The 72,089-nt window shown below is 44.4% G+C and overlaps 3 protein-coding genes and 1 non-coding gene across 4 annotated transcripts; all 4 read left to right on the top strand.

Annotated features, from left to right (window-relative positions):
- The first annotated feature begins 38,909 nt into the window (after positions 1-38,909).
- Positions 38,910-39,507, top strand: LOC127345498 (uncharacterized). The gene has a single exon (XM_051371978.1). It carries the CDS (start codon positions 38,944-38,946, stop codon positions 39,265-39,267), a length of 324 nt encoding a protein of 107 aa, XP_051227938.1. The 5' UTR covers positions 38,910-38,943; the 3' UTR covers positions 39,268-39,507.
- Positions 39,508-39,745: 238 nt separating this feature from the next.
- On the top strand, positions 39,746-41,533 carry LOC127345497 (uncharacterized). The gene is made up of 3 exons (XM_051371977.2): positions 39,746-40,167; positions 40,667-40,861; positions 40,966-41,533. Exons 1-3 carry the CDS (start codon positions 39,778-39,780, stop codon positions 41,362-41,364), a joined length of 984 nt encoding a protein of 327 aa, XP_051227937.1. The 5' UTR covers positions 39,746-39,777; the 3' UTR covers positions 41,365-41,533.
- Positions 41,534-43,521: 1,988 nt separating this feature from the next.
- LOC139838250 (uncharacterized) lies at positions 43,522-46,514 on the top strand. Its single transcript, XM_071827635.1, has 3 exons — positions 43,522-45,499; positions 45,590-46,359; positions 46,497-46,514. The coding sequence occupies exons 1-3, from the start codon at positions 43,522-43,524 to the stop codon at positions 46,512-46,514; spliced, it is 2,766 nt and encodes a 921-aa protein (XP_071683736.1).
- A 2,704-nt stretch (positions 46,515-49,218) lies between these two features.
- On the top strand, positions 49,219-49,299 carry TRNAL-AAG (transfer RNA leucine (anticodon AAG)). Its single transcript has one exon. It is a non-coding gene; the product is annotated as a tRNA-Leu (tRNA).
- Positions 49,300-72,089: the final 22,790 nt, after the last annotated feature.

The raw sequence follows: 72,089 nt of genomic DNA, 5'->3' as shown, positions 1-72,089 counted from the left end.
GAGGTCAAAGATATCCCTCTCATGCAACCCTGCAACCACAAAGCAAGAAGTCTCTTGTGTCCCCAACACACCTAATAGGTGCACTAGTTCGGCGAAGAGATAGTGAAATACAGGTGGTATGAATAAGTAGTAGCAACGGCACCAGAAAAGTGCTTTGCCCAGACGATAAACAAGCGGTAGTAACGCAGAAATAGTAACGCAGAAAAACGATAAACAAGCAGCGATAGCAGTATTTAGGAACAAGGCCTAGGGATTAGACTTTCACTAGTGGACACTCTCAACTTTGATCACATAACAGAATAGATAAATGCATACTCTACACCCTCTTGTTGGATGATGAACACCATTGCGTAGGATTACACGAACCCTCAATGCTGGAGTTAACAAGCTCCACAATTCAATGTTCATATTTAAATAACCTTAGAGTGCATGAAAGATCAACACGACTAAACCAAGTACTAACATAGCATGCACACTGTCACCTTCACACTATGTAGGAGGAATAGATCACATCAATACTATCATAGCAATAGTTAACTTCATAATCTACAAGAGATCATAATCATAGCCTACGCCAAGTACTAACACGGATGCACACACTGTCACCATTACACCGTGCAGGAGGAATAAAACTACTTTAATAACATCACTAGAGTAGCACATAGATAAATTGTGATACAAAACACATTGCAATCATAAAGAGATATAAATAAGCACTTCACTATGCCATTCATAACAGTGAATAAGTATTCTGTGAAATATAGCCTAAGAGACCCACACGGTGCACACACTGTCACCTTTACACACGTGGGACAAGGAGTCTCCGGAGATCACATAAGTAAAATTCACTTGACTAGCATAACGACATCTAGATTACAAGCATCATCATATGAATCTCAATCATGTAAGGCAGCTCATGAGATTATTGTATTGAAGTACATAGGAGAGAGATGAACCACATAGCTACCGGTACAGCCCCGAGCCTCGATGGAGAACTACTCCCTCCTCATGGGAGACAGCAGCGTTGATGGAGATGGCGGTGGTGTTGATGGAGGAGCCTTCCGGGGGCACTTCCCCGTCCCGGCGGCGTGCCAGAACAGAGACTCCTGTCCCCCAGATCTTGGCTTCGCGATGGCGGCGGCTCTGGAAGGTTTCTCGTACCGTGGCTTTTCCGTATCGAGGTTTTAGGTCCAGGGGCTTTATATAGGCGAAGAGGCGGCGTCAGGAGGTCAACAGGGCGACGACACTATAGGGGGGCGCGGGCCCCCCTTGGCCGCGCCGGCCTAGGGTTTGGTGGGCCTGTGCCCCCTCTCTGGCAGTTCTCGTGTGTTCTGGATGCTTCCGGGCAAAATAGGAACCTGGGCGTTGATTTTGTCCGATTCCGAGAATATTTCGTTACTAGGATTTCTGAAACCAAAAATAGCAGAAAACAGGAACTGGCACTTCGGCATCTTGTTAATAGGTTAGTTCCAGAAAATGCACGAATATGACGTAAAGTGTGCATAAAACATGTAGATATCATCAATAATGTGGCATGGAACATAAGAAATTATCGATACGTCGGAGACGTATCAGCTTCTCCTATCTCGCACTCTCGAGCTTTCTTGTAGTCTCCGGGTACGGTGATCATACCGTTAGGACCCGGAATCTTGAGCTTGTTGTTGATGTAGCACGCCCTTGCGTGGAACTTGTGGTAGGTGGGTCTACCAAAAATGACATGGTAGGAACTCTTGAAGGGTACAACCTCGAACGTGATCATCTCTTTGCGGAAATTATTAACATCGCCGAAGGCCACGGGAAGTCTGATGCTGCCAAGATAATTTGCTTTTTTACCCGGAACCACACCATGAAACTCAGTGGTGCTATGCTTGAGCTGTTCCTTGGTAAGCTGCATCTTCTCCGGAGTCTCCAAATACATGATATTCAGGCTGGCTCTGCTATCCATAAGGCACTTGGAGAAGTCAAAACCATCGATGCGGGGACTCACAACCAAGGCGCAGCACTCTTTTGGACTGATGGTCGGGTGATCCGCCCTATCGATCGTGCAGGGAGTTTCCGACCACCTGACATACTGCGGCACAGCCGGAACTGTGGCGTTCAGGATCCGGAGGGCTAATTTGTTGGCACGGACTATCGGTGTTCCGAGGAAGGTGTGGTATGCACAAGCACTCTTTTTGACGAAGGGGTTGGATTTGTTAGTTGTGGAAGCCTCTTTGGGATCCTGCGAAGCGTCATCCTCGTCCATCACCTCGGAACTATCGTCGTCTTTTTCCTTGCTCTTGCCCTTGCCTCCTTTGGCGCGTGGGCGGTGCTTCCGGGCTCGCTTGTATCCTGCTTCCAGGTCACCTTTTAGATCATTGACCCACTCGTAGTTGCGGTTAGGATGCGAAGACTTGCTAGTAGCCGGATCCATGTGGGCCAGGCATGGCATGTCCCTATACTCTTCGTAAGTTTGTGGAGCACGGAACCTAGCTGTTGTGACCTCGTTAGCACGCTGCTGGCCCCTGCTGGCTCCGCCTCCACGTCCACGGCCTCTTCCGCCTCCTTGACCTCCGCGTTGGAACGCCATGGCAACCATGTCGGATTCACCGCTCTTCTGGTCATCGGGGGGTTCTTCCGCTTGTTGCTGTTGCTGTTGCCGCCATTGTCTCGGTTTTTCTTTTGTTGGTGCAGGGGTATGGATGTGGTGGTGAGTTCTCCACCTGCGTCATCATCACGACGGTGTGAGTACTTGCAATGACGATCATGTCATCCAAGGTCAGATTGTTTTCATTGATCAGGCAAGTAAGCTTGTGACGGAGCAGTCCTCCCCTCTGCAGTCCACCTATGAAGGCATGCATAGTTGTGCGGTTATCCACGTTCTCACACTCGTTCCTGGTTGCTAACCATCGGGTCAGGAAATTCCGTGAAGTTTCACTTTTTTTCTGGATACATGCTTGCAGGTCACTTGTTGTATCAGGCCACTTGTAGGTGCCCCTGAAGTGTTTTTCGAAGGCGATCTTCAGGTCGAACCAGCAAAAGATGAAGTTTTTCGGGAGGTCGCTGAGCCAGATATGAGATGGACCAATAAGGTACAACTAAAGCATGCGGCAGGCTATTTTCTGGTTCCCTCCGGCGAAGCTGACTGCATTGAAGTAGTCTTCGATCCAGGTATCGGGCCTTTCGCTGCAATCATAGTGCTTCAGATTTTCGGGTAGCTTAAGGTTCAAGACTTTTGGATAGGGCTCCTCTCGGATCATCCTGCCAAAGCATTTTGGGCCAATGTATTCAGATATGTATTCGCTGAGACGTTCCCTTGCGTCGCGTGAGCCATTGCAGGGAGATTTTGAACGGGAGCGAGATCTTTGGCCTCTGCCTCCGCCTCCACCTCTTCCACTGGGTGGTGGGGAGGGAGATCTGCGAGGGGGCCTGTGGGACCTTTTGCTTCCATCCTCGGATTCGCCGCGCCCTTCACGTTGCTGACTCCGGCTTTGGTGGCTATCTTCCCCATGATGGCGGTCTCCTCCCTCATTCCGGCTTCTGCGGGGCTAGGCTCACGTTCTTCGTTCTGGCTCTAACGAGGTTCCGGCGTACGCTCCGTGTTCCGATTCCTCTGAGGAACCACATTGTCGCGGATATTGATTCCGCCAGGCCCACGGGGTCTGATGCTTCCGACTGGACTACGACGGCGAGGTGGTGGAGGAGGCGGCTGGTTCTGTGGCGGTGGTGATGGGTTCCGGTACTTCTCCCTTCCAGTGTACATCGGATCATTTCCCTTCCTTGGGTCCGTCAGAGGTGTTTTCGAGGGTACAGGGATCGGATTTGGATGTTCACTGGTTCTCCTTCTGCGCTGCGTGGATCTGGTGCGCGATTCATCATCACGATGCTGCCTTCCGGAGGCATCCTTCTACGTTGTGGATACACATAGTTCAGGGTTGGATTCCAACCTGCGCGAAGTGTCCGCCTTACTTTGTTGCTTCATTGCTGAAGCCACCAGTGTGCGGAGGTGTGCGATGTCGATTTCCTCATCTTTTTTTGGCCAGAATCTCCGCAGCTTTCTTCATATTGTCCTTTGGAGTGGCGAGTGGCTGCTGGTTTGTGGGGGTTGCAAAGTTGATATTGCGGGGGTCGATGGCTTCCCGACGGATCATGTCTGCTTCCTTGCCAGCATCCTCTATGATGGTTTCCCATCGTGCTCGGAGTTTCTTGGCCTCCTCCAAGTATTCTACAGCTTCGCGCTCTTTTTTTAGGAAACTTTCCATCACTTCTTCTGCCTCTTGCCTTTCTTCCAGCATTGCTGCTGCGGTGTTGGCAAATACTTTGGCAGCGGCCAACATTTCCTTTCTTTTTTGCTTCTAGAGCTTCTGGCTGTGGCTTCATCAGGAGTTATTCGTTTGTTGAGGATTTTCGAGTGCGCGATAGCGCCCCGGCCTGCCTGTTCGACGAGCTCTTCCGCGAACATGTTTTCCTTGTGCCCGGAGATATGCCCCTCTCCGAAATCCGGCACAACGTGGTAGCGAGGACGCAAAGGCGGAGTCTCCGAAGTGAACGGGCCTAGGAGTCAAACGTCGGTCGGAGTTGCTTCTTCGTCAGTTTCTTGCTCCAGCCCAGTTATGGTTGCGAGGACCTGCTTAGACGGAGCGGATTCTGCTTCGACTGCCTCCTCATCTTCCAACTCCTTCATAGCGTGATTGTACTCTTCTGTGTCCATGGTGGAAGCGTCATCTGAGGGTGTTGCGAGCTATGAATCTAGATATCCCTCCCGATGGCTCCTCCTAGCCCTTATATAGTGGGTTACAAGGTTAGAAGTTCATTTTTTTGGTGATTGGCATCCGCCCCGACCCCGCGCCTCCTAGGGTTCCGCGCCCGCGCCGCCGTCGCCCACGGCTTTCCTCCCCTCCCCGACGCCTCGGCCCTCACTGTCGCTCCCCGCGAGCGACAGGGGGGCCACCTAGTCCTTCTCCTCCCCGGCCCCCTCCTTCGCCTCCCCTGCCCCCGCCGTCGGTGTAGGCCGCCGGGCAAAGCCCCGTGCGGTGCCGGCGGCGGAGGAGGTGCCCCTACCCGCGCGTCTGGAGGGGGGACGCGGGGTTCCCTCAACAGGCGGTGGTGCGTCCTGGTCGCAGGTGGTTCTGGCTGCAGCTTGTCTTCCGGGGTGGCGCGGCGGCGGGTGGGTTGCTGACGGCGGTGCGGCTGCTTGGTCGGGGGCGGCATGGTGGCTCGGGCTGGCGCCCGCCTGGCCCAGATATGGGCCCTTTGGGCCCCATCTGGGTCCGCGCGGGCTGGCCTTGTCCTCGATGTTGTTTCCGGTGGTCGGAGGGGGAGGCCGGAGCTGGGTGTGGCGGTGTTGGCGGTGCGTGTGCTGCAGCTCGGAGATAGGAGCTTCACGAACCCATGTGGGTTCGGCCGGGCCAGGTGGGCCTGGTTTGCTCCCGTCGACACGTCCGGCCGGTGCCCGCAAGTGGCGGTGGAGGTTGTGTTGGAGATATGCCCAAGAGGCAATAATAAAATGGTTATTATAATATCTTTGAGTTTATGATAATGTTTACATACCATGCTATAATTGTATTAACCGAAACATTGATACATGTGTGTTATGTGAACAACAAAGAGTCCCTAGTAAGCCTCTTGTATAACTAGCTTGTTGATTAATAGATGATCATGGTTTCTTGATCATGAACATTGGATGTTATTAATAACAAGGTTATGTCATTGTATGAATGATGTAATGGGCACACCCAATTAAGCGTAGCATAAGATCACGTCATTAAGTTATTTGCTATAAGCTTTCGATACATAGTTACCTAGTCCTTATGACCATGAGATCATATAAATCACTTATACCGGAAAGGTACTTTGATTACATCAAACGCCACTGCGTAAATGGGTGGTTATAAAGATGGGATTAAGTATCCGGAAAGTATGAGTTGAGGCATATGGATCAACAGTGGGATTTGTCCATCCCGGTGATGGATAGATATACTCTGGGCCCTCTCGGTGGAATGTCGTCTAATGTCTTGCAAGCATATGAATAAGTTCATAAGAGACCACATACCACGGTACGAGTAAAGAGTACTTGTCAGGAGACGAGGTTGAACAAGGTATAGAGTGATACCGATGATCAAACCTCGGACAAGTAAAATATCGCGTGACAAAGGGAATTGGTATCGTATGTGAATGGTTCATTCGATCACTAAAGTCATCGTTGAATATGTGGGAGCCATTATGGATCTCCAGATCCCGCTATTGGTTATTGGTCGGAGAGAAGTCTCAACCATGTCTACATAGTTCGCGAACCGTAGGGTGACACACTTAAGGTTTGATGTTGAAAAGGTAGATCTTGAATATGGAATGGAGTTCGAAGATTTGTTCGAAGTCCCGGATGGGATCCCGGACATCACGAGGAGTTCCGGAATGGTCCGGAGAATAAGATTCATATATAGGAAGTCATTTTATAAGATTTAAAATGATCCGGAAGATTCTACGGAAGGTTCTAGAAGGTTCTAGAAAAATCCGGAAGAAATCACTAAGGAAGGAGGAGTCCCGGAGGGACTCCACCTCCCATGGCCAGCCAACCCTAGGAGGGGGGAGTCCACCTTGGTCTCCACCAAAGGGGCCGGCCACCCCCCCCCCCCCACATGGAAGGGGGGAATCCCACCCCAAGTGGGATTCCCACCTTGGGTAGGTTTCCCTATCACATGGAAGGTTTTGGGTTCGGGTCTTATTCGAAGACTTGTAGTCCAACACTTGGGGTTCCACCTATATAATGAGGGGCATAGGGGAGGGGGCCGGCCACCATAGAGCCACAAGTTGGCCGCACCCCTTGAGGCCGGCCACCCCCTCTCCTAAATCCTAGCCGCCCCCTCTCTCCTACACCTCTCCCGCACGCTTAGCGAAGCTCCGCCGGAGATCTCCACCGCCACCGCCACCACGCCGTCGTGCTGCCGGATTCAAGGAGGAGCTACTACTTCCGCTGCCCGCTGGAACGGGGAGAAGGACGTCGTCTTCATCAACACCGAACATGTGACCGAGTACGGAGGTGCTGCCCGATCGTGGCACCGTGATCAAGATCTTCTACGCGTTTTTGCAAGCGGCAAGTGATCGTCTACCGCAGCAATAAGATCCTACTCTTATAGGCTTTGGAAATCTTCAAGGGTGAGTCTTGATCATCCCCTCTTGCTCCCGTCTTCTAGATTGCATCTTGGCTTGGATTGCGTTCTCGCGGTAGGAAATTTTTTGTTTTCTATGCAACGAATCCCTACAGTGGTATCAGAGCCGTGTCTATGCATAGATGGTTGCACGAGTAGAACACAATGGTTTTGTGGGCGTTGATGCTCTTGTTGTCTTTAGTTTGAGTACTTTGCATCTTTGTGGCATAGTGGGATGAAGCGGCCTGGACTAACTTTACATGACCGCGTTCATGAGACTTGTTCCTCGTTTGACATGCAACTTGTATTGCATAAGAGGCTTTGCGGGTGTCTGTCTCTCCTACTATAGTGAAGATTCAATTTACTCTTCTATTGACAACATTAGTATCACCGTTGTGGTTCATGTTCGTAGGTAGATTAGATCTCTCTCGAAAACCCTAAACCACGTAAAATATGCAAACAAAATTAGAGACGTCTAACTTGTTTTTGCAGGGTTTGGTGATGTGATATGGCCATAATGTGATGATGAATATGTATGAGATGATCATTATTGTATTGTGGCAACCGGCAGGAGCCTTATGGTTGTCTTTAAATTTCATGTTGAGTAGTATTTCAAAGTAGTTGTAATAGTTGCTACATGAGGTGAACAACCATGAAGACGGCGCCATGAACCTTGACGCTACGCCGACGATGATGGAGATCATGCCCGTTGATGATGGAGATCATGTCCGTGCTTTGGAGATGAAGATCAAAGGCGCAAAGACAAAAGGGCCATATCATATCACATATGAATTGCATGTGATGTTAATCCTTTATGCATCTTATTCTGCTTAGAACGCGACGGTAGCATTATAAGATGATCCCTCACATTAATATCAAGATAATAAAGTGTTCTCCCCTCGTATGCACCGTTGCCAAAGTTCGTCGTTTCAAAGCATCTCGTGATGATCGGATGTGATAGATTCAACGTTCATATACAACGGGTGTAAGCCATGTTGCACACGCGGAATACTTGGGTTTGCTTGACGAGCCTAGCATGTACAGACATGGCCTCGGGACAACGGAAACCGAAAGGTTGAACACGAGTCATATGGATGATATGATCAACATGTTGATGTTCACCATTGAAGCTACATCATCTCACGTGATGATCGGTTTTGGTGTAGTGGATTTGGATCGTGTACCACTTAACAACTATGAGGGATGTTGTATTAAGTGGGAGTTCATTAGTAATTAGATTAAAACATGAACTAATTATCATAAACATAGTCTGAGTAGTATTTTGAATTAATTTGTAGAATTGGCATCCGTTTTCTACCATGCGCTAGTCTTGTAATTGAGATAGAAATACTGTTAAATCTGACAAGTAACTTTACGGACTGGTACCGTATTGTTAATGAATCAAGAAATGATTAAGTCCTATTGCAAACTTTTAGTAAACCTCACTTTGTTGATTCAGAGAGCTATGGTTTCAATTAGTACCTAAAGTTATCTTGTCTCCGTGAAACTTGAGGTTCAAATCTGTTTGAAAAGTAAGGAGCTGAAAATTTAGTTTTCAGAAATAATCAAGGTACGAGATATATGTGATATCTAAGACCTTATTATAAGATGATAGAATATAATTTGGTGAGACTACATAAACTCATAAGTTTTATGGGAATATACGAAGGTTGAAGACGCAAGGCGTCCCAATCCTCCAACTATTGGGGCACTAACGATATTCGCATATCCATGAAGTTATCATCCTTAGTATGCACCATTGCTAAGACTCGTCGTATCGAAGCATCACGTGATGATCGGGTGTTATAGATTCTACGTGTGCATACAACGGGTGCAAGCCAGATTTTTATATGCGAATACTAAGGTTAAAACTTTACGAGCCTAGCATGTACAGACATGGTCTCAGAAAGTCATCATGATACAATGGATAAAATTATGAGTGAAATTGTTCATCATATTACAAGGTTACTAATAGTGAAATCCGGAACACTTGACATATGATGATCAACTTCAAGGTTATTGGTATTTGACCAACAAACCAAGAAGTTATTGAAGTTGATGTGTTTTTCTGAATAATGAGGAAAGCTAAAAGAGAAACTACAAAAGATTATTGGCAGAAAGAAAGAAAAGACTAGAATGTCTAGCTCAGGTGTATATAAATGATATACATGTTATGGTTGTATTCCTAGTTAGGTCACATAATGAAATTCTTGGGTATTTGTACCATATTGGTTGGTATGAAGTGTCATACAAAACAACGCAATACAAGAATACAATGGCCTTAGTGACTGACAAGGAATATGATAGGAATGCACAACTGGAACAAGATAAAGTGTTACTATGTTCGTCATTAGAATTCTATCTAGCCCTTAGAATTTATAATAAAGAACTTAATAATTGTTATTTTGCTCTGGTCAAATGAAAACAATGAGTTGTTCAAATTATGACATTACTCCATGTACGATGGATAAGTTATTATAAATCTTAATGGTGAAACACACATACATAACACTGACGCTAAAATGCCATAAGGCAAATGATTTGAATTCCACTTATTTGTGGAACCGCCATTTAGGTCATGTTAGAAAGGAACGCATGAAGGAACTCCATGCAAATGGATTTTTGGAGTCATTTGATTTTTGAATCATTTGGCGCTTGCAAAATCTTTTCTAAAAGAGAATGACTAAAATACCGTTCATAGGCCAAGAGTTGAATGGGCAACTAACTTAGTGAAAACATACATAATGATATATGTGGTTCACTGGGCATAGTTGTGTGCGGGAGATTCTTCTACTTCATGAAAACTTCCAACAATGAATTGATTATATATATGTGGATATATTCGATAAGGAAGAAGTTTGAAACATTTGAATGGATTCAAATAAATTTCAGCATGAAGTGGAAATGATCGTAATAGAAAAGTCAAATATCTATGATTGAATCATGGTGGAAATATTTGAATTACGAGTTTTTAGCGAACATCTAAGAAAGTTATGAAATTGTTCTACAACTCACGTTTCTTGGAGTATCATAGTGATGATGAAGTATCCAAGAGATGTATCCAAACCTTGTTGGATCAATGATGAAATAAAATATTAATGCCATTATATTTTTGTGGATTATGCTTTGGAGACTACCGCTTTTACACTGAATAGAGCATCATCATGATCCGTAGAAATGACACTATATGAGTTATGGCATGGGTATGAACCCTAATAGTCCTTTATTAAATTTTGGTATGCATAGCATAAGTAAATAAGTTTACAACCAAAATCGGATGAATGTCTTTGTTGGTTATCCCAGAGAATTGATTGGGAATTCTTCCCACTATGGAGACAAAGACAAAAGAGTTTGTCAATGTTTCTTATTTCCAAGAAATTGTTTCTAGCGAAATTTTTGAGTGAGAGGACAATAGAACTTGATAAAGTTTATGAACCTGAGCATAATGATCAAAGTAGCGCAGCATCGGAATTGGTTCCAGAAGCGGCCACGACGATCATGGCTCCCATGACTACAAAGTGTTTTAGCCATGGAGATCGAAGTACATATTGAACCTTGTAGGTATGGTTTACTTTGTGATCAAATAAATGATTTGTGGACAAAGGATTGATTTGAACAATGATAAACCAACTACAAACAAAGAAGTTATGATGGGCCCTGACTCCGTTAAAATGGCTATACACCATGAAATCCAAGATAGATAAATACTTTTTGAAAGTAAAAAGATCTATAAAATTGATGGACTTGGATGAAATATCCTTGAAGAAGCTAGACTTGTCGGAAATTTTTTTACGACAAAGTTCAAAGAGTTGACTACGATAAGATTAGATCTTCCGTAGCAATGCTTATAGTCTATGTGGATTATTCTAGTAATCACTACATATTTCTCTTTATGAGATATGCTAGTAGGATGGCAAAACACATTACTTATCAGACGTGTGTATTAAAGGTGTATACAAGATACAACCAATTGTTTTGCTAGTCCGTAGAATACTAAATAGGTATACAAACTTTAATTGGATGAAGTGAGTATCACGGAGTTGGAATCTTCACCAGATGAAATAGTCAAAGAGTTTTTGATTTCATCAGAAACGATGAAGAGGCTTGCATTTGCAAGAAATTAAGTGGGAGCGCTGAGACATATTTATAATACTTTATGTAGATAAAATATAGTTGGTTATAAATGATGTAATTATATACTTGATTAAAAAGGTTTCATTGAGAATTAACTTCAATGAAAGGATATGGACTGAAACATATTTAGTGTCAAGATCTATGAAGATATATTGAAACACATAATAAGTTTAAGTCAAAGTACATAGAATGGATATTGAAGTAGTTCAATATAGAAATATTAATAAAATGTTCTTGTCATGTAAAGTTTTAAACAAGACTTGAGTGTAATTGACACTCGATGAGTAAAAACACATGAGTGATTTTAGATCACGAATAATATGTACAAAATCAGATGTCCTATGCTCTAAAAGTGTTATGAGCATGTACCAGAATGATTCATGTGATGATCATTGAAAAACAGTAAGAATATTCTTGAGTACTTAAGAAGAACCAAGTATATATATATAGTTTTGTATGGAGAAATGACAAACAAATCGCTGTAAGATGTTGCACCGATATTTGTTTTGTCACATATAAAAATAAAATTTCAATCTCAAATTAGACTAAGTGTTGTTTAAAAGGTAGCACAATGAGCTAGAAGTTGTCTATGCTAGATTTAGAACAGTTCTAAATATTGTGACGGATTCTACAAAAGAAGGCAGAGTATGTCATTGTTTTGACAATGGCAAAGGATGTTAAGTCAAGAGGTTCTTTGAGAACTTGGTGTAGTTAAATGTCGAACTTTGAAGCTATATTGTGTGTGACAATATTAGTGACATATTTCAGACCGCGGAATTAAGGTTCCACCAGAAGACCAAACATATTTAATGCCGACTCATTTGAAAATGAGTGATGCGTTGAGACGCAAATGAATTACAAAATACATACGTTTCCGAGCGTGTCAGATACGTTGACTAAAACCTCTCCCGTGAGCAAAACATGATAAAGCACCGGAAGGCCAAGGTGTTATATCTTTACAAATGTAAACTAGATTATTGACTCTAGTGCAAGTGGGAGACTGTTGGAGATATGCCCAAGAGGCAATAATAAAATGGTTATTATAATATCTTTGAGTTTATGATAATGTTTACATACCATGCTATAATTGTATTAACCGAAACATTGATACATGTGTGTTATGTGAACAACAAAGAGTCCCTAGTAAGCCTCTTGTATAACTAGCTTGTTGATTAATAGATGATCATGGTTTCGTGATCATGAACATTGGATGTTATTAATAACAAGGTTATGTCATTGTATGAATGATGTAATGGACACACCCAATTAAGCGTAGCATAAGATCACGTCATTAAGTTATTTGCTATAAGCTTTCGATACATAGTTACCTAGTCCTTATGACCATGAGATCATATAAATCACTTATACCGGAAAGGTACTTTGATTACATCAAACGCCACTGCGTAAATGGGTGGTTATAAAGATGGGATTAAGTATCCGGAAAGTATGAGTTGAGGCATATGGATCAACAGTGGGATTTGTCCATCCCGATGACGGATAGATATACTCTGGGCCCTCTCGGTGGAATGTCATCTAATGTCTTGCAAGCATATGAATAAGTTCATAAGAGACCACATACCATGGTACGAGTAAAGAGTACTTGTCAGGAGACGAGGCTGAACAAGGTATAGAGTGATACCGATGATCAAACCTCGGACAAGTAAAATATCGCGTGACAAAGGGAATTGGTATCGTATGTGAATGGTTCATTCGATCACTAAAGTCATCATTGAATATGTGGGAGCCATTATGGATCTCCAGATCCCGCTATTGGTTATTGGTCGGAGAGAAGTCTCAACCATGTCTACATAGTTCGCGAACCGTAGGGTGACACACTTAAGGTTTGATGTTGAAATGGTAGATCTTGAATATGGAATGGAGTTCGAAGATTTGTTCGAAGTCCCGGATGGGATCCCGGACATCACGAGGAGTTCCGTAATGGTCCGGAGAATAAGATTCATATATAGGAAGTCATTTTATAAGATTTAAAATGATCCGGAAGATTCTACGGAAGGTTCTAGAAGGTTCTAGAAAAATCCGGAAGAAATCACTAAGGAAGGAGGAGTCCCGGAGGGACTCCACCTCCCATGGCCAGCCAACCCTAGGAGGGGGGAGTCCACCTTGGTCTCCACCAAAGGGGCCGGCCACCCCCCCCCCCCCCCACATGGAAGGGGGGATTCCCACCTTGGGTAGGTTTCCCTATCACATGGAAGGTTTTGGGTTCGGGTCTTATTCGAAGACTTGTAGTCCAACACTTGGGGTTCCACCTATATAATGAGGGGCATAGGGGAGGGGTCCGGCCACCATAGAGCCACAAGTTGGCCGCACCCCTTGAGGCCGGCCACCCCCTCTCCCAAATCCTAGCCGCCCCTCTCTCCTCCACCTCTCTCGCACACTTAGCGAAGCTCCGCCGGAGATCTCCACCGCCACTGCCACCACGCCGTCGTGCTGCCGGATTCAAGGAGGAGCTACTACTTCCGCTGCCCGCTGGAACGGGGAGAAGGACGTCGTCTTCATCAACACCGAACGTGTGACCGAGTACGGAGGTGCTGCCCGATCGTGGCACTGTGATCAAGATCTTCTACGCGCTTTTGCAAGCGGCAAGTGATCGTCTACCGCAGCAATAAGAGCCTACTCTTATAGGCTTTGGAAATCTTCAAGGGTGAGTGATACGTCTCCGACGTATCGATAATTTCTTATGTTCCATGCCACATTATTGATGATATCTACATGTTTTATGCACACTTTATGTCATATTCGTGCATTTTCTGGAACTAACCTATTAACAAGATGCCGAAGTGCCAGTTGCTGTTTTCTGCTGTTTTTGGTTTCAGAAATCCTAGTAAAGAAATATTCTCGGAATTGGACGAAATCAACGCCCAGGGTCCTATTGTGCCACGAAGCTTCCAGAAGACCGAAGAGCAGACGAAGTGGGGCCACGAGGTGGCCACACCCTAGGGCGGCGCGGCCCAGGTCTTGGCCGCGCCGACCTGTAGTGTGGGCTCCTCGTGTGGCCCCCTGACCTGCCCTTCCGCCTACAAATAGCCTTCGTCGCGAAACCCCCAGTACCGAGAGCCACGATACGGAAAACCTTCTAGAGACGCCGCCGCCGCCAATCCCATCTCGGGGGATTCAGGAGATCGCCTCCGGCACCCTGCCGGAGAGGGGAATCATCTCCCGGAGGACTCTACGCCGCCATGGTCGCCTCCGGAGTGATGTGTGAGTAGTCTACCCCTGGACTATGGGTCCATAGCAGTAGCTAGATGGTTGTCTTCTCCCCATTGTGCTTAATTGTCGGGTCTTGTGAGCTGCCGAACATGATCAAGATCATCTATCTGTAATTCTATATGTTGCATTTGTTGGGATCCGATGAATAGAGAATACTTGTTATGTTGATTATCAATTTATATCTATGTGTTGTTTATGATCTTGCATGCTCTCCGTTACTAGTAGATGCTCTGGCCAAGTAGATGCTTGTAACTCCAAGAGGGAGTATTTATGCTCGATAGTGGGTTCATGTCTCCGTGAATCTGGGGAAGTGACAGAAATCTCTAAGATTATGGATGTGCTGTTGCCACTAGGGATAAAACATTGGTGCTATGTTCGAGGATGTAGTTACTGATTACATTACGCGCAATACTTAATGCAATTGTCTGTTGTTAGCAACTTAATACTGGAGGGGGTTCGGATGATAACCTGAAGGTGGACTTTTTAGGCATAGATGCATGCTGGATAGCGGTCTATGTACTTTGTCGTAATGCTCAATTAAATCTCACTATACTCATCATAATATGTATGTGCATGGTCATGCCCTCTTTATTTGTCAATTGCCCAACTGTAATTTGTTCACCCAACATGCTGTTTATCTTATGGGAGAGACACCTCTAGTGAACTGTGGACCCCGGTCCAATTCTCTATACTGAAATACAATCTACTGCAATACTGTTCTACTGTTTTCTGCAAACAATCATCATCCACACTATACATCTAATCCTTTGTTACAGCAAGCCGGTGAGATTGACAACCTCGCTGTTTCGTTGGGGCAAAGTACTTGGTTTGTGTTGTGCAGGTTCCACGTTGGCGCCGGAATCCCTGGTGTTGCGCCGCACTACATCTCACCGCCATCAACCTTCAACGTGCTTCTTGGCTCCTACTGGTTCGATAAACCTTGGTTTCATACTGAGGGAAAACTTGCCGCTGTACGCATCACACCTTCCTCTTGGGGTTCCCAACGGACGCGTGCTGTACGCGTATCAAGCACTTTTTCTGGCGCCGCTGCCGGGGAGATCAAGACACGCTGCAAGGGGAGTCTCCACATCGCAATCTCTTTACTTTGTTTTTGTCTTGCTTAGTTTTATTTACTACTTTGTTTGCTGCACTAAATCAAAATACAAAAAAATTAGTTGCTAGTTTTACTTTATTTGCTATCTTGTTTGCTATATCAAAAACACAAAAAAATTAGTTACTTGCATTTACTTTATCTAGTTTGCTTTATTTACTACTGCTAAAATGGGTACTCCTGAAAATACTAAGTTGTGTGACTTCACAACCACAAATAATAATGATTTCTTATGCACACCTATTGCTCCACCTGCTACTACAGCGGAATTCTTTGAAATTAAACCTGCTTTACTAAATCTTGTTATGCGAGAGCAATTTTCTGGTGTTAGTTCTGATGATGCTGCTGCCCATCTCAATAATTTTGTTGAACTATGTGAAATGCAAAAATATAAAGATGTAGATGGTGACATTATAAAATTAAAATTGTTCCCTTTCTCATTAAGAGGAAGAGCTAAAGATTGGTTGCTATCTCTGCCTAAGAATAGTATTGATTCATGGACTAAATGCAAGGATGCTTTTATTGGTAGATATTATCCCCCTGCTAAAATTATATCTTTGAGGAGTAGCATAATGAATTTTAAGCAATTGGATACTGAGCATGTTGCACAAGCATGGGAAAGAATGAAATCTTTGGTTAAAAATTGCCCAACCCATGGACTGACTACTTGGATGATCATCCAAACCTTTTATGCAGGACTGAATTTTTCTTCGCGGAACCTATTGGATTCAGCTGCTGGAGGTACCTTTATGTCCATCACTCTTGGTGAAGCAACAAAGCTTCTTGATAATATGATGATCAACTACTCTGAATGGCACACGGAAAGAGCTCCACAAGGTAAGAAGGTAAATTCTGTCGAAGAAACCTCTTCCTTGAGTGATAAGATTGATGCTATTATGTCTATGCTTGTGAATGATAGGACAAATGTTGATCCTAATAATGTTCCGTTAGCTTCATTGGTTGCACAAGAAGAACATGTTGATGTAAACTTCATTAAAAATAATAATTTCAACAACAATGCTTACCGGAACAATTCTAGTAACAACTATAGGCCATATCCTTATAATAATGGCAACGGCTATGGTAATTCTTATGGGAATTCTTACAACAATAATAGGAATTCACCCCCTGGACTTGAAGCCATGCTTAAAGAATTTATTAGTACACAAACTGCTTTTAACAAATCTGTTGAAGAAAAGCTTGGGAAAATTGATATACTTGCTTCTAAAGTCGATAGTCTTGTCACGACGTTGATCTCTTGAAATCGAAAGTTATGCCTAATGAAAATCATCATAATAAAATTGTTACTACAGCAAATGCCATCCAAGTTAGAATTAATGAGAATATAAGATTGATGGCCGAATTGCGTGCTAGGTGGGAAAGAGAAGAAAATGAAAAAGAAGATAATATAGCTAAAGTTTGGACTATTACCACCACTAGTAATGCTAATGCTACACAAGTTGCTGCACCTCCTACTACTAATAATAAAATAATTGGTGTTAGCAATGTTTCCACTTCTAATGCAAAGCGCGAAAAACTGCCCGAAACTGCTAAAACTGCTGAAACTGCCTGTGATAAAACTGCTAAAAAAATTTCCAACATTGGGGATGATGATCCCATTGCTTTAGACTATAATGGTTTGAATTTTGATGATTTCCACATCTCTGAAGTTATAAAGTTCTTGCAAAAACTTGCTAAAAGTCCTAATGCTAGTGCTATAAATTTGGCTTTCACGCAACATATTACAAATGCTCTCATAAAAGCTAGAGAAGAGAAATTAGAGCGCGAAGCCTCTATTTCTAGAAAGCTAGAGGATGGTTGGGAGCCCATCATTAAGATGAAGGTTAAAGATTTTGATTGTAATGCTTTATGTGATCTTGGTGCAAGTATTTCTGTTATGCCTAAGAAAATTTATAATATGCTTGACTTGCCACCGCTGAAAAATTGTTATTTGGATGTTAATCTTGCTGATCATTCTACAAAGAAACCTTTGGGGAAAGTTGATAATGTTCGCATTACCGTTAACAATAACCTTGTCCCCGTTGATTTTGTTGTCTTGGATATTGAATGCAATGCATCTTGTCCCATTATATTGGGAAGACCTTTTCTTCGAACCGTTGGTGCTATCATTGATATGAAGGAAGGTAATATAAAATATCAATTTCCTCTCAAGAAAGGTATGGAACACTTCCCTAGAAAGAGAATGAAGTTACCTTTTGATTCTATTATTAGAACAAATTATGATGTTGACACTTCGTCTCTTGATAATACTTGATACACACTTTCTGCGCCTAGCTGAAAGGCGTTAAAGAAAAGCGCTTATGGGAGACAACCCATGTTTTTACTACAGTACTTTGTTTTTATTTTGTGTCTTGGAAGTTGTTTACTACTGTAGCAACCTCTCCTTATCTTAGTTTAGTGTTTTGTTGTGCCAAGTAAAGTCGTTGATAGTAAAGTTCATACTAGATTTTGATTACTGCGCAGAAACAGATTTCTTTGCTGTCACGAATCTGGGCTGTTTTCTCTGTAGGTAACTCATAAAATTATGCCAATTTACGTGAGTGATCCTCAGATATGTACGCAACTTTCATTAAATTTGAGAATTTTCATTTGAGAAAGTCTGGTGCCTCGATAAAATTCGTCAATACGAACTGTTCTGTTTTGACAGATTCTGCCTTTTATTTCGCATTGCCTGTTTTGTTATGTTCGATGGATATTTCGATTCCATTGACTTTCAGTAGCTTTGTGCAATGTCTAGAAGTGTTAAGAATGATTATGTCACCTCTGAACATGTATATTTTGATTGTGCACTAACCCTCTAATGAGTTGTTCTAAGTTTGGTGTGGAGGAAGTTTTCAAGGATCAAGAGAGGGAGATGATAGAACATGATCAAGGAGAGTGAAAGCTCTAAGCTTGGGGATGCCCCGGTGGTTCACCCCTGCATATATCAAGAAGACTCAAGCGTCTAAGCTTGGGGATGCCTTGGGCATCCCCTTCTTCATCGACAACATTATCAGGTTCCTCCCCTGAAACTATATTTTTATTCCATCACATCTTATGTGCTTTTCTTGGAGCATCGGTTTGTTTTTGTTTTTGTTTTGTTTGAATAAAATGGATCTTAGCATTCACTTTGTGGGAGAGAGACACGCTCCGCTGTAGCATATGGACAAGTATGTCCTTAGGCTCTACTCATAGTATTCATGGCGAAGTTTCTTCTTCGTTAAATTGTTATATGGTTGGAATTGGAAAATGATACATGTAGTAAATTGCTAAAATGTCTTGGATAATGTGATACTTGGCAATTGTTGTGCTCATGTTTAAGCTCTTGCATCATATACTTTGCACCCATTAATGAAGAAATACATAGAGCATGCTAAAATTTGGTTTGCATATTTGGTCTCTCTAAGGTCTAGATAATTTCTAGTATTGAGTTTGAACAACAAGGAAGACGGTGTAGAGTCTTATAATGTTTTCAATATGTCTTTTATGTGAGTTTTGCTGCACCGGTTCATCCTTGTGTTTGTTTCAAATAGCCTTGCTAGCCTAAACCTTGTATCGAGAGGGAATACCTCTCATGCATCCAAAATACTTGAGCCAATCACTATGCCATTTGTGTCCACCATACCTACCTACTACATGGTATTTCTCTGCCATTCCAAAGTAAATTGCTTGAGTGCTACCTTTAAATTTCTATCCTCCACCTTTACAATATATAGCTCATGGGACAAATAGCTTAAAAACTATTGTGGTATTGAATATGTACTTATGCACTTTATCTCTTATTAAGTTGCTCGTTGTGCGATAACCATGTTCACTGGGGACGCCATCAACTACCCTTTGTTGAATTTCATGTGAGTTGCTATGCATGTTCGTCTTGTCTGAAGTAAGAGCGATCTACCACCTTATGGTTAGAGCATGCATATTGTTAGAGAAGAACATTGGGCCGCTAACTAAAGCCATGATCCATGGTGGAAGTTTCAGTTTTGGACAATATCCTCAATCTCAAATGAGAAAATTAATTGTTGTTACATGCTTATGCATAAAAGAGGAGTCCATTATCTGTTGTCTATGTTGTCCCGGTATGGATGTCTAAGTTGAGAATAATCAATAGCGAGAAATCCAATGCGAGCTTTCTCCTTAGACCTTTGTACAGGCGGCATAGAGGTACCCCTTTGTGACACTTGGTTAAAACATGTGCATTGCGATGATCCCGGTAGTCCAAGCTAATTAGGACAAGGTGCGGGCACTATTAGTATACTATGCATGAGGCTTGCAACTTGTAAGATATAATTTACATGATACATATGCTTTATTACTACCGTTGACAAAATTGTTTCTTGTTTTCAAAATCAAAGCTCTAGCACAAATATAGCAATCGATGCTTTTCCTCTTTGAAGGACCATTCTTTTACTTTTATTGTTGAGTCAGTTCACCTATTTCTCTCCACCTCAAGAAGCAAACACTTGTGTGAACTGTGCATTGATTCCTACATACTTGCATATTGCACTTATTATATTACTCTATGTTGACAATATCCATGAGATATACATGTTACAAGTTGAAAGCAACCGCTGAAACTTAATCTTCCTTTGTGTTGCTTCAATGCTTTTACTATGAATTATTGCTTTATGAGTTAACTCTTATGCAAGACTTATTGATGCTTGTCTTGAAGTACTATTCATGAAAAGTCTTTGCTATATGATTCACTTGTTTACTCATGTCATATACATTGTTTTGATCGCTGCATTCACTACATATGCTTTACAAATAGTATAATCAATGTTATGATGGCATGTCACTCCAGAAATTATCTTTGTTTATCGTTTACCTGCTCGGGACGAGCAGGAACTAAGCTTGGTGATGCTGATACGTCTCCGACGTATCGATAATTTCTTATGTTCCATGCCACATTATTGATGATATCTACATGTTTTATGCACACTTTATGTCATATTCGTGCATTTTATGGAACTAACCTATTAACAAGATGCCGAAGTGCCGATTCTTTGTTCTGCTGTTTTTGGTTTCAGAAATCCTAGTAAAGAAATATTCTCGGAATTGGACGAAATCAACGCCCAGGGTCCTATTGTGCCACGAAGCTTCCAGAAGACCGAAGAGGAGACGAAGTGGGGCCACGAGGTGGCCACACCCTAGGGCGGCGCGGCCAAGGTCTTGGCCTCGCCGACCTGTAGTGTGGGCCCCTCGTGTGGCCCCCTGACCTGCCCTTCCGCCTACAAATAGCCTTCGTCGCGAAACCCCCAGTACCGAGAGCCACGATACGGAAAACCTTCCAGAGACGCCGCCGCCGCCAATCCCATCTCGGGGGATTCAGGAGATCGCCTCCGGCACCCTGCCGGAGAGGGGAATCATCTCCCGGAGGACTCTACGCCGCCATGGTCGCCTCCGGAGTGATGTGTGAGTAGTCTACCCCTGGACTATGGGTCCATAGCAGTAGCTAGATGGTTGTCTTCTCCCCATTGTGCTTAATTGTCGGGTCTTGTGAGCTGCCGAACATGATCAAGATCATCTATCTGTAATTCTATATGTTGCGTTTGTTGGGATCCGATGAATAGAGAATACTTGTTATGTTGATTATCAATTTATATCTATGTGTTGTTTATGATCTTGCATGCTCTCCATTACTAGTAGATGCTCTGGCCAAGTAGATGCTTGTAACTCCAAGAGGGAGTATTTATGCTCGATAGTGGGTTCATGTCTCCGTGAATCTGGGGAAGTGACAGAAATCTCTAAGATTATGGATGTGCTGTTGCCACTAGGGATAAAACATTGGTGCTATGTTCGAGGATGTAGTTACTGATTACATTACGCGCAATACTTAATGCAATTGTCTGTTGTTAGCAACTTAATACTGGAGGGGGTTCGGATGATAACCTGAAGGTGGACTTTTTAGGCATAGATGCATGCTGGATAGCGGTCTATGTACTTTGTCGTAATGCCCAATTAAATCTCACTATACTCATCATAATATGTATGTGCATGGTCATGCCCTCTTTATTTGTCAATTGCCCAACTGTAATTTGTTCACCCAACATGCTGTTTATCTTATGGGAGAGACACCTCTAGTGAACTGTGGACCCCGGTCCAATTCTCTATACTGAAATACAATCTACTGCAATACTGTTCTACTATTTTCTGCAAACAATCATCATCCACACTATACATCTAATCCTTTGTTACATCAAGCCGGTGAGATTTACAACCTCTCTGTTTCTTTGGGGCAAAGTACTTGGTTTGTGTTGTGCAGGTTCCACGTTGGCGCCGGAATCCCTAGTGTTGCGCCGCACTACATCTCGCCGCCATCAACCTTCAACGTGCTTCTTGGCTCCTACTGGTTCGATAAACCTTGGTTTCATACTGAGGGAAAACTTGCCGCTGTACGCATCACACCTTCCTCTTGGGGTTCCCAACGGACGCGTGCTGTATGCGTATCAGTGAGTCTTGATCATCCCCTCGTTGCTCCCGTCTTCTAGATTGCATCTTGGCTTGGATTGCGTTCTCGCGGTAGGAAATTTTTTGTTTTCTATGCAACGAATCCCTACAGGTTGTTCCCTCCAGCGTGGCTGCTAACATGCTATATCTCGTTCTCAACTGACCCTTCTTGACCACTTGGCCTCGTTTAGTTTGCCACGGTGAGATGGCGTTGGTGTCTGCAATGCTATGGCGGCGCAAGCTGGTGGGCTGCAAGTATGGTGGAGCACGATGGAGTGTCCGGGACATGGTTGCGAGGGTCAGGAGAAATCTCTGTCGGTTTGGCCGACGCCGGCGTGACCCTACCTTCCTGAAGGGCGTTGGATGAAGCCTTCCTCTCTTGCCCCTGCGCGTACCGGGGGAAACCCTAGGATTCGTGCAGGTAGCAGCGTCGTCGTCGTCGCATCCCTTCTTGGAGGTGCTGCTTGGTACGAGGAGATCCAGAGTGCTAGGAGCGCGGTGGGCAATCTTCGGAGGGCGCAGCGGCTGCGAGTCATCTTCGTTTTTCGTCGATCCGACCTCTTCGGCATTTCTTTCTCTTTTCTTTATTTTATAGTTTCTCTTGGGCGTGCTTGTGTGCTGTTTGCCCCAGCAATGGCTGCTATGTTGTATCGGTTGGTTGCTATATCAATATAGCGGGCCGAAAGCCATTTCGAGGAGGAGGCCTTAGAGTTCACCTTCGGGTCGGTTACATCATACAGGGCGCTTACCCAATATGGGTCTAGCACGCCTATTTTACATAGCTATTGGGCTTCGGCTTCATGATGGATTCTTCATGAGCTTCGCCTATTGAAAGAGCATGCTCTATCTCTAACGTTATTTGTGTTTGATCACAATACTCGAATATGAATTTTATCATATGTGCTCAAGTGTGTAGGAATCAATTTTAGCACCATGGATGATGACCCACCTTTTGTTTGGATCCTACACCTAGGTCTTTTGAATTGGGTTTATGGCATTTACTCTTGGTGGATGTGATCTTGTTGAGGAGAGGAGTCATTTTTAAGATGAACTGAAGATGGTGTTGGTTATCTCTCCAGGCCGGATCATCCATCCGCTACGCTCCGAAAGGCTCAAGGTCAACCGATCAACCACGGGATAACGATGGGTCGGAAGTTTGGGGCCGGATGGAATTTTCATTCATCCACCTATACCGTGCGTAAACCACCGCACCACGAAGCAAACGATCGGCGCGGCAGGCTTACGGGATGAGGGGCGGAAGAAAATCATCCGCCCCAAGCGCAGTACAGAACGAGGCCGGACCATCCGGGGGACCATCCAACCTAAATAAAGCCAGATCATCCGCCCCCTCGGGCTCTATAGCGGCTAGAAGGCCGGTACGGGCTATAAAAGGAGGAATCTTCTTCCTCCTCGGTTCAGATCTGACCAACACGAAGACTTTCTCTCTCCTCCATAGATCTTGAGCTTCAAACGCGTGGACCTCCCTCCTTAGCCAACCAAATTCCCCCAAACTTGGGGAATCGAAGGAGGAGGGCTGGATCTACCTATCTACCAAAGAAATTTCGTGATTCCCCTACTCATCCTTTGTGGACTTGGAAATCTTTAGATCTCCTTTGTGAGGATCCTTATTGTTGGAAGAGTATCTAGTTCTAGATATTGTTGTGACTAGATCTTGATGTTGTTGGGAGCCTTCGTCCTTTGTGGAGTTCACCCCAACCTTGGGTGAAGGCAAGCCACCTCGACCAACTTTGCTTAGTGGAGAAGTAGGAACACCTTTGTGGTGTGCCTACGAGGAATAAGGTGACGCCTTTGTGGCGGTTGGCACCTTTGTGGTGCCACACCTCCTCAACATAGATGTACCTCCTTTTGTGGAGGGAACTACGGAGAACATATCGTGTCTCCATTGTCTCCACGCTTTTCCCAGTCTTATCGCTTGACAAGGGATTAACTTGTCAATGCCTACGGGTTGTAGACTAGGGTTTAGTTGGAAGTAGAGGGCAAGTAGACCTCGAAGGTTTCAGCCGAAAAGTACTCGACGATTGTGAAAACTAGGGTTTGAGAGACAATGATTCGATGCTTTCTTTATCCCTCGACTCCCCCTTATATAGGAGGCGGAGCCGAGGGATTCGTATTGTACAAGTTACAGAGTCCGGGAGGGTTTCCAACTCATCCCGCAAGATTACAAATATTATCTCCTAATACAACTCTAGCTTTCCTTAATAACAACTTGGGCTTCCGATTCTTCTTATTCTTCGAGTCGTGGGCCTTCAGTAAACCCCGGGTACTATCTTCGGCAGGCCCATTGGGGGTGCCTATGTCAGTAGCCCCCGAGATTTTGCTTGAATCGTAGAGTCAGGGAAAATCTCCACTGTTTATATTTACTTGACAACTTTAAACTTCTCTATATTTCTTCATATGAATTTCTATATTGTACAGGGATAATGGTAGTTGGGGCTAGTTCATCTGACGGATCAGGTACTAGTTAACTGCTCTAGTGGCAATCCGCAAAAACCTACTTCAAGATCACGTCCCTGGACATGATCTCGGGATACTGGTGTAAACTTCGACAGGTGCCGCTTAAGGTCTTACCATTCTGTCGAGTCCCAGTCATATTTATCGGGTACCTAACGCGTCCGTTAGGATTTTTCTTCGTATCTGTTGATACGGATAAAAGTAGCAAACCAACGTCAGAGACGGCCCACACAGAACGGATCTGGGGTCTTACCTTCGCAAAGTTTTGCGGCATTCAGAAATTGTTCGCAACTTTGGCGTTCTGAGAATATATTGTCGAGTGCTTATTCGGCTGTTGGAATGGCACATTTTATTGAGTCAACGGATGACTTATATTGACCTCCCGATGGGAGTATATGTAGAGTTACTTATAACTCGAAATATACTCTCTTGTTCTTCTACCTTTCTTCTTTTCTCTTTCTTCTTCTTTTTTTTTTTTTATAATTTCATCGGGCACGCGAACAGCGTTCCCGATGGGAGTAGCCCCCGAGGCTACAGCCACGGACTTGTGCTTGGGTGTAGGCTCCACGCCTTATGCCGCTACATTTTCTTTTCTCTCCCGATATTTTCAAATCTCTCGGGTGCGCGAACAGCGCTCCCGATGGGAGTAGCCCCCGAGGCTATGAGAAAATATTTGTATTTGATCATAGGCTCACACCATTTCTATTTTGTCTTTCTCGAGCTTTTCATTTTTTCCAAAGTAGCCCCCGTGCATTTGATCAAAAACTTGTATTTGATCAAAGGCTCTCCAATATCTTTTGCTGTCGCCTTTTTATGAAATTGTTAAGTCGAAATTTTCTCTAGCTGAAGTGACATCATTGCCGACGATAGCCACGACCGCTGCTCCTGGAAATCGCGAGATGTTCTCTCTCGCTGCCTTGCGGGCCCAAGTTACGCATCATATTGACACATCGTGCAAGTGGGGGCACACGTCCTCCGCTTTTCCTGGCGCACGCACTGTAACTCCTCCAGGGTGAAATTACTTTTTTACCCCTGTTCCACGTGTACATCATCTGCCGCGCACTTTTTCCATCCAACGGTACGCCGCTTCACCGCACCTCTATTTAAGGTCCCCTTCTTCTTCCTCCAGCACTTTCGCTCGCGCCGCTCCTCTGCTCTCCTCTGCAAAAATCTTCTCTTGCGCCCCACAGTTCCCTGAGCTCAACTTCTCTCGAGCTGCACTCCTGCGCCATTGTTGATGCCACCACGCAGACTGACCAGGCACAGCACGCCGGAATCAGCGATGGCTTCCGCAGATCTGGGGAGCGTTGAGTGGGAGAGATCCAAAATCACTGCCCAAGACATCAACCTCCTGAAGAAACTAGGGATCAGCAAGAAACCCAAGGCGCTGTGCTTTCCCAGCGAAGAGAGCTACCCAACCCCTCCAATGGAGTATCGGGTTAGTTTCGTCGATCATCTCATCCGCGGCCTTTCTGCCCCCATCCACCCTTTTCTTCGGGGGTTTCTTTTTGTTTATGGACTGCAACTTCATCACCTCACACCCAACTCTATCCTCCACATTTCCATCTTCATCACCCTTTGTGAGTCCTTCCTCGGCGTCCAGCCTAACTGGGCATTTTGGAAGCGCATCTTCTTTTGTCGCCGCAATGGCTCTCCCAATGTCGCCTATAACATAGGCGGCGTTGTTATCTGCGTTCGCCCTGATGTCGATTACTTCGATGTCAAATTCCCTGACTCAGTTCAAGGGTAGCGCAAGAAGTGGCTGTACATCCATGAGGAGAATCATGGATGTGCTGAAGACAACATCCCTCCTTTTGATGGTGCCGAGAAAATCTATCGCCGCCGCTCCTGGGATGCAGAGGCTACCGAGGAAGAAAAAATGGCGACGGAGGCATTGATGACCCGCATCCACGAGCTGCAAAACACCCGCGACAAAGAGCTGTCGGGTATCCAAATCACGGCGTATTTCCTTAGAATCAGAGTGCAGCCTCTGCAGGCTCGCAAAAATCTCCTCTGGAAGTATGCTGGCGACAATGATGTGGATCGGTTGTCGGTGGATTTATCGGTCAAGGATTTAGAAAAACTTGTCCGGAAAATCTCCTCCCTCAGCAAGAAAGATCTTGTCCCTTCTTCTTGTCGCGTAAAACCATATAGCGCCACCAATGCGCTCCACGAGGTAACCTTTGTCAACTTGCTCATTTTTGTTTGACATCCTTTCCATAACCCTTTTATTGACATCTTCTCTTTGTTTGTTTGGTTTTTTATAGAACCATCCAGACCTTGTCTCTCTTCCTCCCCTTCCTGAAGGTGGAGAAGTCGACGAACGAGCCGTTGTCACTGATGACAACCAAGATGCTCCTATCCCTGATAGTGAACCCGCAGGTTCTCGAAAATCTGCGGGATCCTCTGAAAAGGAAGCCGAATCCGAGGGTACCACCTCGGCACACTCTCCTCCTCCTGCTGTTTCTCCAAAGAACAAAAGGAAGAGGACTGATGTCGAAGATTCCGGCACCTCCAAAGCCGAAGAAGCTGCTCCTTCACGTCGGAAGGCAGCTTTCGATCCATATCTTGAAGCCCTCGTCAGTTCGTAAGTCACCTTTTGTCTCTTACTGTTTTGCTACTTGAAGAGTTTTGTCTATCTTGCTTCTTATACTGTCGCCATTTAATCGTAGTGGTGACGAGGAAGAAATGCCAGCTATTGATGCGACTGCTCGAACGAGTACGTCGCATACTCTAGTTGTTTCTGAGGTGCAAGTTGAAGGATAAGAATCTTCGCCTCCTCAACAAAACACCGACGAACCTGCTCCTCCTGCAAGCCCCCTTGTCCCTTCACCAAAAAGGGCGAGGGTTGAAACAATCACGGAGCCTACCTTACAATTGGGTAGCTCCTCGACTCCTCTTTTGAATGATGTAAGTCCTTAAATGCTTTCTGATGCTGTCGATGTTTTCTCTGTTTGCTTCTTTTGATTTTGTGCTATCGCACTTTTTCCCCTACCGACGCTTTCTTTCTCTATCTTTCTTTTTAACAGCCTTTGATTAAGGAATTCATCCGCTTCGGTGCCCAATTCGTTGGGTACCGTGAGTATGCTAGCAAAGCTGAAGGTAATGACTCCCTGCTTTCCTTTACCCTTGCCTTCTCACTCCTTTCTTGTCGCGATTTTAACTATTTTTGACTGTTTCGGCAGAAAAACTGGCGGAGGCCAACGAGCGTGCCAACACACTTGCTCAAAAATTAGAGCAAAGTGAGGAGGCTCGTAAGAAGGCCGAATCAGATGCTAGTAAAGCTAGGGCAGAGGCTGACAAGGCCAAGGCCGACGCTGCTGGTGTCGAAGAACTTAAGAAGAGGCTTCACGACGCCGAGACTTCGCTGAGCGAGCATATATCCGCACAATCTGCTCGCGAGGACGCGATTATTAAAGGCCTGAAGTCGCAAAACCGTCGCTTTGTCAGTGAGTACCCGAACCATTTTGCAGTCTTTGGACTTGCTTTTCTTTACTCTTTTGTTGATCAATAAATTGCTGCCTCGACAGGTAAAACATCCCAGGAATTTGAACTTGAGGATCCCGACAATGATCCTCTTCTTGACGCGCTTGCGTTCCTTGAGTTTCACGGAACAGAAGCACGCGAAGGTATTGATCAGGCCAAGGAAGGACTGTCGCGGCTCTTCCCCTACTTCTTCCCGAAGAAAGAGGAACCCGCGACTTTTCTTTCTCTTGCCAAGTGCTTTAATCCGCCAGAAGATCTTGGACTAAAGATGCACCAAGATAATATGAAGGTGGCTGTTGAAAGCACTGTCGCCCTGGTTGCTGACAGCCAACAAAACATCGACTGGACCAAAGTTGGCGACACACAGGAGATGGAGACCACGAAGTGGCGATCGCTGATCAAGGCTGCGAAGCCCAACACAAAGAAGATCCTTGCCTATCTTGGATTCAAGCCCACTCCTGCTCCTAGCTCGTCGAAGCCGGAGGTCTAGTAGAATGCCCTTATCTTTTTCTGTTTTTCATTTTCCTGTTCCGTCTGAAGTTGTCGCCATAGTAGCTTTGGCGACAACTGTCGTAGTAATTCTTTTGAAGACTCCTTCTGTAATATCTTTGTAAATGTCCCGAAGATCAATGAAATTCTATTTTACGTGACCATTGATACTGAAATTTTCTTTTCCAGTTGATATTTGATAACTACTCCGCAAATCCTCCTCCTGCCGATGCTTTTCCTGCTTCCTCCTTCTCGAAGAAAACACTTGTCGATGATGACCTTGTCGACGGTTCTTTAAGTAAACACTCCTCGCAAGATTTGCAAGAACTTCGCCAACAACTTCAGTCCATGAAAAAGCAAACTCTTGCAATGATTGAGCAATCTCGCAAAGCATCCGAAAGGGAGAGGATTGCCCTTCAACAAGCTAAAGAAGCTATAACTGCCAAGGAAGCTGCTATTTCGAAAGCTGGAAAAGCAACTACTCGGGAAAATAGTATGCTCGAGCTAATGATTGAAGCTAGTGTGGATATGTTGGGTATGTTTTTTTCAATTTAGAGCTTCCTCTGTCTTTTGCTGTATCCCCCTTTTTGTTAAATTTCTTGTTCTTTCGCCTGATAGGTTATGTTCTCGACACTGCTGCTGAAGATGAGAGGGTAAATGTAAGGACGAACCTCCTCGTTAATCTCTCTCTTAACCATGGCTGTCTATTCTGGGCCACTCCCGAGCGGACCCAACAGATTGTCAGGTTCCAAGATCGCGCGTGTCAGGTTCGCGAATTCCTTAACTTCTGCACGAGAACCTTGACCCTTGTTTACAAGACTATGTTTCCACGAGATGAAGCTCCCGATACTCTTCTTGGATTGATGGAAAAGTTTCGAGATGCTTCTCGGATTCATAACTTTGTACGAGCTCAATTGACTGCTGGAGCAAGATTCGCCATGATCATGATACATATTTGCCATCCAAAACTAGATCTGACGAAGATTGTCCCTGACTGCCTGGCCAAGAAATCGCGACGAAAGAATAACGTCGACGATATCAATGAAATGGTGACTCCTGTGGCCGAAGCGATGATGGATGAACTTCTTCGCATGGATTCTGAATTCTTCATCAAGGGGAGCTGTGCTGAGCACAAGACAACTGCTGCAAATAACAAAGGTTTATCCATAGATAGTATATTAGGCCTTGACTGAGTTGTACTATATTGCAAAAAGTTATGTCTATATTTTTTGTCGGACTTTTTGTATTGATGAAATTGTCTATATTGCGAAGTGTAATCTATATTGCGAAGCCCCCGAGCCTTTGGCTGGGGCCTATAATATTTTGTCTTCTCGAAGAATTTACTGTTTTGCGAGAATATATGTATTTTGCTGTCGTGGGTTATGAGCCCCCGAGCGTGTCGAAGAAAAAAGATGTATCTCATCACTATCTTTTATTATATTGCAGCACCGCGAGCCCGCCTCATTAAAAACCTTTCCAGCCCCACTCGGTGCCCTGAAAAGGAAAAGAGTGCGTCTGAAAACTCGCGGGCGTTTCAGTACATTGTATTTTTACAAGGGAGGACTATATTTCGGCTCTAAGCGTAGAACCGCCTGAGCTGCGCCACGTTCCAGGGGTTTTTCTCGGGGACCCCTATCTTCTTGTCCTTGATCCTGTACGCTCCTCCTTCGATTACTTCTGTGACGACGTAAGGGCCCAGCCATGGTGACTCAAGCTTTTCAGTACTTTGTTGATTGAGCCGAAGAACCAAATCTCCGACCTGGAAAGATCTTTGCCGCAATCGTCGACTGTGGTAGTTTTTTAGGTCTTGCTGGTACTTGGTGACTCGTGAGAGTACTTCATCTCGAGCTTCGTCGAGTGCATCTACGTCGTCCTCCAAAGCTCTTCTTGAAGTTTCTTCGTCATACTCTGTGACTCTTGGGGAGTCGTGCTCTATTTCGATCGGTAGTACTGCCTCAGCTCCATGGACTAAAAAGAACGGAGTTTCTTGCGTCGCCGTATTTGGTGTTGTTCGAATACTCCACAGGACACTTGGCAAGTCTTCTGGCCAGGTGTGTCGAGCCTTTTCAAGCGGTCCTAGCAGGCGCTTTTTAATACCGTTGCAGATGATACCATTGTCTTTCTCGACTTGGCCGTTGGTTTGTGGGTGCCCAACTGACGCGAAGTGCAATTTGATGCCTACTTCTGTGTAGTATGCCTTGAACTCCTTGGACGTAAAGTTACTACCATTGTCTGTGACGATGCTATGAGGTACTCCAAATCGAAAAACGATGCCCTTCACGAATTTTATTGCTGACACTGCATCTGGTGAATTTATCGGCTTCGCTTCTATCCACTTGGTGAATTTATCGACAGCAACCAACATGTACTCGTATCCTCCTGGCGAAGCCTTGTGCAATTTTCCCACCATATCGAGTCCCCATAAAAGGCCAAGACAATGGTATTGGCATCAGCTCTGCCGCCGGAGAGTGGGGTTTTGCGGCAAATCTTTGGCACGCGTCGCAGGTTCGTACTATCTCTTTTGCATCCTCGATCGTTGTCAACCAGTAAAATCCAGCCCGAAAAACCTTGGCTGCAATAGCTCGACTGCTCGCGTGGTGACTACATATTCCCTCGTGTACGTCCTTTAAGATTTTCCTTCCTTCTTCGGGTGTAACGCACCTTTGCAGCACGCCCGAAATATTTCGCTTGTATAACTCCCCTTTGACCACTGTGAAGGCTTTGGATCGTCGAATAACTCGCCTTGCTTCAACTGGATCGTCGGGTATTTCTTTCCTTAGGATATACGATATGTACGCTTGCATCCATGGGACTTCTACCATCATCACCAGCTCCTGGTCCTCTTCTTCGTCTGGAGCTTCTTTGAGAGGCGCCGAAGTTTTCTCCTCCTTCGTCTTCTTCTGCGCCTTCTTTGGCTTTGTGGATCTCTCAGCTATTTCTTCCCAAAACACTCCTGGCGGTATTGCAAGGCACTGCGACCCGATGTTTGCAAGAACATCGGCTTCATCGTTGCTCAGCCTATTGATGTGATTTACTTCGCATCCATCAAACAGCTTCTCGAGCTCGTTGTACACCTCCTTGTATGCCACCATACTGTCGTTGACTGCATCACATTGGTTCATAACCTGCTGAGCTACCAATTGTGAGTCGCCAAAGATTTTTAGTCGAGTTGCGCCGCAAGCTTTCGCCATCTTCATCCCGTGTATAAGGGCTTCATATTCTGCTTCATTGTTAGATGCATTTGGGAACGTCATCCGTAGGACGTACTTCAATTTGTCGCCTTCAGGTGATATGAGTATCACCCCTGCACCAGCTCCTTCTACTCTCTTGGATCCATCGAAGTTCATGGTCCAAGTTCTCGACAAATCTGGGGGTCCTGTATTTTGTAGCTCCATCCACTCTGCAATGAAACCTGGCAGAATTTGCGACTTGATTGCTTTTCATTTTTCATATGTGATGTCCCGAGGGGAAAGTTCTATTCCCCAAAGGGAGGCACGCCCTGTAGCTTCTGGATTGTTCAGTATATGTGATAGAGGTGCTTCATTGACCACTATGATCGGGTGTGCCGAAAAATAGTGGCGCAATTTTCTTGCTGTCGTGAATACTCCATATGCTAACTTCTGGTACTGCGGGTACCGCTGTTTGGAAGGCGATAAAACTTCACTGATAAAATACACCGGCCTTTGCACTCCATGGAGTTTTCCTTCTTCTTCTCTTTCTACGACTAGCGCCGTGCTAACCACCTGAGGCGTGGCTGCGATGTATAACAGGAGAGGTTCCTTTTCTTTCGGCGCCACCAAGATTGGTGGTGTCGAAATTGTATGCTTCAGATCCTCGAAGGCTCTATCGGCCTCTTCGTTCCACTGTAATTTCTCTCCTTGCTTGATTAAAGCATAGAACGGTAACGCTTTTTCTCCTAACCTGGCGATAAATCTGCTTAAAGCTGCGACTCGCCCAGTTAGCTGCTGTATTTCCTTCAACTTTGTTGGCTTCCTCATGGTTACAATAGCTTGGATTTTTTCGGGATTTGCTTCAATCCCTCTTGCTGAAACTAGGAAACCAAGAAGTTCTCCTGCAGGGACGCCAAAGGAACACTTCGTCGGGTTCAACTTGAGGCAGAATTTGTCAAGGTTGTTGAAAGTTTCCTTCAGATCCTCAATTAGCGTCGTCCCCTTCTTTGATGTTATGACGACATCGTCGATGTACACTTGTACGTTTTTCCCAATTTGTGTCGCCAAGCACTTTTGCATCATCCTCTGGTATGTTGCTCCCGCGTTTTTCAGACCAAAAGGCATTGTTCTGTAGCAAAACACGCCGTAAGGTGTGATGAACGCTGTTTTGACCTCATCTTCTTCTTTCAATCTGATCTGGTTATAACCAGAGTATGCATCCAAGAAGGAAAGACGTTCACATCCTGCCGTGGAGTCGATGATTTGATCGATCCTCGGGAGGGAAAAGTGATCCTTTGGACAATGTTTATTGAGACACGTAAAATTGACGCACATGCGAAGGACTTTAGTGTTTTTCTTTGGCACCAACACTGGATTTGCTACCCATGTGGCCTTTGTATGCAGCTCTTTGATAAAACCAGCTTCTCTTAGTCGATCGATTTCTGACAGCATAGCTTTGCGGTTTGGCTCCGAAAAATGCCGCAAAGGTTGTTTTATTGGTCTTGCTAGTGGATCCAAGTTTAGGTGGTGCTCGGCAAGTTCCCTGGGTACTCCTGGCATGTCAGTTGGATACTATGCGAAGATTTTCCAGTGCTCACGGAGGAACTCGACGAGCGCGCTTTCCTATGCGAGGTCCATGTCCTTTGCAATGGACGTCGTCTTTTTTGGGTCTGTCGGGTGAATCTGCACCTCCTTAGAATTTTTCTCAGTGTTGAAAGTTGATTCCTTGTTTGGCCTTCCTACATCTGGCAGCACATCATAGTCAGTCGTGAGTCTTGACGCCATGTATTCTGCTTGCATCCCGAAAGTTTCTGACAGTCGATGAAAATCCTTATCGCACTTATCGGCTAGCGCAAAGCTTCCTTTGACTGTGATTGGTCCCTTGGGCCCAGGCATCCTCCATAGCAGGTACGTGTAATGTGGTACCGCCATAAACCTAGCATATGCTGGGCGTCCCAACAAAGCGTGGTATTGTGATGGGAAATCCACGACTTCGAATTCCAGCCTCTCTATTCTGTAATTTTCTCGGGTCCCAAACTGAACGTCGAGATTAATCTTCCCCAGCGGATAACCTGGCTTCTCCGGTGTGATACCGTGGAATCGCGTGTCGGTTGGTTTTAGGTTTGCTAGGGATATGTTCATCTTCCTTAGTGTATCTGCATACATAAGGTTTAAACTGCTGCCACCATCTATGAACACTCGAGATACGTCGAATCCTACAATTACTGCTGGTAAGATAAGTGCTGATTGCCCTGGTCGAGGAACTTGCTGTGGATGATCCGCTATTGTGAAGCCAATATCTTGCCCTGACCAGTTAAGATACTCGACTGTTGGTGGAGGCATCTTCTCTGCCATGAACACCTGTCGCGAGATTACTTTCTGAGCTCTATTGGATGGCCTGCCTTTCTGAATTATCGAGACCTCTCCATTGGAATTGGGATCAACATAAGGCGGTGGTGCAGGTGCTGCCGCAATTTTGAGATGATGTCGATTATCGTCCGTAATTGCGGGAGGAGGTGGCAGGTGAATTTCACTCCTGGGTCCTTGAGGATTTCTGGGTGCTGCCTGAGCATTGGCATGCCCTGCCCACCTTAACATTGCCTGAACGGTAATCCTTCTGCAAGTGTCCCGACTGTCTTTTTCCGTTGTTGTCAAGATAAAAATGCATTTGACACGGCCCGTTCATCTTCTCCTCGGGAGACACGAAAGGCCTCTGAAACCTCGACCCGGTATTTTGCCTGTTGTTTCGAGAGTCATCTCTATTGTCGCCTCGCTGCTCGTTGCTCCTCTGGTAATCATCTCTATTGTTTCCTCCGGCGCTTGCTCGGAAGCCAGCCGAAATTTGCCCAGGTGCATCATAGCCCGAGTACTGCCGAGGAAATCGTCGCATATTTTGATAATTTCGGCCGCGGTCCTCCTCTGGTGACCTATGCCGTTTGTTGTGAACAGCATCTTCTCCATCTGCCCATCTGTTTGCTATCTCCATCAATGTTGATACTGTCTTTGGATTGGTTCTCCCCAAATCCTCGACAAAATCTCCTCGCCTGATTCCTGCGACAAACGCATCTATCGCTCTCTCGTCAGATATATTCTCTGCCGAGTTTTTGATGATATTCCACCTTTGGATGTATTTTCTCATTGATTCGTCTGGCTTATGTCAACACGCCCTCAATTCCTCTAGCGATGCGGGTTTTTTGCAGGTGGACCGGAAATTCTTGACGAATATGTCCTCGAAGCTATCCCAGCTGTCGATAGATCCTGGAGGAAGCTTCTTAATCCACGATCGCGCGGCTCCACTTAAATGCACCTGGATGATTTGCATAGCTGTTGCTCTGGTCCCTCCTGTGAGCTTCACCGTCTCGAGGTAATCAACTAGTCAATCCTCTGGATCTTGCAGGCCGTCGAATTTCTTGAAGTTATCAGGCAACTTAAATCCCGAAGGGACTCGAGTTTTTCGGACTCTCCTCGTGAAGCATGGTAGACCGCACATATCCTCATCGTTTATTTCTGGGGAGTGCCGATGTTCCCTTCTACTTTGCCGTGCTCTGTCCACCCTTGCTTGCGCTGCTGTGTCTCTTGCTCCACTTGTTCCTTCGGGAGCTGCTGCTGCCGCAGGTCGTGGACTATTTTGCCTTGCTGTTCCTTCGGGAGGTGTTGACGAAACGTCGTTCCCATGGCTCCGACTCCTGCCATTGCCATGTTGTACAGTGCCTCCCTTGGATCTCCTGGAGGTGGCCTGGATGCAAGGATAAAGGCTTGTGTCGCCATATACCCAGCTTCTGGTGTCTTGGGGATAATATTCCCTCTCGTGTCTATCGACATGAAAGACATGTCGAGGTTTTGAACCAAGTGCTCTCTTTCTCCTTCGGGTATATGTTGCAACCGTGATCTTGCTCTATTTCGAGCTTCCCTGTGGCTATCTCCCGAGGTTCCAGATTGTCGACTCAGCTCTGCCCTTCGCCTGCTTGACGCAGAGGCTGCCTCCTTTCTTCTGTTCAGGGCAGCTGTCTGTTTTTCCAATTCCCTCGCAGCCCGTGCGAGCCTATATTGATATGCTTGCAACTCTTCTGGCGTGGCTGTTGTGGCTATTGGTTCTGAGCCATCCATAGCTCTTGCGGCTCTATCCCATGCTGCTTGCGGGAGTTGAACTCTATCACGAGGCTCAGATCCGATATATTTGTTGCCTAGACCTCGTCGTAGATCAGAGGGATCGACGTATGGATTTCCAAAATCATCGAAAGCCTCAGACGTTTCCTCCTGATCGCGGCTTGGCTCTCCGATGGCATAAATCTGATGGTATTTTGTATTCTGCTCTGTTCTGGGTTTGGTGACACCATCATAAAGATTGGTGAAGACCTTGCCCACTGTAGTGGATTTGTCGATGAAGTTGAAGTCGTCGACACCTTTGCTCGAGTCATCGCTTATATAGGAGTCCGCAGATGACTCGAAGGACATGTCGCTGAAGATCTTGGCGAGCTTTTCGCTTGCCCTGGTACTGATGAAGCGTGGCGATGAAGTCTCCTCTTCGCCTGACTCGATTGACGATGTTGAGCTCGAAAAATCGGAATCGACCGCCGACAATCCCGACGAGATCGGAATTTCGAGACGATACGTTCCCTCTTTCTCGACGCGGAAGTGGAATCTTCCGAACGTCATCTCCATAGGCTCCTCCAGATACGCATATGCATCCAAACGGGAGGGCGGGTGAGGAACAAAATCGACAGGACCAGTTGCGATCTGTTTACCTCGATCCATCGCGTTGCTTGCTGTTGATGAAGTCGACGATCTTGAACGTGCCATCGAGACCAGATCCTTGACGCCTCTAATCCCCACAGACGGCGCCAATTGACAAGGGATTAACTTGTCAATGCCTACGGGTTGTAGACTAGGGTTTAGTTGGAAGTAGAGGGCAAGTAGATCTCGAAGGTTTCAGCCGAAAAGTACTCGACGATTGTGAAAACTAGGGTTTGAGAGACAATGATTCGATGCTTTCTTTATCCCTCGACTCCCCCTTATATAGGAGGCGGAGCCGAGGGATTCGTATTGTACAAGTTACAGAGTCCGGGAGGGTTTCCAACTCATCCCGCAAGATTACAAATATTATCTCCTAATACAACTCTAGCTTTCCTTAATAACAACTTGGGCTTCCGATTCTTCTTATTCTTCGAGTCGTGGGCCTTCAGTAAACCCCGGGTACTATCTTCGGCAGGCCCATTGGGGGGTGCCTATGTCATCGCTTCCCTTCTTACTTGTCTTACATTTGGTGTTTCCTTGTTTGTGCTTGCATTGCATTTAGGATCATCTTTACTATTCCGCAATCACCTTTACGTTTCCGCAACCAACATAAATTGTAGAAGTGAAAAACTTGGTATCTCCTATTCAACGCCACTTCTAGTCGCTTCCTTACCCTTTCAGTTGGTATCAGAGCCTCGGCTCTTACTTTGGGTTATGGGTGAAGGGACCAACAAAGAAGAGGTTGGGGATGCCACACTTCCCGTGGAGCAAGTTACTCCTCCACCTTCGGCTAGAATTCCGTCTATGTTGGATGACCTCAAGCAATTGGAGTCATCCATCTTATCCCAAATGAAAGCCTTGATGGCGGGTTTCCTTGCTCCTCAACTTAATGTCATTACTAGTGCCGAGGTCACCCCTCCGAAGCCATCCATTAAAAATCCCATCATTGATTTGGGGGATAGTCACGCGGTGCCACCACCAAATAACTTTGCCCGAAATGTCCCTATTCCTATGCGCCACATCGTCTCACATGGACCACCGCCTATGCTTGATTCTTCAAATTTTCTGAATTGGTAATTCTTAATGCGTTCACACATTCGCACCTCTTCTACCGAGTTATGGCGCGTCATCAAAGAGGGCTGCAAACCCCATGATCCAAGCAATCTATCAAGGAGTGAGGTGGTTGATGACCAACTCAATGCCACCACTCTTCACATGGCCGACCGACAGTTTTACAACAAATCGATTAGCCTCATTACTGGTGCCACGCAAACCGGCCAGACTCCAGGGTATGCACCGGCATACCCTGTGAGTCCACCATTGTTTATATGCATTGCATTCTATTTAACATGTAATGTTTTCGTTTTCTTTCATGATAACATGAAAGTTGTAGTATGACAGGTGATACTTGTTGGCATAATATTTTTTGTCAATTGATCTCCATATGATGTTATGTTCCCTTATGTATGCACCACCATCTGTTTCGTGGTATTACCGTAAGACTGTAAAGCTAGGTGTCTAGAAGGAATGTGCTATCAACTTAACCCATGTATTCACTGTAGGAGAAAATAAATCTAGGATACAAGGCTCCTGACGGTTACACGGGGTTGCTAAAGGAGACAAAAATCCCTCGGCATGTACGCACAACTGGTGAATGTGTATTGATTAGTTTGCAGCTCGTACTTGTACCAGTAGCTGTTCCACTTTTTGAAATCAAGTCTGAATTTAAACAGTTTCTGCAACTCTAAATATTGATTGTGTGCATCTCATGTCAGCTATAATCAGTTGTATTCATTGTTTACGTGAGTAATGTCGTATTTTGAATAATTTTATGAAGTTTGAACTGAATTTTGAAATGTTATGTGTACCTCTTTGTGCATAAGCAATTTTGCATGTGCCCTAAAAGTTTTTTGGGCACATTTTCAATGTGCCCTAAAAAAATTTCAGGGTACATTTTGGATGTGCCCTCAAAAAATTTCAGGGCATTTTTTTATGTGCACTCAATTGTTTGCAGGGCACATTTTGGATGTGCTCTCAAAATTTTTTGGGACACAATTTTGATGTGCCACAAAACTTTTCGGGGCACATTTTTGTTGTGCCCTTAAAATTTTCCGAGGCATGTTTAAAATGTGCCCTAAAAGGTATACCTATTTAGACATAATTTTGAAGTGTCCTTAATGCTTTTCGAGTAACTAGCAAATTCGACATATTTTTGTGTACCCTTAAAAGTTTTAATGGCATATATTTTACGCATTTAAGGGCACTTAAAAATGCCCCTAAATGACTACCGTGTTGTAGTGCGACGACCAAGGCATGCATGTCCCGTCCGTCCGGTTTCTGTTGCTCACACATACATTTCCTGCCTCCTTGCTTGCTCCAACGCGACATAGCTCATGCATATCTTTCCTGATCCCTCCTGAGTCATGACGCTGCAAGTATATAAAGCCAACTCAACACAGCTCTCTATCTCCCCACACACACTCGCACTAGCTAACTCGAGCCTAGCTAGAACATAGTACTTGCACGCACGCACGCAGACACAAGGATGGCAAGAGCTGGCGCCACGAATGCTGCCGCGGCAGCGCTCCTGCTGGTCCTAGTGACCGTCGCCACCGCCGTCGACGCGGCCGCCGGTAATCAGATGACTGCGACCGCTGCTGCTGCTGTCGGTGGTCGCCGCGGTGGCGGCCGGGCTCAGCCGGCGGGGCTGACGCAGTGCGTGGCCGGGTGCGGCGACACGGCCACGTCCTGCCTCCTCGACTGCTACGAGAAGCCGCCCGCCGGGAAGCTGCTGCCCGTCTGCCTCCTTGACTGCACCAACGCCGCCATGTTCTGCGCCACCGACTGCTCCACCAAGAACCTCAACTAGCTAATTAACCCATCGATTAATACATCCGGCTAATGATGAACTATATGTAGCTTCGGTCGTACGTATAGCCGTACCATCTTATAAGCAACCAGTTATACAAATCATCCACACGCAAGGACATACTACATAATCTGGTCCTCGACTACTATGTCACAGCTGCATTTCATCAAGACACTAGCTTGTACGCATGGTATTGTGATGGAATGTAAGCGATGTTAATTTACGACAGTTATTCAGTGATCTACGGTGTCATTACAGTGTTTTATTGGCGCCTGTTCTGTATTTCGGAATGAAGTGAGTACATTTTCGAGACAGCGTATATTCAGAGTACTGGGGATTGAACAACCTACCGGCCCACATAAATGAAGCCCATGGGCGTAAACACCTTACACCTGAACCGGCTCTTCTGTGTGGGCTTAATGGGCTTTTAGGCCAGGTTCAGGACCATGTATGAGAGTTCAATTCCGACGAACGGAAGTGGGGAACCCAGGCGAAGCTGCACGGAGGGAGATGGGGAAGAAGGGCAAGGCGGCGGCGAGGGAGCGGCGGGAGCAGCGGCGGCAGGAGGTCACCCTACTCCGCGCCGTCCCCTACGAGCCCGGACAGCGGTGGTGGGACGGCCTCGCGCCTGAGCGCGCCGTGGCGGTGGTGACGGGGGCCAACCGCGGCATAGGCTACGAGATCTCCCGCCAGCTCGCCCACCACGGCCTCCACGTCGTCCTCGCCTCGCGCGACGCGGCGCGCGGCCAGGAAGCCGCAGAGAGGCTCCTCCGGGAAGCGGCGGCGGCGGGGGACGCGAGCGTGTACGTGGAGTGGCGGCAGCTCGACGTGACGGACGCCGCGTCCGTGGAGGCCTTCGCGGCCTGGACGGCGCGGACCCACGGCGGCATCCATATCCTTGTGAGCCCGTGCTTCTTAGCCCCACTGTTTTGTGTGTTAACCTCGTATCAAGCGATCAGTCAACTGCTCTGCTTCCTCCAACTATCAAAAGCTCCAGTTCGGCTTACTACCAAAGCTCTTCACGTTTAATCTCGATTCGATTGATATATCATATAGGACGGCTATTTGGTTCTTAATGTTACCCGTATCAACTCTATCCAGTGAGTAGTTAGGTAATCTAAGGGAGCGGCTGAAAAATACTAGGGCCTAATTGCCTAAACTGTATTGAATATTTATACGTATTAAAAAAAACCTTATGATTCCTTGAGGTCTGAATATTAAGCAGAAAAATGGTTAGACATGTGCAGTGTGAAAATGAGTATTCAATTTTATACATGTGAAATTTAGGGAAATGAATCCTAGATTTACTCTGCTTTACCCAAACAGAAACAAGGAGAGACCAGTAACTTCAGTAGGTAGGCAGATGTTTGTCTGAACTTCTTTGGTAATCCTGCTACAGGTTAACAATGCAGGTGTCAACTTCAACAGAGGAGCAGATAACTCTGTTGAATTTGCTGACCAAGTCATCGAGACAAATTATTTTGGTACAAAACGGATGATTGAAGCCATGATGCCATTATTCAAACCTTGTCCGTATGGTGGCCGTATAGTGAATGTGAGCTCAAGGCTTGGTAGGGCCGATGGCAGACGCAATGTAAGTTCTGTAGACAGCTTCCTGTTTCTCCAAAGTGGTCCATTATGACCTTCCAAATATGCATTAGAATTGTTGCTAATGATTTCTACTGTCTAACCCATCAGAGAATTGGTGATGCAAGCCTAAGAGAGCAACTATTAAGCGATGATCGTTTGTCTGAGGAGTTGATTGATGGGATGGTCATGAAATTCCTTGAACAAGTGAAGCAAGATACTTGGTCCTCCATCGAGTGGCCTCAAATGTACACGGACTATTCCGTCTCAAAGCTCGCTGTAAATGCATATACAAGATTCGTGGCAAGGAGGCTTTTGGACAGGCCTGAAGGCCAAAAGATTTACATCAACTGCTTCTGTCCTGGCTGGGTAAAGACAGCTATGACTGGTTGGGAAGGGAATATTTCAGCTGAAGAAGGTGCTGATACTGCAGTTTGGCTCGCCCTATTACCCCAGGAACAGTCTACTATTGGCAAGTTCTTTGCCGAGAGACGTGAGATGAACTTCTGAGGTGACTAGTTTTTACCTCGTTATACTCACAGCTATAGGTAGGCATTTTCCATAGTTTGCCGCAGGCTACAAGTAGAGAAAGCCACGACTTGTATGTTCAAACTGCTTTGTAGCTCGCTTGCACTTATTGAAATGGGAACTGGAAGTATCCACATCTACTCATGTTAAAGGTCATGTGAGTTGTCTCTAAAAAAAATTTGCACGGTGAAGGTTGTTAGAATTCAGATGTGTTGATATCTTTTCTGTTATTACATGCAGTAACTGGTTCATCCTTCAGAATCACTGTTCTGATGCTTACCATTTGACCATGCCTATGTGATCTATCTAGGTGATATATGCTGGCACTATGGGGGTCTGTTGAAGAGCGACCCAGATGTTGAATGACTCCAGGTGGTGGTCAAAGACCACTGAAGCATCACATCGATGGAAGGCCCATGCTCTCTAATTTTCTCAATAAATGAGATCATACCAAGTGTCTCCTGGCCATGAATGAATGAAGTGGCAGAAAAAGGGGAATGTTCACCAGGACCACCAGAATGGCAGCAGGGTGGCACGAGCAATGCTGGCAGGTTCCTCCCCGTACCGCAGCAATGACCTGGACTGACTGAAGTTGCAGATCGCATCATCAAGATTTAGGCTGGATCGCAGACAACTTCACTATCAATTCGCCGCTGTTTGTCTCTCGCCCAGATGTGTTTTGAGTGGTTTTGCCAGGGTTTTGGGTCTTAAAACCGAGGTGAAGTCTATACAACTCTCCATGGAGTGTATAATGCTGCACCAACCAGATAGACTAACTGGCCAAGTGCTTGCAAGATTTACAGATGCGGTATCTGCGCGGCAAGCACATGGAGGATCATATTTGGGGAAGGTCGAACAGGTTGCAAACCTGTAAGCATGTGTGGAAGAAAGGCGTCAGAGTCAATGAACAGACGGCCAGATAACCTTATCTTCCCTATGTGTAGATGGATAGCATATGGACATATCCGGCCAGGCATATGCACCATTGACTGTACCCTGTGCACTGAATCGGTCAGCCGGCCCTGCAGGGAAATTCCGGAGCTAGCTAGGCCGGAGAGCAAGATGATGCTGGCTGCCTGCCTGCCTAGCTGGGCCTTGAATGCGCCGTATCCTGTGGGCGCCATCGGTTTGTTTGGATGGTCTGCTGCCGGGAGTGAGAAGCGTTGCGTTGCTGTCCAAGACCATCTGTCCTTGCATTCTTGCTCACGTGCGGTGCTTGGGTTTCTGGTGCTAGATCGTACGCTTTGTCTTCCTGGACCCTATCCTGCGTTATGGGATGGAGCTGCACTGCACTTGGACGACTTGTTCCTGCGTATAGCTTCGGTTTTGGCTAGCTGCTGTTCTGGATGTTTTGATTTTGGTCTGTGCAAGAATCGTTTCCTCCTGCATCTTGAATCTTGATCGCTCGGGAGAGGATAGTGGGTTCATGTTCGACATCGATCCGCTTTGAGTGTGGGACGAGTTAACAAAATGTGCGCTGCACTGATACTGTTTTGCGGTTAACCATCTGTACCAAAAGGCTTTGATGATGCTTCTGCTGTACTAGTACGTACGGAGTATTACAGTAGTATGCACCTAGCTTAGGCTTAGGTTAAGGCTTAGATGTACTAAGTCAACCTGGGCCAACAATGCTAGGTGCAGTGCTATGCATCATTGCCTGGATGTCTCGTCAGGCCCAGTGCCAGATGCCAGGGGGACAGGTTCATGTTAACACTGACCCTGAGGACATGGAGCCGCACCAGGTGGCGCAACGTGATAGGCGTGCACGCAAGAAGAGCTCCCGATTCCCTGCGAAGGACTGGGCCCGCTGATGACTTGGCGGACAAGGATTGGTCGCCTATAAAAGCACCACGTCGACGGATGGATAGGATAGGAAAGTTGTGATTGGCTTCGGCCCAGCCTGTTGGCTTGTATCTCTTCCCCTCGCTGTTCTTCCAGAATTCGAATTCGAATCTCCGTTGTAAACTCGGCTACATAATCCTGTGAATCGAGTGAGAATCCTGCGTGTGATGTTAACAATTGGTACCTAGAGCCTACCCACCACTCAAATCCGCCGGAATTTTTCTTCCCTCTCGCAAGCAACGGATCGCGCTGGAGACTCGAGCTCGCCGCGCCGCAGATCTCGCTCGGCAACAGATCATGGAGTCGCTGACCCCGGAAGGCCGCGCGATCTACGACACGCTCACCGCGGCCTCAGCGGTGCAGCAGGAGCAGCGGAAGAAGGACATCGACGACTTGATCACCAAGGCCGTCAACACCGCCGTGGAATCGGCCGTGCGCTCCTCCATCGACAAGGCGGTGAGCAACATGCAGTTGTACGCCGATGGAGTCGAGAACACACTTCAGCAGCACATCTCTGAGCTGCGGGAGCAAGTGGGTCTCGCCGCCAACCAGGACGATCCGGATCAGGCCATCAGGACGCTTGGGGGCGACGCGGAGACCGGCCCGGAGGGGCGCCGCGTTACATCAGCGACACGGAGGTCGGGTGTTGGGGCTGCTGGCCCTTACATACCACCTCCGGCAAGAGGTATCCGTCCGCATCGCAATTCTGATCCTGCTCCTCGTTCATTCGATCTCCGAGATGAGCGTGCTGATTCACCACCGCGGGGGCGCGTTCCTCGCGTGGATTTCCCTAAATTCGATGGGGAAAATCCACAGCTGTGGCAGATTCGTTGTGAGGATTACTTTGATCTGTTCGACACTTCGTCACATCTATGGGTCAAGCTTGCTTCCATGCAGTTCACTGGCCTAGCTGCTCGTTGGCTAAACTCCATTAAAACATCAATTAGGAAGTTTACGTGGTCAGAATTTTGCCAGGAAGTTCTTCTATGCTTTGGTAGGAATCAACACCAGTCTCTGATTAGACGCTTGTATAAGCTAGTTCAGACAGGAACCGTAGAAGAGTATGTTAACCAATTTGCTGAATTAGTTGATCAACTTGCTGCGTATGAAAATCAACCTGATCCGCTCCACTATGTCACACGCTTCTTAGAGGGCCTTAAACCTGCAGTTCGCCTGTTAGTAGCAATTCAGCTTCCTCAAGACTTGGATACTGCGTATACTATTGCTTTGGTGCAGGAGGAAGTTGGCGATGGCATAACTGCGTTGAATTCTTCAGTCATGTCCACAGCTCGAAGAAATCCTGCTACTGCTCCTGTGTATAGCCGTCCTCTGGATGATCGTCCTCAAACTCGATCTACAGAAATGTCCAGGACAACGGACGACAAGATTGCAGCTCTAAGAAATTATCGCCGTGCTAAGAATCTGTGCTTTACATGTGGTGAAAAATACTCACGTGAGCACAAATGTCAGTCTACAGTTCAGTTACATGTGGTGCAGGAAATGGTGGAATTTTTCCAGCAGCCGGATAATTATCAATGGGAGGGTGCAGATTCAGTAACAGATATGGAATTGATGCAATTAGCAGATGTGTCCTTTACTGATGAACCTCCTGAGCAGTCTATTGTGCTCCACTGCACTGTTCAAGGACATCCTGCTGTGTTTCTGTTGGATTCTGGTAGCAACAATTCCTTTGTGAATGCATCTCTGGCTGCCAAACTGACTGGACATGTTCCATTACATACTCCTCGTCGGGTTAAGGTTGCTGGTGGTGGTATCCTCACTTGCGACACATATATTCCTCAGTGTGAATGGGCTTGTGACAAGCTATCTTTTACTTCTTGTTTCAAAATATTGCCACTCAAGAGCTATGATGGAATTGTGGGCATGGACTGGCTTTCTTCTCATAGTCCTCAGCTTATTGATTGGCAACAGAAATGGATTGCATTTCAGCACAAAGGGGCATGGGTGTGTTTGCAAGGAAATCCAGCTGATACCTTTGCTTGTACTGTGATAGAACTACATGTTGTACAGGCTGATGACAGTGTCAAGTCTGTGGTGCTTCCTGAAGTTCAGTCTATCCTTGATAAATTTGCTTCCATATTTGCTGAACCTGACGAGCTTCCACCACACAGGGCAGTATCTCATTCTATTCCCTTGATAGAAGGAGCTCGGCCTGTCCAAATCAGACCCTACCGCTTGGCCCCTGAACTGAAGAATGAAGTGGAAAAACAGATTGCAGAAATGTTGCAGTCGGGAGTCATTCGTCCTAGTGCCAGCAATTTTGTTTCACCACTGATCATGGTCAAGAAGAAGGATCAGACATGGTGACCTTGTATTGATTTTCGCCACTTGAATGCTTTAACAGTTAAGAGCAAATATCCTTTACCTGTCATCGATGAACTCTTGGATGAATTGCATGGAGCTTGTTGGTTCTCCAAGTTGGACCTGCGCGCTGGCTATCACCAGATTAGACTGACAGAAGGAGATGAACATAAAACAGCATTTCATACACATCATGGCCATTATGAGTTCACTGTTATGGCCTTCGGGTTAACTGGTGCACCAGCAACTTTTCAAGCAGAAATGAACAGGACATTAGCTCCAGTACTTCGTAAATATGATGTCGTTTTCTTCGATGATATCCTGGTATATAGTAATAATTATCAGGAGCATCTGCAGCACCTCCAGTCTGTACTTCAGCTATTACAGGATAACCAATGGAAGGTCAAAATGTCAAAGTGCTCGTTCGCTCAGCCAAGTATACACTATCTGGGACATGTGATCTCGGCTTCTGGTGTGGCCACCGACGAAGCAAAAATTGAAACAGTCAAAGAATGGCCTACACGTGTGGATGTCAAGCAGCTTCGTAGCTTCTTAGGCCTGGCCAGCTATTATCGGAAATTTGTGCAAGGTTATGGATCTATTAGCCAGCCATTGACAGCTTTACTCAGGAAAAATGTTCCCTTCATATGGACGACTGAAACTGAACTAGCATTCCAGTCACTGAAGAAAGCTCTCATTGCAGCTCCTGTCTTGGCATTGCCTGATTTCTCTGCTGTGTTTGTTGTGGAGACTGACGCCTGTGATACTGGCATTGGAGCTGTTCTTATGCAGAAGGATCATCCTCTGGCTTTTGTCAGTAAAGCCTTAGGTCCTCGCTCCAAAGGATTGTCCACGTATGAAAAAGAATATATGGCCATATTACTAGCAGTCCAGCAGTGGAGAGCATACTTGCAGCATAAGGAGTTCATCATTCGAACTGACCATGCTAGCCTTACTCACCTCACTGACCAACGATTACATACACCTTGGCAACATAAGGTTTTGTCCAAGTTAATGGGCATGCAGTACAGAATTGTGTATAAAAAAGGATTGGAGAACAGAGTTGCAGATGCCTTGTCAAGGAGGCCACACCCTGAACTTGAAGTGCATGCCATTTCTTGCAGTCAACCAGCTTGGATTATGGCAGTTCTCGACGCTTACCAACAGAATGCTCAAGCTAAAGCTCTCCTACAACGATTGTCGATCGCTAAGGAACCAGACGATCAGTTTTCCTGGCATGGAGGTATTATCAGGAAACAAGGGAGAATATGGTTGCCTTCGGATTCAGCAATGCAAGAACAACTAATTAAGGAATTTCATGCGAGCCCTATGGGAGGTCACTTTGGCATTCCAGTTACCCTAAGGCGCTTGAAACAGTTATTTGTGTGGAAAGGGATGGCAGCGTCAGTACATCAATTTGTGAAGACCTGTTCTGTCTGCCAGCAAGCCAAAGCTGATCGTTCCAAGTACCCAGGCCTCTTACAACCCTTACCAGTACCTGACTCTGCATTTCAGGTAGTTTCCATGGATTTCATCGAAGGACTGCCTCGATCGGGTCGTTTTAACTGCATTATGGTTGTGGTTGACAAGTTCAGTCGTTTTGCTCACTTCATTCCTTTAGCACATCCCTTTTCGGCTGCCACAGTTGCCTCTGCGTTCATGGATAATATTTACAAGTTGCATAGTGCTCCAGAGCAAATCATTTCTGACAGAGACAAGATTTTCACCAGTGCCTTTTGGCAACAGCTGTTTGCTCTGACTGGAACTACATTAGCAATGAGTTCATCATATCACCCTGAAACTGATGGCCAAACCGAGAGGGTTAATCAGTGCCTGGAAGCATATCTTCGTTGCTTCACACATGCTTGTCCTACCAAGTGGGTCCAGTGGTTAACCTTAGCGGAATTCTTGTATAACACTAGCCCACACTCTGCTTTGGGAAGATCTCCTTTCGAAGTACTGTATGGTCGCTCTCCTCGCCATTTGGGCATTGTGCCGCAACATTTGTGTGTTGTTCCAGATCTGCAGACATGGCTAGATGAGCGTCAGTTAATGCAGGATCTTCTCAAGCAGCACCTGGAGCGGGCACGCATGCGTATGAAGCATCAGGCAGATAAGAACAGAACTGAAAGAACATTTGTTGTTGGAGATAGTGTTTATCTGAAATTACAGCCATATGTTCAATCATCTGTCGCGCCGAGAGCACATCATAAGCTGTTGTTCAAGTACTATGGACCATATTCAGTTCTTGAGCGGGTGGGCGAAGTTGCTTATCGTTTGGCCTTACCAGCAACCAACCGTATCCATCCGGTGATTCACGTCTCTCAACTCAAAAAGGCTATTGGACCTCAGGTTCAGGTACAGAAACACCTTCCTTCTCCCCTGGATCAGTTGTTGGTTCCAGCTCGCGTGTTGCAGCGGCGCCTTCGTCAGCAGGGACCTGTTGCAGTAGCTCAAGTTTTGGTGCAATGGTCTGGTCAACCGGAGTCATTGGCTACCTGGGAAGATCATGATGATCTGAAGCGTCGTTTTCCCAAGGCACCGGCTTGGGGACAAGCCGGCCATCAAGGGAGGGAGAATGTTAACATTGACCCTGAGGACATGGAGCCGCACCAGGTGGCGCAACGTGATAGGCGTGCACGCAAGGAGAGCTCCCGATTCCCTGCGAAGGACTGGGTCCGCTGATGACTTGGCGGACAAGGATTGGTCGTCTATAAAAGCACCACGTCGACGGATGGATAGGATAGGAAAGTTGTGATTGGCTTCGGCCCAGCCTGTTGGCTTGTATCTCTTCCCCTCGCTGTTCTTCCAGAATTCGAATTCGAATCTCCGTTGTAAACTCGGCTACATAATCCTGTGAATCGAGTGAGAATCCTGCGTGTGATGTTAACAGTTCATCCCTCAATTACTAAGTTGATGATTAGAGATAGAGCGCTGCTATACGTACGAACTATTTCGTACGATTCTTGTACGACAGCAGGAAAACTGGTTTATAAGTTAATACTGACTCGGTTCCATCGGCGTTTAGACGCCGGCAACGTCGGGAGGGAGCTGCAATGCTTGGAAGCGCACGGAAGGGCAGCAGAGAGATGCACGCCGATGGAAGGGCCGGAGCTCGAGCGAATGGGTGCAAGCCAGCGGCGAGCTACTGGTGGTGGTCGGCGCGGGGTTAGCTAGGACCTGCCGCGCGCACGTCTAGCTCGGGGATAAGAAGATAGTAGAACAGAAGGAGGCGGCAGCTCCATGGGCACCACAAGAATCTGGGGACGGCGATGGACACGGCCGGGGGGCGTTGACGGATATTGCCGAAAGTGGAGGAGATGAAAGACTGCTCGGCCCGCTGCAATTTGCTTGCCGTGAAAAAAAAAAGGAAAAGGATCATCGTAATTTTGTCGTACAAAGTTTGTCGTGTGCGGAGCACTTCCGTTAGAGATAACAGGATGACGTACACCTAGAGCTAACCCTCTGTTGCAAGTTCGCAAAGCATGCATGCCAGGGGACACGGTCACCATTATACGAGCGCCGTAACTATCGAATTCGTTTGTGTGATTTGTGCTAACGGGGAAAGAGGCCACGTGCTCATGGACAAGGGTACAGAATATAATGTATCATATTGGTAGCAACACTGTTTCTTCTAAATCTTATAAAGTCCCAGCTTAAATCTGTCATAAAGTTGATATGGCCGAGTTGGTCTAAGGCGCCAGATTAAGGTTCTGGTCCGAAAGGGCGTGGGTTCAAATCCCACTGTCAACATTCCGTTTTTTATTTTTCCTTAATATTTTTTTTATTTTCTGTAGGTCTGTGCACAGCAGGATTAACAGTTTCTACATGCACTGAATAACTTGTTTTATTTTTCATATATATTCCAAAAGTATTTCCCTATATTCCAATAGAGACAGGTATATCCATTCAAATTTTGATGCCTGTATATGCTGCCAATTCTCAAAATCTCTTTCGAAAAAACTCTGAAAATCTCAACATCACACATCTGATTAGCATGCCAAATTTCAAGCATATACTAGTACTACATGTTTTAAGATAAGGAATTTATAACTTTGTCACAGTGTCTTGTATATGCTCAAGTAACAAGAGTATATGCTGAAAAATTATGGTAAGTCTACGTGTTGACACCTTTGGGCCTCAGCCATCACCCATCAGCTCGATGATAGGTGTCAGCAAGCGTACAAACGGCTGCTAATGGTCTAGCTAAAACAATTCCCCAGAGCGGGAACTGTCCGTACGTGGCATAATAGAAGGATAAACATATGTAAAGCCGTCGATCAGCATGTGACGTAGTCTTGGCTGATGATTGAGTGGGTCATATACTCGTATGTATCTTTTGAGCTGTCACTGTTATGAGCGAACCGTGTCTTTTTTGGGTTCCTGTCTTTATCAGGTCATATACTCACTCCAATCTATAAGAAATGACGTGATTTTATTTAAAGATCGGAGATTGTACATACTTAGCAGGAGTCGCATCACATTGTTTGTACAGAGACATATCTCCAGAACTTTGAGTTTTCATGCCAACTTTGCGTTCATTTGTGTGGGATCACAGACATCAAAATCAGCCGCTCCACGCCTATTATCTGTTTACGTTGGGCCCTACCCCAGCGGAGCGTCATATTTTTTTATTATACTGTAGAAATTACATTCATAGGAAACCGTAAATTTGCATTGATTTAAAAACATGAATAACCATTGAAAAATAAATCAGGGCTGAGCCCCGTGCCTATTCTACTAGTCGTCGTTGTCGTCCTGTTTCAGATCGATGACCGTAGGCATTGACCACGGCCAGTCCAGTGTTGGCGCATGCAGATAGTGGACCGTCGGTGGAGGAGGAGGCACTTCCGCTGGTGGTTGGTTCTCGTAGGGCGCGCAAGAAGCCAGTAGGTACGTCGTTGGAGGTGGTGGGGATAGGTCGGGGCTTGAACGGACCACTAGTCCCACAGCAATGGTGGTGACGCCACGCGCGAGGCTGCCATGACCGCCCTTAGGGCCTCCTGCTCTGATAGGCCAGTATGCATTACTGTCGCGGCATAGTGCGGCGGTGCTTGTGGCGGGGGCGGCGGAGGCTGCTCTTGCGAGGCCTTCATGGCCAACCTCAACGCTTCCTCCTCATCCACGCCTTCTGGTATGAGGGGGACCTCATCCACCCGACACTCCTCGTTGGCCTTCTCCGCGAGGTAGTCCTTCGTGTCGTCCATCTCCTCCTCTCCCGAGATTTCTTCTTCTTCCCGATGTAGTTTTACTCGTTGTTGTAGAGGAATCCTGCTCGACGCCTCGGATCCCATTTGAGGTGGCCGAACGAGTCCCACATCGGAGAGTCAATGTCGTAAGCAGGGTCTACGAGGAGGTCTGGCGACAAAAGGGCTCTACGTCGGGAAATCTCCTACCACTGCTCCCGACCATGTCATGGCACTGATGGCATGGGAACCCTCCGATGGCTGAGGTGCTATCCACCAGGGAGGTGGACATTGTTCCACCTAGGGGTGCACGACATACACTCCCGGTATAAGGCCCAAGCCACCTCTACGGTGATGAAGTATAACATCCCAAGATTTGAGCTTACAAAAGAGAGGACACAGACGGTGCATTGCATTCATGCATAGAAATTTTGGGGAATTTTCGAGCTTTTAAACAAAACTTGTCACAATGACTGAGGTTTCACTTGAGTTCATGGAACTGAAGTAGCTCATCAAGTCAAGCGCTATAAAATTGAATGTGAGCTTTGCTAAAACCTTGTGTTTGGGTAGAGGTGATTTGATCTATGGGTTAGATCAAAGGGGATACAACAACACCTCAAGTGAGTATCAAATACTAGATCTTTTAAAGGATCATAATATGGTATACCTTGCAACAACTTATGAATACTTATTCATTTACAAATCCAAGAACAAGAGAATTCAGAAACTATTCTTGGCTTATCTTTTTATTGTATTTTACTAAATCAATATTCTTACCATGATCCTCATGGTATATTTTGAATTCTAATATTGAACTCATGTCAAGGACATTCACACAAGTTCTTCATCAAACCTTGAGTATTCCAATCTTATCTATCCAAGGCTATCTTTACTAAATCATAGAGGAAGGAGAGAACTATCTATATATCCAGATAATTATATCATCATTCCTTAAGTAGAACTCTAGGACATTATTCAAATCATTTCCTAGTAAGTGAAATCATTAATAAAAACCTTAGCTATGCCTATCCAAGAAAGTACAAGGGAAGTGTTACACTCTAGTGTTGGAGCAAATGCTTAATCTTGGAGGTGGGAACCATATTTCACTAGTAGTGATACCTTAGTAAACCAATACCATGATCATCACAATATGGTAATGATCATAAACCCTAAAGTAAGAAGCTATTGAGAATACGTTGATCGTATCTACTAAATGACTATCCTTGGAGTTATAGAAGCATAAGTTAAGCAGATATCATCCATCACATGAAATCATAGGAAAACTACTAGTAAACAACCCGGACTATTCTTCACTTCTTAGGTAGAGAAACAATTGCATGACAACAACACTTTTACTAGCCAAGCACCTATGTCAACCCTGTCAATATTTTGAAGCAATTATCATCTAAGTTGTTGTGACGAAGAGCAACCCTAGTCACGTCAACATATTTATCAAACACACTTGAAACCCTAAATCATAATTCGAACTCAAGCTTATGATTATAACAAAACCTTAGTACCATGAATCACATTCAAACTCAAGAGTTTTCATCAGTTGACTATCCTTAGAAAGTAATTCAAGACAATAAACCAAGTAATCACCTCACACATAAATATTGATGTGTACCCAAACCATAATCTCAAATAAATACATCTTTCGTAATAAAGAGATAAGAATCCACCACCACTGAATTGGAATAATTTCCAAGTCATTAGAAAATAAAAGTGCATATAGAAAATTCTCCTTTTATTTACCTATAAACAGAAACATAATAATTTAAACCTAGGTCACTTCCTTTTATCTCAATAATTCCAATTGAAGTTCCTATATAATACATAGAAGTCGACCAAAGCATTATAAAATAATTTTAATTCCAACATAAAAAGAATTGGAACTATTTCTATCAAGATATAATTTAAAATCTAACCATAAATAATAAAATTACAATAATACTAGTCTGCATAAATACTACTATCTCCGTTCCTTTCTATAATGCCTATAGATTTTTGGCATTTTTCCAGAATATAAGGTTGTAGCTTGGCTCTTTTTCAATTACCCCCTCTTCCGGTCAGCTCCCACACGACATGCGCGAAAAAACCCATATAAAAATGAAACAATTAATTGAGATTCCTAATGCATGACCCCAACGATTCCTTAGATTTAGGTAGCAATGTTTTTATTTCCTTAATATAACATGTCTGCACATATATGGAGAGCCAACCAGAGAGATTTGTGGGATTTGTTATATTAATTTAGGAAGTTACCGATTTCCCTCACTTTACTCTGATCTCAAATCGTTAATCTAGGGGGTCTTGTGTAAAGAACACTCTTGTGCTAATTTCCGTGCCAAAAAACTGTAGGTACTATAGAATGGAACGGAGCGATTATTCAATATCAAACCATAGTCCATACATATTCTGATAACCCCCAAGTGCAGGGGATCACCGTAATACAATTCGGTAGGTATTTGAGTGTCGAATCCACAAAGAGCTGAAGGTAAACTATATATTCTCTAAAGCCCTATAACCCACTTATATGGCCTTCTATGCAAAGCTAGGAGATATGGTGTGTGTTCGTGTGAAGAAGTTTTTACTATAAAACTACAAGTGTTGAAATTAAAATGCAAGAAGTAAAACTAATGCAGGAAAAGTAAAGTGAAATAAAGTAAAGTGATATGAAGTGAAGTGAAGCGGGGTAAGTCAAGGGAGTAAGTGTTCTATAAAATTGCTACTTCATTTGTGTGGTTGTCATAATTAGTGAAGCACAAAGATAGTCTTTTTTTGTTTCTTCTAGAAAGGAGTCATAAATAGGTGTAGCCATGGATATGAGAAAATACACCCCTAGCGATTGATCCTAAGGCCATAGGTATGAGCAAACAAAGGAATTAATTAGACATAAAGTCCAACCACCGTTGTAAATTTAAAGGTCCCCATAGTTATACCTCATATTTGATTAATCATGATTAATACAACATGCATCTAAGAATTGGGACATGGTTTATGTCATGCTCCTGTTGTCCCTCATCCCATCAACATGCAACGGTGACAACCTTATGCATCCCCCAACATATGTGTGCACTCATATATCGGTACAAAAGATCATCATAGAAGATAACAAATACTTATATGCAACCATCACAAACTATCTCACAATTTCCATGAACAAGTCACAACTCAAACATCAACATAGAGATACAATAGATCATGGGAAAACAATATATTGCCTCGCACATCAAGTTTGCCGAGAGATTACAAGGGTTTTATGAAGATGGTGCTGCTATAGATGGTGATGAAGATGAAGAAGATGATGATGACCTCACCAGAGGAGGGTGGAGTCCACTAGAGGCAATTTCGGCGGTGTTTCCCCCCTCCGATCTCCACCGATGGTGGCCTGCTGACTCTCTATTTATGTGTTTTTGATCTCCGCCACCGTAGTGTCTACGAAACCCTGGGGGTCGTATATATAGTGGGTTTTAGGTCAAAATAAGTCAGTTCGTCAAAGATTGAGGCGAAACGGACGCTCGAGGTGGGAACAAACCCTGGTGTGGCGCGCCCCAAGGTGATTGGTGTGCCATAGGCCCTCTTTCCTAGCCTGTTGACCTCCTGGTGGCCCACTTTATCTCATTTTGTTCATCTTGGTTCTAAAGTGTGGCCCCTGATCTTGCCCTTTTTTGAGTCACGTAGCTCCTGTAAAGTCAAAAACACTAAAAAGAGGTGTTTTCTGCCAAACTAAATTAGAACCGGATGAGAGGGGATTGTTTAGAAAATCCCCTAAGACATCATAAAACATGGGAATAACATTATATAAGATGCAAATATGTAGTAATATGTTGCAATAAAATGCAAAGTTCATGTATGTATTTTACATGCATCAATATCTCTGCATAATTCTTGCATAAGTTATACATTTGAAAACATAAAAAATATAACTGAATTCAAACTAGAAATTTAAAAAGAGAAATAAGAAAAATAAAAAAAAACAACGTCCTAAGAAAGCAGCCCCGCACCAGCCCAGCTCGACCACTCAACGTTTCATCACATAAATATTCCGTGGAGGTTAGACAAGGTCTTCGTCTTCCTCCCGCTGATCGACATCGCACCAGCGCCACGTCCCCATCGTCGATCCGGATTGCATCGAGGCCAAGTGACCATCTTGGCGTGATCTGCAAGTCCAACTCGTCCATCCTCATCTGAAACGCGCCAAGATTCGTGCCCAAGAACAACTCGTTGTCGTCATCTTATCCGGGCCACTGCCGCCAGGGAAATGACGAAGTTGTTAGGTATTCGTAGTAGCAAACAAAAATTTATATCTAGCGTTTATCTGATTTTATGGTCTATCTAGGTGTAATGATGTAGCGGAGATGTTTTCGGTGACGTACCCTCGTAAACCGAAAGCGGTTAATGTTCTGCTTGAAAGTGGTTGATGTAGTTATACTCGTCGCCGACCTCAGGGTCGAGGAGAATTCCTATCCCACAACGTCGAGTGCCGCAAGTTGCAGCACCTCTTAGTTTCACACACGTACCATCCAGCGAAGTTGCAGAAAAGTAGATCTTATGGATTTGGATCCGAGCAGACTCCCGCCTACTGAGTGGGGTTGTCTCTCTCCCTATGCAGTTCTTCGGGGCATCGCACAGAGAAGAACACTAGAGAGAGAGACTTCTTATTTAATTGTGTATTTAATTTTCTCCACTTGGACACTATATATACAGGGAAAGGGGGGCCTAGGGCTCTTGGTTTGGCAAGGTGTGACAAAAGGAGGGGAAGGGGTGGTGGTGCCGCTAGGCCAGCTGGCCCCACCTAGGCTTCCACGCCCCCCCCCCCCCCCCCCAAGCCACCCACCAACTTGGCACGGGCGCACCATTTGGCCAAGGGGTGGCCGGCCACTCCCTCTCATGGGCCTCCCTTTTGGATGAGGCCCAATAAGGGTGTGAAGTCTTTATTAATTAAATAAATCATATTTTAATATGAACATATTATTTAATTGCCAATGATCCAAGACACCTTCTGAATCACTCCGAACATACTTGGATACTCCCGGAACCCTTTATGACATTCTCTCTCTATTTCCAATGAATCCAAAACTATCTTTAATTTCGTTGAACCCTTAAGTATGTTACCCTACGGTTTGGGAACAACATAGACATGATCGAGGCGAATTTCCCATCAATTGTCACCAGGGGGTCTGGAGAACCATAATATGTATTCCACGAAGATATGATCGTTGTTTTAACTATTACGTTGAGTCCCATTCCTTTTTTTCCTTCGATACCGGCACTCGTCCGAGATATGATGGTCGGTATCATCATACATAGTTCAATCTCGTTACCGACAAAGCTATTCAACTTGTTGAAAGATCGAGATGTCGCCTAGAGGGGGGTGAATAGGCAATTAAAAACTCTTACGGATTTGTCTTGTAAGAATGCGGAATTAAACTAACGTTTAGATTACAAGCACAAACCCTAAATATGCTAAGCTCAACTAAGTGTAACAATAGCAACTAGAGCTAAGCAAGATAGGCACAAGATATATGTAGCACAAGTGATAGCAAGATATATGTACTTCAAGCACGATGGCTATCACAAGGAAAGAGAGCTCGGGTATAGAAATAACCGAGGCACGCGGAGACGAGGATGTATTCCCGTGTTCCCTTCCTTTGCAAGAAGGTACGTCACGTTTGGAGGAGTGGAGGTCCCACGAAGGATTCCCCTCGCCACGAAGGCTCACCCTATTCTCCGAACCACACTCACGAAGGATAATGGTCCTTTCCTTATGGTTAGCGTTTCCTCCGCTCCGGAGATGGCAAGCTCCACAACCACTTCACAAGCTCCACGAAGGAGAAGCCCGGGCCTCTTCGCAATCTTCTTGAAGAGATCACCGGAGCACCAACCGCCAAGCCAACTAGGAGGTCTCCCTCCAAGAGTAACAAGCTCACGGTCTCTCACTCGAACTAATCGTGGTGGAGAGCTCAACACTATGCAATGATGCAAAACAAGAACACTAGAGGTGTTCAAATCCTTCACTCTCAAATCCCACCAAAGCAACGAATGCTAGGATGAGATTAGAGAGGAAGAACAATGGGGAAAGTCAACAAAAGACTCCAAGATCTAGATCCCAAGAGTTCCCCTCACTTAGAGGAGAAATGGATTGGTGGAAGTGTAGATCTAGATCTCCTCTCTTAGATCCCTCAAGAATGAGCAAGAATCATGGGGGGAGACAAGAGAGAGAGCAAGTTCTTCAAAGGCAACAATGGAGGAGAGAGAATGGGAAGAACTAACCTAGCTCAAGGTGGAAGAAACCTATTTATAGCTAAGGGGGAAAAATAACCGTTGGGGGAAAAACAACATTTAAAATCGCGCAGAAAACAGCCCAGCCGGTGGCCCAGGCCGGCTGACCGGATGCTGGGCCGAGGAAGCCGGCCAGCAGTCCGGCCCAGCCGAGCCACCGACCGGACGAGGGCGGCAAGAAGCGCAGGAGCGCATAGGGCGCGCCGGGCAACGGGCCGCGCGGGGGAGAGGCCGGCCGGGGCAGCAGCGCGCGGGCGAGTGGGCCTCGCCGGGCGAGCGAGGCGGCCCACGGCGTGTGGGCGGCGCGGAGGAGGGTGGGCCAGCGAGGCGCCGGTCGGGCCGGGGCCTGTGCCGGGCAGGCCGGTCACGGACCGGGCCAGCCGCCGGTCGTGGGCCAACAGGCCACTTGAGGCGGCCCGGATGGCACTAGCGCCGGACCCGGTCGCGGACCGGGTGGGCCGGTGGCTGGGCCGGTCGGCCGGCTGGCCCCTCCCTTTTTTCTTTTTCTTTTTATTCTTTTCTCCTCTTTCCTTTTTCTTTAATAACTAATGCTCCCGAACTCCGATTCGCATGAAACCAATTTTGTTGGAAAGATAACGACGAATAGAACCCCAAAAAACTCGAAATATGGAGACTCCTCACAGAATATTTTAGATGATTTTAGAGAGGGAGTCTCCCACCGTCAAGAGACGGTGAAGACGTCCAAACTCGAAAACGCAATAGAAGATACATGCGGATTTCGTTTTCGATGAACTTGGGCTTGTTGTAAAGCTAGCAACCAGCTCAAGAACCTCACACAGAGAAACACCAAGAAGCAATAAGGATATGCAAAGTATGCAAAGGATTGAGCTCCCTAAAACGATGTGATCAAGTTACCCAACCAAAAGCCCCTCTTAATAGTGCGGCTATCTATCCTATAATCCGGTCTCCCAACATCCACCTTGAGACCGGTAAAAGGAAAACCTAGCAAGGCCATACCTTTACCTTGCGCATCCCGCTTGATCTTGATGATAACTCTTCAAGCTTCACTCAAGCCGGAATGCCTCACTTGATCAATGTTGCGTCGTGAAGACTCACAAATGCTCCCCCATACACTATGATGGGAAAGCTCCATTGATGCACATCTTCACATGTCCATTATCACCGAATGGACGACAAGCTTCAAGCATGTGATCCACTCAAGATGCTCATCTTGAACTTGCCCAACTCAACCTTGTATCTTCTCATACTCACTTAAGATAGAGCATGGCTAATATTGAGTTCCACATAAGAACTCCATCTTCCTTTCATCTTCTTGATCATATCTCATATGTATCTTTAAATCGATGATCTTGATGCCAATACACAAGGTGTATCTTTATCTTCATGGCATCCATATTGAATCCAACACATGGAATACAAGAAGTACCTATGGAATATTCCTTCATATAAACTCAATGAAAACATTAGTCCATAGGGGTTGTCATTAATTACCAAAACCACACATAGGGACAATGTACCCTTACACTTGTTCTGTGTGATACCATCCCCATGACCTAGTCATACGCTGCGTAGATCTATGGATGTAATCTCACCTAGTGGGCCCTATGTATCTCTCCATCATGCGGATGAACGAATCCCGTTATTGATCCATACGCCTCAACCCATCCCATCGGAATACCCAACTACACCCTCATGATCACCCTGTTACGGAGTGATGGTTGACGCAATAAAATCATCCTCTGGTGATAGTGATCAGATATGATCCCACGGTCTAAGGATTAGGTCACTACGCTTTCACAAACATCGCAACGTTGAACTTATGTGACTTGATCATGTTACAATACTTATATATTGGGTATGTCCATCATATCATTCATCTAAATGATATGACCCCATTATCAATGACATGTATGTCCATGATCGAGAAACCTCGATTAACGATTGACCACAATGAGCTAGTTTGCACATGTATGATTACTAGGAATCCTGATTTTAATACTTTTCAACTTCATTTATCATCTTAAAAAATATAGTGCCTTATGCTCACAATATGTCATCTACATATTAGAGCGTTTGCTTAAGCTCCCACACAAATATGTCATCACATACATGATGGAGGTTCATTTATAGCTCACATTAAAAATATATCATCCCATATGAGACTTAGGAAAGCTATTTAGCTCCCACTCAATTTCGTGCAATTGCAGGTTGTAATATCCCAGGATTTGGGGTTACAAAAATAGAGGAAACAGATGTGTGCATTGCATTCATGCATAGAAAATCTGGGGAATTTTCGCGCTTTAAAGTAAAACAGTCACAGTAACTGAAGTTTCACTTGACCTTGGTGGAAATGAAGTAGCTCATCAAGTACAGTGCTATAAACCTCAATGTGACTTTGTTTAAAACCTTGTTTTGGGTAGAGATGATTTGATCTAAGGGGTTAGATCAAATGGAATTAAAACTAACACAATAACACTTTACTCAATGATCAATTGCTTGATCTCATAATAGATCATAATATGGTAATCCTTGCCATAACATATGAACATCTATTCAATTACAAATCAAGTAACAATAAAATGGAGAAACTATTCTTACCTTATCTTTTCCATGTCCTAAACTAATCCTTGATCCTACCATGAACCTCATGGTATTCATTTTACTTCATTCTTGGAAACATAACAAGGAGATCAACTCTAGAAATATATATTATTCTCTATTCCATATTATTATACATCAAATCTTGAGAGGTGAGATTTCTATATTATTTATTAGAGAAGCAATGATAAACCTTGAGTTAAACCTTGGATATACATCCAAGTATTCAAATCATCATCTTTAAGAGGAACTCTAGGATACTATTTAATACATTCCCTAGAGAGAGAACCCAATTATGTTAAACATGGATATTAATGATCACATCAACCTCTATGGAGCCTAACCTTAGGTTATCATTGAATTCCTTTCCAAATGAGAGAGACCATTTACACTAATCTTAGCTTTACCTATTTAAGAATAAATGACAACCATTGAACTAAAATATTTAGTTGTAAACCATTTCCATTTGGAGTGGTGAGATAACCAAGATAGCCAAGTGAAGTCTTAACCTAGATACCTAAGGAAATATTAGGAATACACCATAAACCCTAGAATAATTATTCCTATGAGAGAGAGCTCAAGTTATGGTGTTACACTCAAGTTAGTGAGGCAACACTTGGACTTGAGGGAGAGAACTATCCATATACCTAGATGCTTATATCATCATTCATGAGAAGAACTCTAAGTGAATATCTCAGGCATTCTCCTGGGATATAAAACTATTGAGACAACCATAGTATGCCTATCCTAGAAAGTAAAATAGAAGTGCTATACCTTAATTGATCAAGACAATGCTTGATCATGGAAGTGAGAACCCAATTTAATGAGTGATACTTAGAAAACCTTAGAGTCAATATACTTTATATGGTGAGAAACCATTCATCCATATAACCAAAGTTAACTATAAAAAGAACCAAAACCACTTTAGTTATTTTAATGATAAATTGAGGATAGTAATAAAAGTCAATTGGTAGATGATAAAACCAATTCTTAAGTCCTTAGTAACTAAAGGAGAACATCAACTATTAAGTAAGTAACCACCTTATCTTGGATAGGGGAGACTAAACCCTAGTTGGTGCATCATTTGGATGATCACAACTAAAACCTAAGCCACAATCAAGTTTTAAAACCATGCCATTAGGTAAACATAATTAGAACCCTAGAATTGCACTCTAGTTAAATCCTATACTTAATTATGGAGCATAAGATGAACCTAGTTTAAACCCTTTATTTAAAACCATGTGTGGTGATCAACCACTTACCTTTGTAACCAAGACCAAACCATTATGGGAACAATATTTACTCTAGAAATTTTCAAATATAATAATAGTGTTCACCTTAAAAGGGGGTTATAAGAGAATTTGCAAAACCATAATAAATAGGTGATCCCATAAAAGAATATGCAAGTGAAACAAACTCTCAAATAAGAAACCAAGACCTCTTAATAATCTTTAAAATGCTTTGAGAAGCAATTATCCACTTTAAATAATTCAAAAGAGAGTTGTATTGCAAGGAGGAAAAGGAATTTCAACGAACACATAAATTCATGGCTAAATTGGAATTTAAATAGAAATCACAAGGATACAAATAAAATCATGCATTACACATTAGTTTTGGACAATGAAATAATGCAATGATCATTATTGTTAAGTCCTAATTAAAATAAGTAGAAACATCTGAAAACATAATTGAATTCAAAACATAATACAAAACAGAAAAGGAAAAGGGGAGAAAATGACTTACCAGGCTCACCTGCCCGTGGAGTAGCCCACCAGCAGCCCGGCTGCACCAGCCCAGCACAGCCCATCGTGGCCCAAGTACCCCTTCGCCTCGGATAAGAGCGAGGAGGACGAAGAGGTCTTTGTCTCCTTCTTCCTCCGCATGGACGACAGCACGACGCCGGCGAGCCACGTCCCGGCCACCGAAGTGGACTTCCGCGACCATCAACGACCGCCGGTGGCCATATAAATACGAGGGAGGAAACCCTAGGCCTCGAATTTCTTCTTCTCGCCATTACCCCGAAACCCTAGCCGCCGGCTACCCTACCGCCCCACCATTTCCGACCACCCCTGAGCCAACCGATAGGCCCAGGAGGAGCGCCTCGACGCCCTCATCCTCCTGGTGGAGTCCCGCGTCAATGGGTGCTCTGGGAAGGAAGAAATCTACCGTTCCCTTCCTCAGTTCTACGAGGGAAACGGCGACCACCTCGCCGCCTCCGTCTTCTATTCACGCCGGCGACACGTCATGGAGCATCCGGGTGAGCATGCGCTTCTCGAGAGCCCCATATTGCATCCTGGTTCGCACCATAGCTCGCTCGCACCATCGGCCGCCGTGCACCGCCACTGTTCGCGCTCGCCGGAGCTACTCCGGCGACCATTAGGGGGTGGCACCGCCACCACTAGCTTCGCCTCGGTTTGCTGGTTCTAACGAGTACATGCACAGCCCCGCGGGAGCACCCTAGCGCCGGCGACCATCACCAACTGCCGCCGGTCAGCAGCCCCGACGCCACGGTGGCAATTTGGACTTGGTCAAAGCCCCGTGGCGGATGAGGTGGACACGGTCCCACCAGTCATAGACTGTATGGGTGTTCTGTCCGGGTAGCTGTAACAATTTTCGTTTTATTTCAAAATTCAAAAATATCCGCAACTTCAAATAATTATAGAAAATTCATAAAAGCTCAGAAAAATAAATATAAGATATCAAAATTCTGATAAAAGTAAACTCTATCAAATAAAAATATAAAATGAAATTTTTATTTTTAATAAAAATTCAATTATTCAATACTTGTTATTTAAGCCTTTAATTCTAATTCTAAATTCAATTAAAATTCAACAATTACGAAAACCTTACAAATTAAACAAAAACCAGTAAACTAATAAGGAAAACATTAAAACTAAATTTTCCTTTACTAATAACTTGTTAACTCCTTATTAGGAGGATTTAAATCTAATTACTTATTTACCCTAATTATTAATTGTTTAAAAACAATAAAATGCCAAATCCTATATTATTCTTAACTCAAAATTATTAACAACTTCAACTCCAAAATCAAACTGGTCCCTTAAGAGTTGTACCACAAATATGAAACCCTAGTTCCACAGTGAATAAAATTATAACCTCATAATTTTGTGTAGAACACTAAAACCCTAATTCCATTAAGAACCCTAGCTTCCCTATTTTATGTGTGAACCCTAATTTTCTTCTAAACCTAAACCCTAGGCTAGAACATGGGATCATGGTACTTTAAATTCATTCATAGCTCCATAGTAGAAACTAAACACTTGCCATGTCTTCATAAAAATATAAGAGACCCATCTCTAATATATTGGTATTACATGTGTTCATGCCTAGATGATCAAATAGGACCAACCCTAGTTCCTATTCCCTGAGACACCCACCTTAATCATTCCTATTTAGCATCACACCATTGTGATGAACCCTAATAGAAATCATACCTAATATGTTGCATTATATACCATACTCCACTAAACCCTACCTGTGTGAGATACTTATAAACCATCCTATTCAGGAACCAACCCTTCTCTACTTAGAGATTCCATATCTAACCCAAGACAACTTCAAACTTAATTGTAATACTTCTTATTCCTTAAGAAGTATGTTCTTCAAAAGTTATTCTTTTGAAGTAAATAAGGAGCAGCCATCAAACCTGCTTAATAGTATCCATAAACCCTAGCCAACTATCATCAGCAAGGTATACCAACCTTGATAGCAACCATGTTTAATGAATGGCCTAAGATGTACTTCCAACCTTGTTAGGAACCCTCTAATACCTACTCAAGAAGCTAATTCGGAAACCATAGTAAACCATAGAAATCCACAACCTTTATTATTATCATACTTGTTCTTTACTAAAGAACATGTTCTTCAAAAGTTATTCTTCTGAAGTATATAACAAGTATTCATCAACAATACACTGTAGGACTTAAAAATTGACAACTGTCTTCTACTTATTATACAACCACTATCCTTTAATGTGTATGATTGTTACTATTCATTCTACCACTTGCTTATGATTCTAAAACAACACAACCCTAATAAGAACCTTGTTTGTGAACCACTCTAAAAGTGCAACACACCCTAAACAAATCATTTCAACTCATTAATCCTAAATCATCGGGGTTAGGTCACGCTTAGAGCGATTGCATCTCATACTTATGCATTATTGCATCCTTACCAATCTTTTAAACATCGTCCTTACCGGACGATGATGCTATTTCAGAATTTGGAGTTATTGCGTATAGAAGACCTTGTCTACATAATCTTGCAGTCAAGAAAGGCAAGTTCATCGCTTGTTCATCTCATTTGAGTATTTTTACCAAATTACTTACAAAGTACTATACTTATCACTCTTGCATAAAAAGCAAAAGTACTATTTTCATGACTATGTGGTGGGCAATGGAACCATGGTATGTGTTGATATGGTGGAGGTTCCATTGCAATGGGTTTATATCCATCTAGGATTAAACAACAAATGTGTAAGGGTATATTCCCCCTATGTGTGGTTTTGGTAATCAATGACAACTCCTATGGACTAATGTTTTCATTGAGTTTATATGAAGGAATATTCCATAGGTACTACTTGTATTCCATGTGTTGGATTCAAGTATGGATGCCATGAAGATAAAGATACACCTTGTGTATTGGCATCAAGATCATCGATTTAAAGACATATATGTGATATGATCAAGAAGAAGAAACGAAGATGGAGTTCTTATGTGGAACTCAATATTAGCCATGCTCTATCTTAAGTGAGTATGTGAAGATACAAGGTTAAGTTGGGCAAGTTCAAGATGAGCATCTCAAGGGAATCACATGCGTGAAGCTTGCCATCCATTTGGTGATAATGGACTTGTGAAGATGTGCATCAATGAAGCTTTCCCATCATAGTGTATGGGGGAGCATTTGTGAGTCTTCACAAAGCAACAATGATCAAGTGAGGCATTCCGGCTTGAGTGGAGCATGAAGAGCTATCATCAAGATCAAGCGGGATGCGCAAGGCAAAGGTATGGCCTTGCTAGGTTTTTCCTTTTACCGGTCTCAAGGTGGTTGTTGGGAGACCGGATTATAGGATAGATAGCCGCACTATCAAGAGGGGCTTTCGGTTGGGTAACTTGATCACATCGTCTTAGGGAGCTCAATCCTTTGCATACTTTGCATATCCTTATTACTTCTTGGTGTTTCTATGTGTAAGGTTCTTGAGCTTGTTGCTAGCTTTACAACAAGCCCAAGTTCATCGAAAACGGAGTTCGCATGCATCTTCTATTGCGTTTTCGAGGTTGGGTGATTTTATCGGTTATTCATGATATAAGGTTCTACCTTTTATATTCATGATAAAATCCCCTCCTACAGATTCTTGTGTTTTCACTTTCTATAGGATAGCATTTGCTCTTATCTCTCAAACAAAATTGGTTTCATTCGAATCGGAGTTCGGGAGCATTTGTTATTAAAGAAAAGGTAAAAGAAGAAAAAGAAAAGGGCAGGGGCCAGCCGGCCGACCGGCCCAGCCACCGGCCCACAACCGGGCGCCAGCCGGACCTGGCCAGGCGCCGGCCCACCCGATCGAAACCGGCCTGGCCGCTTCCTCCGGCCCAGGCTCCGGTCGCCTACCGGCCGCCCGCGCGCCCGGCCCAACCGGGCACACTGGCTACCGGGCCTCACTGCCCCGCGCGCGGCCCACCGGGCGCTGCTCCGCCTGGCTATCTGCCGCCCCTGCGCGGCCTCCTCCCCATCCATTCGGTGGCCCGGCTGGGCCGGATGGCTGGCCGGCCTCCTCAGCCCAACATCCGGTCAGCCGGCTGGGCCGCCGGCCTGGGGCGTTTTTCTGCCCGTTTTTCTGTGTTTTTCTTTGTCTTTTTCTCCCCAACGGTTATTTCTTCCTCCTAACTATAAATAGCCTTCTCCCACCTTGAGACAAGTTAGTTCTTCCCATTCTCTCTCCTCCATTGTTGCATTTTGAAGAACTTGCTCTCCCCTTTGATTCATCCCATAACTCTTGCTATTTCTTGAGGGATCTAAGAGAGGAGATCTAGATCTACACTTCCACCAATCCTTTTCTTCTCTAAGTGAGGGGAACTCTTGGGATCTAGATCTTGGAGTCTTTTGTTGACTTTCCCCATTGTTCTTCCTCTCCAATCTCATCTTAGCATTTGTTGTTTGGGTGGGATTTGAGAGTGAATGATTTGAACACCTCTAGTGTTCTTGCTTTGCATCATTGCATAGTGTTGAGCTCTCCACCACGATTAGTTCGAGTGAGAGACCGTGAGCTTGTTACTCTTGGAGGGAGACCTCCTAGTTGGCTTGGTGGTTGGTGCTCTGATGTCTACGCCCCCTCCTTTTCCTGTAGACAGTGTTGGGCCTCCAAGAGCAGAGGTTTGTAGAACAGCAGCAAGTTTTCCCTTAAGTGGATCACCCAAGGTTTATCGAACTCAGGGAGGAAGAGGTCAAAGATATCCCTCTCATGCAACCCTGCAAACACAAAGCAAGAAGTCTCTTGTGTCCCCAACACACCTAATAGGTGCACTAGTTCGGCGAAGAGATAGTGAAATACAGGTGGTATGAATATATATAAGCAGTAGCAACGGCACCAGAAAAGTGCTTTGCCCAGGACAGTAAACAAGCAGTAGTAACGCAGCGCAGTAACGTTAAAGAAACAAGTAAACAAGCAGCGATAGCAGTATTTAGGAACAAGGCCTAGGGATCATACTTTCACTAGTGGACACTCTCAACATTGATCACATAACAGAATAGATAAATGCATACTCTACACTCTTGTTGGATGATGAACACATTGCGTAGGATTACACGAACCCTCAATGCCGGAGTTAACAAGCTCCACAATTCAATGTTCATATTTAAATAACCTTAGAGTGTAAGATAGATCAACACAACTAAACCAAGTACTAACGTAGCATGCACACTGTCACCTTCATGCTAAGAAAGGAGGAATAGATCACATCAATACTATCATAGCAATAGTTAACTTCATAATCTACAAGAGATCATGATCATAGCATACGCCAAGTACTAACACGGATGCACACACTGTCACCATTACACCGTGCAGGAGGAATAAAACTACTTTAATAACATCACTAGAGTAGCACATAGATGAATTGTGATACAAAACACATTGCAATCATAAAGAGATATAAATAAGCACTTCACTATGCCATTCATAACAGTGAATAAGTATTCTGTGAAATATAGCCTAAGAGACCCACACGGTGCACACACTGTCACCTTTACACACGTGGGACAAGGAGTCTCCGGAGATCACATAAGTAAAATTCACTTGACTAGCATAACGACATCTAGATTACAAGCATCATCATATGAATCTCAATCATGTAAGGCAGCTCATGAGATTATTGTATTGAAGTACATAGGAGAGAGATGAACCACATAGCTACCGGTACAGCCCCGAGCCTCGATGGAGAACTACTCCCTCCTCATGGGAGACAGCAGCGTTGATGAAGATGGCGGTGGTGTCGATGGAGGAGCCTTCCGGGGGCACTTCCCCGTCCCGGCGGCGTGCCGGAACAGAGACTCCTATCCCCCAGATCTTGGCTTCGCGATGGCGGCGGCTCTGGAAGGTTTCTCGTACCGTGGCTTTTTCGTATCGAGGTTTTAGGTCCAGGGGCTTTATATAGGCGAAGAGGCGGCGTCAGAAGGTTGAAGGGGCGCCGACACTATAGGGGGGCGCCGACACTATAGGGGGGCGCGGGCCCCCCCTGGCCGCGCCGGCCTAGGGTTTGTTGGCCCTGTGCCCCCTCTCTGGCGGTTCTCGTGTGTTCTGGATGCTTCCGGGCAAAATAGGAACCTGGGCGTTGATTTCGCCCGATTCCGAGAATATTTCTTTACTAGGATTTCTGAAACCAAAAACAGCAGAAAACAGCAACTGGCCCTTCGGCATCTCGTCAATAGGTTAGTTCCAGAAAATGCATAAATATGACATAAAGTGTGCATAAAACATGTAGATATCATCAATAATGTGGCATGGAACATAAGAAATTATCGATACGTCGGAGACGTATCAGCATCCCCAAGCTTAGTTTACGCTCGTCCCGAAGCGGGTAAACGATAAACAAAGATAATTTCTGGAGTGACATGCCATCATAACCTTGATCATACTATTTGTAAGCATATGTAGTGAATGCAGCGATCAAAACAATGTATATGACATGAGTAAACAAGTGAATCATATAGCAAAGACTTTTCATGAATAGTACTTCAAGACAAGCATCAATAAGTCTTGCATAAGAGTTACTCATAAAGCAATAAATTCTTAGTAAAGGTATTGAAGCAACACAATGGAAGATTAAGTTTAAGCGGTTGCTTTCAACTTATAACATGCATATCTCATGGATAGTTGTCAATGCAAAGCAATATAACAAGTGCAATAAGCAAGTATGTAGGAATCAATGCACAGTTCACACAAGTGTTTGCTTCTTGAGGTGGAGAGAGATAGGTGAATTGACTCAACAATAAAAGTAAAAGAAAGGTCCTTCAAAGAGGAAAGCATCGATTGCTATATTTGTGCTAGAGCTTTGATTTTGAAAACAAGAAACAATTTTGTCAACGGTAGTAATAAAGCATATGAGTTATGTAAATTATATCTTACAAGTTGCAAGCCTCATGCATAGTATACTAATAGTGCCCGCACCTTGTCCTAATTAGCTTGGACTACCGGATCATCGCAATACACATGTTTTAACCAAGTGTCACAATGGGGTACCTCTATGCCGCCTGTACAAAGGTCTAAGGAGAAAGCTCGCATTGGATTTCTCGCTATTGATTATTCTCAACTTAGACATCCATACCGGGACAACATAGACAACAGATAATGGACTCCTCTTTAATGCATAAGCATGTGGCAACAATTATTATTCTCATATGAGATTGAGGATATATGTCCAAAACTGAAACTTCCACCATGGATCATGGCTTTAGTTAGCGGCCCAATGTTCTTCTCTAACAATATGCATGCTTAACCATAAGGTGGTAGATCTCCCTTACTTCAGACAAGACGAACATGCATAGCAACTCACATGATATTCAACAAAGAATAGTTGATGGCGTCCCCAGTGAACATGGTTATCGCACAACAAGCAACTTAATAAGAGATAAAGTGCATAAGTACATATTCAATACCACAATAGTTTTTAGGCTATTTGTCCCATGAGCTATATATTTTAAAGGTGGAGAATAGAAATTTAAAGGTAGCACTCAAGCAATATACTTTGGAATGGCGGAGAAATACCATGTAGTAGGTAGGTATGGTGGACACAAATGGCATAGTGGTTGGCTCAAGGATTTTGGATGCATGAGAAGTAATCCCTCTCGATACAAGGTTTAGGCTAGCAAGGTTATTTGAAACAAACACAAGGATGAACCGGTGCAGCAAAACTCACATAAAAGACATATTGAAAACATTATAAGACTCTACACCGTCTTCCTTGTTGTTCAAACTCAATACTAGAAATTATCTAGACCTTAGAGAGACCAAATATGCAAACCAAATTTTAACAAGTTCTATGTATTTCTTCATTAATAGGTGCAAAGTATATGATGCAAGAGCTTAAACATGAGCACAACAATTGCCAAGTATCACATTTATCCAAGACATTATAGCAATTACTACATGTATCATTTTCCAATTCCAACCATATAACAATTTAACGAAGCAGTTTCAACCTTCGCTATGAAAATTAAAAGCTAAGAACACATGTGTTCATATGAACCAGCGGAGTGTGTCTCTCTCCCACATAAGCATTTATTCAAACAAAAACAAAAACAAGAAACATACAGACGCTCCAAGTAAAGTACATAAGATGTGACCGAATAAAAATATAGTTTCAAGAGAAGGAACCTGATAATTTGTCGATGAAGAAGGGGATGCCTTGGGCATCCCCAAGCTTAGATGCTTGAGTCTTCTTGAAATATGCAGGGGTGAACCACCGGGGCATCCCCAAGCTTAGAGCTTTCACTCTCCTTGATCACATTGTATCATCCTCCTCTCTTGACCCTTGAAAACTTCCTCCACACCAAACTCAAAACAACTCATTAGAGGGTTAGTGAACAATCAAAATATACATGTTCAGAGGTGACATAATCATTCTTAACACTTCTGGACATTGCACAAAGCTACTGAAAGTCAATGGAATCGAAATATCCATCGAACATAACAAAACTGGCAATGCGAAATAAAAGGCAGAATCTGTCAAAACAGAACAGTTCGTATTGACGAATTTTATCGAGGCACCAGACTTGCTCAAATGAAAATGCTCAAATTGAATGAAAGTTGCGTACATATCTGAGGATCACTCACGTAAATTGGCATAATTTTCTGAGTTACCTACAGAGAAAACAGCCCAGATTCGTGACAGCAAAGAAATCTGTTTCTGCGCAGTAATCCAAATCTAGTATGAACTTTACTATCAACGACTTTACTTGGCACAACAAAACACAAAAGTAAGATAAGAAGAGGTTGCTACAGTAGTAAACAACTTCCAAGACACAAATATAAAAACAAAGTACTGTAGCAAAATAACACATGGGTTATCTCCCAAGAAGTTCTTTCTTTATAGCCATTAAGATGGGCTCAGCAGTTTTAATGATGCACTCGCAAGAAATGGTATTTGAAGCAAAAGAGAGCATCAAGAGGCAAATTAAAAACACATTTAAGTCTAACATGCTTCCTATGCATAGGAATCTTGTAAATAAACAAGTTCATGAAGAGCAAAGTAACAAGCATAGGAAGATAAAACAAGTGTAGCTTCAAAAATTTCAGCACATAGAGAGGCATTTTAGTAACATGAAAATTTCTACAACCATATTTTCCTCTCTCGTAATAACTTTCAGTAGCATCATGAGCAAACTCAACAATATAACTATCACATAAAGCATTCTTATCATGAGTCTCATCCATAAAATTATTACTCTCCACATAAGCATAATCAATTTTATTAGTAATAGTGGGAGCAAATTCAACAAAGTAGCTATCAAATATAGGAGGCATATTGTAATCATAATCAAATTTACTCTCCATAACAAAGTGTAACAAAAGACTACTATCATTATAATCATCATAAATAGGAGGCAAAGTATCATCAAAGAAAATTTTCTCCTCAATGCTTGGTGGACTAAAAAGATCATGCTCATCAAAACCAGCTTCCCCAAGCTTAGAATTTTCCATATCATTAGCAACAATGGTATTCAAAGTGTTCATATTAATATGTTCCATGGGTTTTTTAATTTTCGGATCAAACCATCCATGTCTTAAATCAGGAAATGGAGTAAAAAGCTCATTGTTGTCCATTATGCCTTACTAGTGTAAACAAGAAACAAAAAGATGCAATTGCAGGATCTAAAGGAAATAGCTTCGAGTACTTACGGCGCCGGAAAATAGCTTGGTAGCCGAGGTCCGGAGTGTGAGTACCTTTTACCTTTCCTCCCCGGCAACGGCGCCAGAAAATAGCTTGATGTCTACGCCCCCTCCTTTTCCTGTAGACAGTGTTGGGCCTCCAAGAGCAGAGGTTTGTAGAACAGCAGCAAGTTTTCCCTTAAGTGGATCACCCAAGGTTTATCGAACTCAGGGAGGAAGAGGTCAAAGATATCCCTCTCATGCAACCCTGCAACCACAAAGCAAGAAGTCTCTTGTGTCCCCAACACACCTAATAGGTGCACTAGTTCGGCGAAGAGATAGTGAAATACAGGTGGTATGAATATATATAAGCAGTAGCAACGGCACCAGAAAAGTGATTTGCCCAGGACAGTAAACAAGCAGTAGTAACGCAGCAGTAGTAACGCAGTAAAACAGTAAACAAGCAGCGATAGCAGTATTTAGGAACAAGGCCTAGGGATCATACTTTCACTAGTGGACACTCTCAACATTGATCACATAACAGAATAGATAAATGCATACTCTACACTCTTGTTGGATGATGAACACATTGCGTAGGATTACACGAACCCTCAATGCCGGAGTTAACAAGCTCCACAATTCAATGTTCATATTTAAATAACCTTAGAGTGTAAGATAGATCAACACAACTAAACCAAGTACTAACGTAGCATGCACACTGTCACCTTCATGCTAAGAAAGGAGGAATAGATCACATCAATACTATCATAGCAATAGTTAACTTCATAATCTACAAGAGATCATGATCATAGCATACGCCAAGTACTAACACGGATGCACACACTGTCACCATTACACCGTGCAGGAGGAATAAAACTACTTTAATAACATCACTAGAGTAGCACATAGATGAATTGTGATACAAAACACATTGCAATCATAAAGAGATATAAATAAGCACTTCACTATGCCATTCATAACAGTGAATAAGTATTCTGTGAAATATAGCCTAAGAGACCCACACGGTGCACACACTGTCACCTTTACACACGTGGGACAAGGAGTCTCCGGAGATCACATAAGTAAAATTCACTTGACTAGCATAACGA

Source organism: Lolium perenne, chromosome 3 (genome assembly GCF_019359855.2).
Source record: "Lolium perenne isolate Kyuss_39 chromosome 3, Kyuss_2.0, whole genome shotgun sequence".
NCBI lineage: Eukaryota > Viridiplantae > Streptophyta > Magnoliopsida > Poales > Poaceae > Lolium > Lolium perenne.
Note: the sequence above shows the minus strand (reverse complement) of the source record. Positions and strands in the feature narration are given on the sequence as shown.

What these genes read in the sequence shown, in the direction of transcription:
- LOC127345498 (XM_051371978.1), top strand. Translation starts at nt 38,944, where the DNA reads ATGGCAAGAGCTGGCGCCACGAATGCTGCCGCGGCAGCGCTCCTGCTG.
- LOC127345497 (XM_051371977.2), top strand. Translation starts at nt 39,778, where the DNA reads ATGGGGAAGAAGGGCAAGGCGGCGGCGAGGGAGCGGCGGGAGCAGCGG. An exon ending in ACGGCGGCATCCATATCCTT is followed by an intron (nt 40,168 to 40,666) that starts GTGAGCCCGTGC and finishes ATCCTGCTACAG; the next exon opens with GTTAACAATGCAGGTGTCAA. An exon ending in GGGCCGATGGCAGACGCAAT is followed by an intron (nt 40,862 to 40,965) that starts GTAAGTTCTGTA and finishes CTAACCCATCAG; the next exon opens with AGAATTGGTGATGCAAGCCT.
- LOC139838250 (XM_071827635.1), top strand. Translation starts at nt 43,522, where the DNA reads ATGGAGTCGCTGACCCCGGAAGGCCGCGCGATCTACGACACGCTCACC. An exon ending in AGTCATTCGTCCTAGTGCCA is followed by an intron (nt 45,500 to 45,589) that starts GCAATTTTGTTT and finishes ATGCTTTAACAG; the next exon opens with TTAAGAGCAAATATCCTTTA.